This window comes from Kryptolebias marmoratus, linkage group LG4 (assembly GCF_001649575.2).
Source record: "Kryptolebias marmoratus isolate JLee-2015 linkage group LG4, ASM164957v2, whole genome shotgun sequence".
NCBI lineage: Eukaryota > Metazoa > Chordata > Actinopteri > Cyprinodontiformes > Rivulidae > Kryptolebias > Kryptolebias marmoratus.
Genome location: NC_051433.1, coordinates 18946173 through 19011999, shown reverse-complemented (window position 1 = coordinate 19011999; position 65827 = coordinate 18946173). Strand labels below are relative to the sequence as shown.

General features: G+C 39.2%; 5 protein-coding genes across 5 annotated transcripts; 3 read left to right on the top strand and 2 right to left on the bottom strand.

The window, feature by feature from the left end:
* Positions 1 to 877: 877 nt before the first annotated feature.
* LOC108239897 (cytokine-like protein 1) lies at positions 878 to 3364 on the bottom strand. The gene is made up of 4 exons (XM_017422933.3): positions 3123 to 3364; positions 2995 to 3039; positions 2622 to 2768; positions 878 to 2520 (listed from the first exon to the last, which is right to left on the bottom strand). Exons 1-4 carry the CDS (start codon positions 3279 to 3281, stop codon positions 2419 to 2421), a joined length of 453 nt encoding a protein of 150 aa, XP_017278422.1. The 5' UTR covers positions 3282 to 3364; the 3' UTR covers positions 878 to 2418.
* Positions 3365 to 5119: 1755 nt separating this feature from the next.
* Positions 5120 to 17565, bottom strand: LOC108239896 (limbin). The gene is made up of 23 exons (XM_017422932.2): positions 17065 to 17565; positions 16859 to 16916; positions 16351 to 16529; positions 16214 to 16270; positions 15939 to 16125; positions 15737 to 15837; positions 15529 to 15594; positions 15292 to 15426; positions 15025 to 15164; positions 14584 to 14908; positions 14255 to 14494; positions 13303 to 13478; positions 12545 to 12704; positions 12273 to 12449; positions 11848 to 12158; positions 11497 to 11671; positions 10665 to 10808; positions 10229 to 10456; positions 9822 to 10051; positions 9655 to 9742; positions 9358 to 9533; positions 5916 to 6017; positions 5120 to 5663 (listed from the first exon to the last, which is right to left on the bottom strand). The coding sequence occupies exons 1-23, from the start codon at positions 17263 to 17265 to the stop codon at positions 5291 to 5293; spliced, it is 4029 nt and encodes a 1342-aa protein (XP_017278421.1). The 5' UTR covers positions 17266 to 17565; the 3' UTR covers positions 5120 to 5290.
* Positions 17566 to 18091: 526 nt separating this feature from the next.
* Positions 18092 to 27827, top strand: LOC108239827 (ellis-van Creveld syndrome protein). The gene is made up of 20 exons (XM_017422779.2): positions 18092 to 18271; positions 18356 to 18469; positions 19668 to 19754; positions 20194 to 20417; positions 20507 to 20591; positions 20687 to 20785; positions 20954 to 21082; positions 21165 to 21326; positions 21426 to 21642; positions 22318 to 22466; positions 22686 to 22784; positions 23328 to 23540; positions 23655 to 23764; positions 23923 to 24124; positions 24280 to 24504; positions 25470 to 25605; positions 25815 to 25917; positions 26007 to 26133; positions 26234 to 26324; positions 27447 to 27827. Exons 1-20 carry the CDS (start codon positions 18092 to 18094, stop codon positions 27593 to 27595), a joined length of 2901 nt encoding a protein of 966 aa, XP_017278268.1. The 3' UTR covers positions 27596 to 27827.
* A 1423-nt stretch (positions 27828 to 29250) lies between these two features.
* On the top strand, positions 29251 to 33344 carry LOC108239831 (major intrinsically disordered Notch2-binding receptor 1-like). The gene is made up of 3 exons (XM_017422786.3): positions 29251 to 31388; positions 31828 to 32046; positions 32357 to 33344. The coding sequence occupies exons 1-3, from the start codon at positions 29382 to 29384 to the stop codon at positions 32549 to 32551; spliced, it is 2421 nt and encodes an 806-aa protein (XP_017278275.1). The 5' UTR covers positions 29251 to 29381; the 3' UTR covers positions 32552 to 33344.
* Positions 33345 to 36855: 3511 nt separating this feature from the next.
* On the top strand, positions 36856 to 44677 carry LOC108239830 (rac GTPase-activating protein 1-like). The gene is made up of 17 exons (XM_017422785.3): positions 36856 to 37023; positions 37396 to 37498; positions 37935 to 38137; positions 38329 to 38483; positions 38955 to 39024; positions 39129 to 39182; positions 39341 to 39418; positions 39520 to 39637; positions 39765 to 39901; positions 39991 to 40155; positions 40253 to 40348; positions 40512 to 40710; positions 40853 to 40958; positions 41091 to 41223; positions 41419 to 41527; positions 42041 to 42146; positions 42828 to 44677. Exons 2-17 carry the CDS (start codon positions 37414 to 37416, stop codon positions 42901 to 42903), a joined length of 1890 nt encoding a protein of 629 aa, XP_017278274.1. The 5' UTR covers positions 36856 to 37023; positions 37396 to 37413; the 3' UTR covers positions 42904 to 44677.
* The last annotated feature ends 21150 nt before the right edge of the window (positions 44678 to 65827 follow it).

Here is a 65827-nt window from a genome sequence, read left to right as displayed (position 1 = left end):
TCTATCTATCTATCTATCTATCTATCTATCTATCTATCTATCTATCTATCTATCTATCTATCTATCTATCTATCTATCTATCTATCTATCTATCTGTCTATCTATCTATCTATCTATCTATCTATCTATCTATCTATCTATCTATCTATCTATCTATCTATCTGTTTTATAAAGTGTTGTCAGCAGTGCCTTTGTATTCAGTTTGAACTCAGTAAAGCATAAAATATTAAATATAATCCAGTATGGTGCTGCAGTACCGGAATCTAGCACCATCTTCTGATGGACAAACGTTCTGTTATGACCCTTCATGTTTCTTCCAGGGATTCCTGATAGTTCTGATCGTGGAACAGCGTAGTTACTGGGTGACTGGTACCACAGCTGTAGGTTTAATTAGACTAAATGTACATTAATAAAAAATGCTCAGCAGTTTGTTAGTTTGTTTTGTTAGTATTCAACAGATCACTGAACAACTGAAGGGTGCAGGTGTAACCTAACAGCTAGTCATGGCTGTCAGTAATATGCAGAACTCAGCACACATTTATTTAAGGCATCATATTTCTCAGCCTAAGGTATTTTTTTTTCTGTGATGCAAAAAATGTATTTCACCAAAATTAGAAATATTAAAATAAATGTAGAAACACAACAGAAATTAATTAAGTATGACACTCTATGAAAACTAGTTGGTTTTTTTTCTGTACAAATAATTTGTTTAACATGTTTGTGCTCACATTGTTTCATTACCTAACACAACATTACCTCAAGCCTCATTTGACTTAAAGCAAAGCTGAGTAAAACTGAACTGGGACATGGTGCACCACAGGTACATTCAACCTTTTTGCTGCTAGAAGCTCCTGAACACAAAACGACTCCAAACATGCAGCATTTGTTGCCCTTTATTTCTGCTAGATCAAATTTGTTTGTGTTGCGGTAAGACAATCTTCACACTGGCTTAGAAAATATCATATTTTCTGCTTTGGTAATATAAAGCTATTATAGTCCAAATTGCATATTTGATTTGGCCAAGGTAAAACGTTTATTTTTCTTTATTTAGACCAAAGTTTGGCAGAGTGACATCAGGAAAGAGAATCTTAAATTCTCTCAGCTTGGTCTCACAGCTCTGAGATCACTAACAGGAAGTCAGGGGGATTTGTTCAGTTAAATAAGAAAAAAATTGCAACAAAATTAAAAATAACCTAAGTGAGTATATTTGCAACTATAAAGCTCATTTTAAACCAGATAAGAAAAAACACTCTTGTTTATTGTCGTGCAATTTGCCTCTAGAAACCAAAACTCACTAAAATACAAACTTGCAAATAACTCTGCTCTTATGTTGCATAACCTAAATGTCCAAAAACTACAAGGATTTTATTTACCATAGTATTTAGAGATCACCTGGGTGCAGTGAGCAGTTTGGACAGCAGAGGGCAGCAGAGGCTACGATTTCAATCAGAGAGGCAAACTTTCTTCTAAATATATCAGTGAAACCAGAAATGACAAGACAAGCAAAGCACAAGTTAAAATGGGGAAAAAGCAGAAAAAATAGACATGTTCACATTTCTTTCTTTAATTTTTACACTGTAAGTGCTGTAAGCGTAAAACTGCTACATTTCATCATTATCAGCGGCATTTCAAAAGGGAGCCTCTTATCTACTTTGTACAGTAGATTTTTTAATACTCTCTCAGTGTCTAAATATACACATAATAAATTCATTGGCCATCGTCACAGGCTGAGTAAAGACCGGATGACAGCGTCATTCATGTAAAAAAAATAAAAATAAAAATAAAAATGACACACGAACAAATAAAAACCAAAATGTTTATCATAAGACTTTGTAACTGCAATATGCAAAAACAAAAACAAACAAAAAGAAAATCAAGGAGAGGTTTTGGATTGTACAGGCAGTGAAAATAATGATCATAAGTGTTTTGGTCTAAAACTCCACACAGAAGCCTTCAGAGGGTTATATACTGTACAAGTGAGAAAACAATGCTCCAGTCATGTTCAACCCATCGTTTGTTTACAAAATGCCGAACAGCAGCTCTCTGAGACATGTTAGTCTGTCTAAAGGTCATGGCAATGCAACATATTTCTCCTAATGACACATCAGCCTTTGATCGGCCCTGCTAAGTATGCGGCTCCGCTCACAAGCATCTCTTATTGGTTTATTATTTCAAGGTTTTCATCGGCATGGCTGGCATCCAGCAAATTTCCTGTGGAAAGTTCTGCTCTCTCTGCTGGAATGTAACCACACACATGTCCACTAACATTAGTCTGTCCCTAACTTCGCAGCCAAATACATGCAGGACATGAGCAGCACTGCAAAGAAGCCACGTGGTGCACTTATGCTGTTGTCTTAGCTGATGAACGGGTGATTAAGTGTTCTATATGTCGCTGCTATGAGTGTGTGAGTGTGCTGCTCATCTCTCCTCTTGCAGTATCTGTAGTCTGTCTTCTGCAAAGTAAGGGCTGACGAGTCCGGTGTCTATAGCCTCGCAGTCGTCGTACCTGAACACCAAATCCTGCCAGAAAAGACAAAGAAAGCATCGTTACATATGTGCTCAGGCTGGTGTAGGATAAAAACACGAATCTCTGGGGTCCGAACAAACAGAGAGGCTCTGACCCGAAAACAAATCCTGGTGATGATGGTGTGCAGGTTTTGGACCTTCCGTTTCAGCATCACCATCCTGGGTCTCTTCATGCAGGACTGGCTGGGATGGTTCAGCACCACGTACAGAAAGTCCCGGAGCTTGGAGGTGACGCACTGGTTCTGAAAAGAATAAAGCAAACCTTTAAAAAGACAGAGAGGAAAAAAATGCTACCCCACCAAACTATTCCCAGTCTCATAAAACAAACATATTAGGACTTGTGTGTCCATCAGTTTTTTTGTTTCCAGGAAAATAATTTGTTGTAAAATTGCTCTCGGATCTAACTGAAAATTGTTATTTAAGCCTCTTTATTCCCCCCCACATACATCCTCATGGTTTCAAACTTACATGAACATCAAGGAAGATGGTGGGCAGGACTGCAGCACAGGTTTTCTACGAGCCAAGAAACACAGTCAATAGGACACACAATCAGTTCACATGACAAGAGTGATAACAAAAAGGAGAAACGTCCTCACGGTCCGGCTGTCACTGTGGATTTTCTCCAGCAGAGCCATGATTTCGTCGCTCAGGCCGAGAGCCCTGGAGTAGCAGGTGAGAGGTGCGGAGCCGCTCTGCTGCAGCTGCAGGAGGCTGAGGAGGAGGCAGCAGGTCAGAGCTGAGGGGCCCGGCCTCATGTCGACACCGTTTACTGCTGCCGAGGGTCCGGCTGCTTCTGCAATCGTTCGGCGAGTAGATGACGGAGAACCTCTGGTTGCACTTTTAAGGATGGAGTGGAAGGGGGAGGAAAAAAAAAAAAAAAAAAGGAGGATGACGTGGGAGAGCTTCAAAGCTCAGAGGGTTGGGGGTGTTACAGTTGGGGTCTACTGAAGAGCAAATGACTCGAGATCTAAGCAGGAGTCATGATTGATTTAATGAGAACAGCCTTTGCTCCAAGATTGTTGTCCAGTTGGTCGGTCAGAGAAAATCAAAATAGCAAACAAATTTTAGTTTGGTTTGCCATTAAGGAAAAAAAAAGTTAAAATGGACTAAGTTACAACATTTAGACAATATATATCTGTATGCCTTCATTATATCTGTTATGTTGTACATTCCCCTCCAACTTAAAACAGGTCTTTAGATTTTGAGGGCCACTTTAAAACAAGACCTAACATTTCAACAACCTGTGAAACAACTCACTGTTTCATTAACTACAACAAAAAAAGTGTGGAAAAAATGTCTGACTCCTTTATGTGAGTTTAGCTGTTCGCAGAAACACGAAATATGTACAGCTTGAGGGATTACAGTGAATTTAGAGCCCGGTGTTACAAGGAAAGAAAGAATAAATCCCTGTTCAAGAATACAGATATAAACACAAATAAATAACATCATTTCTTTTATGCTTGAGACATTTTTTTTTTCCAAAAATCGCCTGAAAGTTTAGAACATACTTTCAGGCCGTGCCAGACCCGCAGCTGTTTTTGTGTGTGTGTGTGTGTGAGAACCAATAGTGGATTAACTGTACTGCTTTGGACTAAAACAGGTTTCTCTCTCTTCTCTCTGAATGTACCCTCTGAGACATCCATCAGTCGTGACAAAAACAGGTAATCGCCCAGAAGAAATGGACCAATTTAGACACAAGTTGGATCATATGTAGAGCAGTGATGGGGATGTAAATGACCAAATGCGCAAAGATGTGGCACCTCTAGAACAGACACCGGAAGGCATCAAAAGTGGCATTACAAGTGTTATCAGGCAGTTGCCAGGGAGGCCATCAAACAAAGAGGATGCCTCATAGACCTATTAGACAGCAGGACCATAAGGGCACCCACATGTCATGAAGGTTCAAGTCACACACAGCAGACCACACCAAAGGATGGTTGAAAAACATTATACAAGACAATTCATGGAACAAAATCACAACAAATCACAGTAACATTAATAAAAAGGCAGCAGTTATCCATGACTGCAAAACTGGTTCACCTTCAGAAACTGCCTCAGTCTTGGTCGAACATCATTCCAGTCAGAAATCAATGTCCAACCTGCAGGGAAGGAATTCCACTTAATACAGAAAAAGCTGTTTTGTCCCAAGGAAGTTTACAGCCTTACAGTTTCCACCGTCTGCTCTATGAGTTTCTGAGCACGTGGATCTGAGCATTTGAGGAGCTTGTCCATTTAGGCATTTGTTGGCATAAGTGTAAGATTTAAAATAAAAAAAAACATTTAAAAATAGTGCATGTATCATGTACATGTCTTGTCAGTTCACCCCCTCGTGTGTAAGCTGCCAGTAAAACCAAAGCAGATATGGCTGCGTATGGACTGACAAGGAGGGGTGTATTATATTCAGCAATGAATCCAAGTCCTGTCGAAGTCGAAAACACTACAAGCCAATTTTTTCTCTTTGGTTGTAAGTTTGTACCTTTTTATAACCAGCTAAAATACCAAAAATGGTATTTGGTGGTGAAAACCTTCACAGACCTAGCTGTTTATTTACCATGCCTACTAAGAACCTGAAGACACAAGATCAGGCCGTAAGTGATAACAAGTCAGCTGCCTTTACTTAAAAAATACAATAAAAAACAATAAATGCTACAGATATACTGACAAGTACAGAAAATGTGCTGGTTTTGCACCAAGTAAAATTACATAATTTATAGTATTCTTTAAATAGAATCATAAACTTTGAAAAAGACACTGCATGTAAAGTTCATGTTGTTGGAGCAACTGAGCCCTTCTTCAGATTGAGGAAATTCCTCCTCCTCTTCCCTTTTGGGACCCTCGCGCTGTCACGTGACTCAGGTGGGTCCCGAAACACAAAGAGGCGTTCTCCGGTGGCTGGGGTGCTGCTCGGCGGACCGCAGGCAGAGGCTGATGAGCTCATGTTTTCCTCTGCTGGGTGGCGCGCCGCTTCCCTCGCTGTGTCCACCGCGTCGCCCTGCAGCTGCTCAACGAGCTCGGCTGGTTTCAAAACAAGCCGCGCTTTGGTGAAACCGTCCTTCTTCCCCCTTTCTTCGGCTGGCAGCGGAGGACGGGATCTGGGGAGCAGTTTTTCCACCAGACTCCGCCACTTTTCCCGATGTCTGAGAGATGCAGAAGACAAAGAGGCTGTTGTCAGAGGGATCGGAGTGTTTAAATGCTTACCTCATGCATGCGGTCACTGAAGCCAAGCCACTAAAGTCTTCTGGTGAAAAGCAAATTTCACTTCAGTTTAGGATATGCCAATGATGTTTGTGACCACCGATCAGCAAATAGGTCCTGGTGGTGGTGCAACATCAAGTCTTTGTTTGGAAACGGGTTGAAAAAAAAAAATCACAGAAACGTGTTGAACTCACCTCTCTTTTTCCACTGCACAGCTTGGCATATTTAGCATGTTTTTCTGCACCACGCTCTCCCTGAGTTTGATCGGGAGAAGTCTGCTCGGCTCCCTGGCACATCTGGCAAAAAGTCATCAATATAAGATGAAGCATTATGACGAGCTCAGATAAAAAAAAAAAGAACACAAGAGCGGGCCTCTGCTGTCCAAAGACATTCACGTGCATTCAGATACGAAGCCAAGACAGTTCGACGCCTTCAGGCTTAAAAGGAAAAAGGATAGAGTCTGGAAGAAAGATACGAGAAAGATTGGATCTTGAGGTTAAGCTGTAAATTATGAATTTGGAGGAAAGCCTTCACACTGGGTGTGCAGCAACAACAGAGCAAACAATGTCACAGCGGCGGTATGCTGTATCATTACTTCTGATGATAACTACTCATTTCAGCTGCTGCATGTGGCCGCTTTCAAGTCAGAACTCTGCTCTTCGCTTTAACGAATCACATAAACCAGGAATTACACAAAAGCACTGCACTCTTGGGGTTAACGAGAGCATTGTTATGGGAAAACACTGAGCGGGCGGTAGTTGTTGCTGCAGAGATACGACAGAGGGTTTGTGTTGTGAAGACGCAGCAGAGGCGCGCAGCACGGTCCTGGCGTGAAGCCAGTGTAATCCACAGATGTTACAGCTACAGCGTGCAGGATGTTGAGGGTAGTGTTAGATCGAAAAGCGCAAGTTCCAGATTGAAGCAAATATGAATATCTAGTTTAACATTTTCGCTCAAAGAAGAACGTGAAAGCCTGGCTGCGAAGAACTGGGTTGTGAGCTTGGATTAAACCTCCACTCTGTCCATCATTAGAGCTTAAAGGATCCTGAAAAACTGTCAGTTTCTTCTACACCGACTAATCTTGGCATTTGGAATAGAAAACCCAGTGGAGTGAGCACGTAAACTTCAACGCAGAGGAGGCAAAAATCCAAACCCAAATGAAAGATGGTGATGATGTGAGGAGACAGGGCTAACCAGCACGTCACCATGCCAGCCCAATCAGATTAGCTGATTTATTTTATTACTATTCTTCTACTTCAAGCTTTGCCTCCTTTTGTGATCCTTCAGCGCTGATTCTGCTTTGTAACACATCCTCAAGAAACAAAAGACAATCTGTCTTGACCTCCTTGCTGCCCCTTTTGCTTTCTCAGTAATCTGAGTTGCTTTATGCTGATGAGCTTCATCACTATTTTCCTGCCCTTCACCTTTTCCCCTGTCAGGGACACATTTGGATAACTTGGCTTTGCTTTGCTCCTTTTGGACTATAATAACATAGTTAGTTACGCAACATAGCAAGGATCCAGGAGGAATCTTACTGTGTCTTTGGATGTTAACTTTTCTTACTAAGGTAACAAAAACAAACATCGCCTATTTTTTTGTGTAATTCTACCCAAAAGAAAACATTTCACAAATGTCCCGTTGCATTTCTGCCAATAGATCAGCCTGAACATAAAACACTGGGAGTTTAAAATCAGAAGCTCATCAACAAAGGTAACAAAATAAATAAGTAAGCAATAATAAGTACATTCACTGCTTAATGCTCGGCCTTACTAATCACTTCAATTCTCACGAACACGAATTAAAAAAGTATTGTTGAGGATGGAAGAAACCCAAGACCCAAAGAAGAAAAGAAAAGCACATGTTGCACGTTGTTCCAGAGAGAGCACTTTTGTTCTCCTGTCCTCCTGCCAGACTGCTTGATTTCTAAATGACCTCCTGCTCGAGCCACTATTCATTAGTAAAGTAATCCAAACTCAGCGGGAGATAGTCAGGAGGGTTCCAGGGCATCAGGAAGGGAGGGAAATTAAATGATGAGTTAAATAATTTATCTTTCGATCTTTGCTCGGGGGGGAAAAGGGGACCCGTGTGGAGTTGCATCTAAACAGCACTTGTTATTCCTCCGTGCTCGCAGACGGCGGTGTTTCAGTGAGCTGCTGGACAAACGCTGGTTTTACTTCGTCAGTGACCTCACTGAGAAAACTGCTCCCAAAACCACAGAACGATAACTGCTTAAAAACAAGAAATCTAGGAATATAGCACAAAATCAACAAACACTGAACAAAGACTTCATAGCTCACAGCTTTGTTGGTGATCAAACTCAAAAGTAAAGTCAATTTAAGGGCAATCTTTATTATTATTACCACCTCATTAATATTCAGTTAACTGAAAAAATACAGACTGTGCACAGTTTTCAGCAAGTTAGTGATGCCATGATTGCACGACTGCGAGGCAGCCAACAACGTAAACCAATTTAATGAAATAGTTTTCGAACATTAAATTATATTACAGTGGTGTTTCGGCTTTGAAAGCACGAAACAAACTCCTTCCACCATTACCACATGTGGCAAGTAATGATGTGGAAAGCACAGAACCGGGAAGGAAGAGGCTCCGCAAGGAGATCAGAGAGAACAGAGTGAAAAATAAATCCATCAGCTGCACACGCTGTAAGCAGTCTGAGCTAAGAGTTGAAACAATGTAATTGTGTCTAGTTTGATCAAATATTTTCTGTGGTTCTAACAGGTGAGTTGGTCTAAAAATATGTAAAAAGAAAACAACAAAAATAAAGCTTTTTTTTTTTAAGTAGAAGACCGAAAAAGGAAAAAATACCAGGGCATTACATGCACATTTTATTCTAATATATAATAAGGAATAAGGTGTTTCTCTGTAAAGTTTATTCAACGTAAACGACTTGATAACTATGCTACCTTTGGTTGCAGTAATATTAGTTTTGGGGTCTGTGTTGCTGGATCTCTAATGTTTTGTGCCTTAAGGCCTTTGCTGATCAGGTTCAGTATTTTTGGTTTCACATCTTTTTCTGTCTTCTGACAAAAATGACTACAGGCAGAAAGCTTGCATGTGGAGTCAAATGTGTTTCATTAACCTGTCTAAAGTGAGTTTTCCTTCTTCTTACTGCAGATTTAATTAGTGTAATTAGGTGTTTTGTTGGGCTGTACCCTGACCTGGTTGGCTGCTGCTAATCCTGGAAACTCACATAAAAAAGACCCCGAATTTCTATTCATAAACCCTGTTTTCTTGATACTGTAAAAAATGCCATCAGTCCATCCATTACAGTACACACAGAAAATAACCTTGTTACAGAAACTGGACAACAAATATGGACTTGGTGTGCAACAGTTTTTTGACTTTCTGGCTGAATAAACACCAAAGAAAGAGAAAAAGATAATGAGAAGGACAAAATGAAGAAATCCTTTCAAGTTGGTTAAATATATTAGCTTGCCAGACAAAAAAAAACAGTTTGAGAACAGCTGCATCAGAGTAAGGTTTACTATAAATCAAACAAGTTCTCATAAAGTTGTCCAACACAAAATTAATATATCATATAAAAAACAAGCTTCTACAGAACTTGAATAATGCTAGCTCGTAAATTAAACAAAAGAAAAGAGAAAAGGTTTTTACCCAGAGTGCTCTTGGTCTGCAGAAGCTGAAACAGGATGATTTTTGGGGCAGAGGGCATCGGTGATTGACAGAAGTTCACTTTCAGCCAGAGTTGGAAGCAGGAGACGCAGCGTCTCCAGGAGGACATCGTCAGAGACGTGACTTTGCTTCACCAGCTGGGATGCAAACTCCAGATCCTGATGAAGATGAAGAGCAGCCTTCAGTAAAGACTCACAGAAGCAACGTTTCTGTTTTTCTTGGTTTGTATTAGACCTACGGCTTAAAATTGAAAAACAAACACTTGAAATGAAACCCAACCTGGTCACAGTTGGAATAAAGTCTCTTGAGCTCCATTTGGTCCTTTAAATTTTCCTTGGCTTGACTGTTGGCAGTCATTGCTTGAAACCTGAGGAACATAATAGCTGTAGTCAAACCACAAGAAAGTCCACATTACTCCCTTAAATAAGTCAGACAAGCTGACTCACCCTTCTGCCATCAGCGCGACGACCTGCTCACGCTTGTGAAGCGCCTCGTGCAGGATGGCCGCCATCCTGCGATCCACCTGCAGCTGAAACACGTCGTCTTCCCCGCTCGTGTCCTCTCCCTCAGAGCCGTCTTGGTGGATTTTACTTGACGCCACTCCGGGCCGAGACATCTGCAGACTGTCCAACTCTTTCCTCTCCGTCTGAAGCTGTTGCTCTGCTTCCTGTAGGCCCTTTGGCAGAAATAAAAATAAACTTTTAATGAAAGCTAACAGATTTCCTCATAGAATTTAGCGAGAATGATCATGTCACAACACAAAAGTGAAACATGTGGTTTAAGTTTTACTGAGTGCTCAGTTTAGATGTCGTAATATGGTACAAGACAGGAGCTGTTGTCAAATGAAGCCTACCGAGAAATGCTTGAGTATGCTCTGAGACATTTCGTGTTTTTCCGTTTTCTTTCTGTCCCTGAGCTGTTGAATTAGGAGGCTTTGCAGGGTGACCATGGCTCTGGAAGTCTCTATAACTTTGCTCCATCTCTCAGCTTTTTGGTAGCTGATTTTAGCCACCTGCATCGCCAGGCCGTCTGCCTGAGAGCGCAGATAGTCTTCTCTCTCCCTCTGCATCTCCTCCATCACCTGCCAGCATTACAAAAGATGACTTTTAATCGTTTAATACACACTACTAATCACACTATTAACATTTTTAACAATAAACATGAACATAAAAGTGAAAATTGATTTTTAAGTTACACGCTTTTGAAGGGGTGTGGTTGATTTGCCTCACACACTGGAAAAATAGCACACTAAGATATGTGGAAATAAACCACAAAGTAAACAGCTCCACCTTATCCATAACACCGCTCTCCATCTCCTTCTCCTTCTCAAACAGTTGAATCCTTTCCTGAAGCCTCTTCTGGAAAAACACCACATCAGATGTGTCTGTTTTCTTTCTGGCCTCAGCGGTTTTCCCCTTGGATTGCATATTTGCCTGAAATAAACCACAAAAACGTCAAGAATGGTTGGAAAAGGAGTCTGTGTGCAGGGTTAGGATGTGATTAGAAAAAAAAACAAACAAAACACCCCGTGGAGCCCTTTATTATTTCTGAATAATAAAGCGGTCGTCAAGCAGCTGCACATTTGAGGCTACTTAACAGTGTGGAGGTAACATTTACTACTTCTCGTCAATTTAAGACTGCATCGAAAAGCAGCTTTTATTTATTCTGCAGAATTTTAAAGCACTTAACAGTTATTTGCATTCCTGAAAAAAACACTAACAAATATTCTTGTAAAGTGAAATGGTTTTCAAAGTAAATCACGACAAAAAAAGTACCAACTGCAAATGCTCAAAATTAAAATGATATAGTTAAAATATGTTACAAAATGCTTTTGTTACAACTCTTCCTGCTCAAACATTGCTTTCTTCTGCAATCCTCAAAGATCAGAGGAGGGACAAGAAAGGAGCCTTCAGGAGTAGCCAAGGGTGAAAATAAAAGTGCATTCCACTGAAGGTCTTTTAGCTTAAAAGATAGTTATTAACAGTGCAAAACTGTCACATTATTATAACAAAAAAGAACCAAAGCTCCTGCTGAATTCTAATAACCACAGTCTCTAGAGCAGGTAGGTAGGCCTTTAGGAGTACATAAACTGATTTCTGTAGTGTGCAGTCATTTAATCACCATCTGATCTTCACGTTCCTTTCTCCATGCTGCCAAGGCAATGCAGAGCTTAGTTCTGGAGATGGCGTGAGGCAGAACGAGACAGTGGTCGATCACAGACAGACACTTCTGAAACTCCAGTTTCATCCTCAGCCGGTCGTCTTCAGACAGAGTCAGCTGGGACAAACACAAACACCTGAAACAGACAGAAACACCCACATTCCAGTGTCAAAGCTTTATATGGCGTCAGTGTTTGTTTTGAAAGGTCCTAAAATATCATTTTTGCTTTTCTATTTTTAACTTCTGTAATGAGGAAAACTCCGACTCACACATTCCTGTATTTGAACCGAATTCTGACACGAGAGGACTGACCTGAAGAAATCTCTCCAGTGCGTCCTGAGCTCCTTCTGCTCCTGCAGCTCTTTCTCCATGGCGTCCTGCAGAGCCTCCCTGGTGGAGCTGAGGGTGTGTAAGGCTGCCTTGCCTTCCTGGTGAAGCCTTTCCTGCCCCTGCAGGAGAGCGCTCGCCCCTTGTCCTGTGGTGTTTCCTGAGCCCGACTCTGATTCCACCTGCAGCATCAGGTGTTTTTCCCCCGGTGGCAAAAGTGCCAGCACAGCCTGAGCAGCAGATGGTTGGATGGCTTTGACGTCAGCTATGGCACCCTGGATCACTCGCATTGTCACCTAAAGGAAAAAAAAAAACAGAATCAATTATGAATCAAAAGGTCAAGGTTAGTTTTATACTTGTGCTTTAATTTCTATCCGGTTAAATCGTGGTGTACACTGTCAAAGCAGCACCTTGCGGATGTCTGCAGCAGCTTCCTCGTCCAGGTTGTTGATCAGCTCTGCAAGCTCCAAACTGTGAGCTGTCAATAAGTTCTGCCAACAAAGCAGGTGTTGAGTCATCTCAATTTTTTCCTCCAGACTTTTGGACATGCTTGATAAATCCTTTCGTCTTTGTTTGTGGACCCTCACCTGAAGAAGTGACACAAGAAATTACCAACAATGTTGTTTAGGTCTATATTACACAACACAGTACTGTTTCAGTCTTAATAAATACACATCATCACCAAGTCAGAGATGAGCTCCCTCCTTTTCTTAATCAGTCCGCAGCGCATCGCTCTCCTCTCTTGGTTCAGCGTCTCATCCAGTCTTTGCTTCACCACCACGAGCTCTTTCTGGGCCTTTTCCTGCAGCTGGTCAATCTGCTCTGCAGGTATGAGGCTCCCTCTGGTGGAGAAAAGGTTTATGAAAATCATTTCCTTCTCCCTAAAAAAAAAAAAAGTCCTCGCAACACAAAAGTGTGGATATCTTTACTTGGATGCTGTAAGCTAGGCACCACGACATGGAGCGATAAAGTAATTCCTTTGAAAGCAGATCACCAACATTTTACAGTCTTTTAGATGTTGAAGAGACATTTTATCTGCTTGAGAAGAACACCTAAACATAACACAATAATAACCTTTTAAACTCAATTTAAATAATGTGAAGTATTTTTAGAAAACGTAAACTTCCAGTTTATAAAGCAAAAAGTGGATCAGTTTCTTAAAAGTAGAACTTCACAACATAAACAAAGTTCTTTTTATAACAAAAATTGGGTAAATTTTGACTGAACATGAACTCCAAGCTACGGTTTAGACAAGTAAAATTGAGCCATAGTTTCTCATTTCTTTGCACACTGATGCTCTGAGTTTCAGAGACCCACAAATGAGACTCAGACTGAGTTTCAGTCACTAAACATTGCTGGTTTGAGAGCTGGAGAAATATCTGCAAAGACTGCACTAATGAGTTGGTTTTTTTTCTGTTGTTGAGCGTTAAATGGACGAACCTCCTTATATGGTCGAACCAGCGGTCCAAGTTGCTGGAGGTGTTGGAGAAGGCGTCAGAAATCAGGCCGTTGAGGCTGTGGAGGCTGTGCACCAGGAACTTCCTCTGCGCGCTGCGTTCAGCTAACACGTAACGCTGATTAGCAGCGACGACGTCCAGCACTTCCTCCAGCTGATCCTGAGGAAATAAGAAAAGAACAGAAAAAACAATTACTGATTACTTGAATTTGAATTTTTTAACTAATTGAACAGACACAGATGAACTTCATTGTACTTATTATTGAGGCTGAATTTTGCTGCGTAAAACACACAAAAACACCAGAGAGAGGAATGTTACCATGGTGTTACATAAACTCCACATCAAATTCCACTTTATATTTCTTTGGTAAGTGACAGTACCAGAGGTCTCAGGATTGGAAACAGGATTTCTGCTACTCAGCAGCCTGTTGTCATCGTTTCTGGTTCTTCTCTTTATAATAAACAACAATTAATCGGCTGATTTTAGGATCTTGAAAAAAAATGTTACTTGTATATTTTGTATTCTTTCAAGTTCTTTCTTTGGCTCTTTTGTTTCTTCCTTTTTAAGGTGAGCTGCTGGAATCAAATTTATGACGCAGTATCAAAACAAAAAAATGTACATTTGTTTTTAAATAAACTAAATATTATAGGTCTCTTAAGATTATTAAAAAAAATCCTTTCCTTAATGTTTGTCTTTGTAAAATGAAGGTTCCTATAATAAAGTAAAACAATTTTGAGTTTTTGTTGCATTTTTTTCTTCTTAGAAACTTCCTAACTTAACTAGAAACTGTTTGTAAGTCTGTATTTGAACCTTGTTTCACCACAAACACACATTCCCAAAGATAATATGTGCCAAAAGCAAATGTGGTGAATTCTAAACTTGAACGACTGTGTAACACTTTTAACCACAGACTGAAATATTTTAAAGATGTTCACCTGACAAGAAAAGTAGTCGTGTTGAAGACTCCTCGCTGTGTTCTTCTCCAACTCGCCCATCCTCGTGGCCTCCTCCAGTTCTTCAGTGAAGATCTTGTGCAGCTCCACCCGCCTCCACCTGATGATTTGCCTCTGGACGTTTGCTGAGGCTTCTTCATGTCGAACCAGGAGGAGGCGCTGCAGCTGACTCTGGCTCAGTTTGTGCAGCTTCTCCAGGAGGACGCCACACTGAAGGAGCTCCTGATCATGTTGTAATTTTAGTTTTGCAATTTACCACGTCATTAAAAACAAATTAAAAAAAAACATTATAAAAACTTTATTCTTACTACCTGCTGGTCTGCATGCTGACAGAGCAGATCGGCCTGGGCTTTTTCAGCAGCTTCTCGACGATGTTCTGCCTCCATTTCCTCCCGAGTCTCCAGGTTACACTGACCTGCCAGGGCAGCCATGCGCGCCCCTCGCTCCTCCTTTAGACGGCCCTCCATGCCCAGCAGCTGTCCATGGAGCACACTGAGCAGCCTCTGCTGGGCCTGGGAACTGGCTTGCCCCCGTGATCGCAGGCCCCCAAGCAAGCAGGACATCATGTCTTTGTAAATCTGAATCCTGCTATCCTCAAGGCTACTGGTGGCATTCAGAAGTGAAGACATTTCAAGGCTGAAGGGACAAAAATAAAACAGTGCACAGATTTTAAAAAAGACATTCTGACTAAATATTTTGTCCAGAAAAAAAATACATTAAAAAGTTAAACCTGGTTGGGTTATTTTACTCACTTATCTAAAGCCTGATACATGTTCTGAGGATCCTCCAGCACCATGACGTCCACTATTTTGTCTTCGAAAGCGGCTTTTTCTTTGACCGTCTCACTCATGTTGCACTCTGCGTCCTCAGGGTCTGAATCACATCGGTTTCTCTGAGGCAAAAAAAGTAACAAGAACAAAAATATTTCAGTGGATTTTTATGTATCTCTGTTAATAACTGCTTATCCTTGAAGTTAAGTAGATTAATACTGTGGTTTTTTTTTATTTTATTCATGATACCTTTTGCTGAAAAAGGCTGAGTCTTGCTCTGGGATTTGTCAAGTTCATGGCCAGAAACCCCAGCAACAGCAGCACCAAAGTGATGAAGAAGCCAGCAACAAACCCAGCAAAATGGACTCCGTGGTTCAGGTAAATCTAGGATGCCAGACACATTTTTAAATATAAACCACAAGAAAAAAAAATGTGACGCTTAATTCTGCAGATCTGTTTCCAGTTGAAGGGCTGTCTGCAACTTACCTGGTCAGTAGAGTTCACCCTCAGAATTAGATTTGCTGTTAAAGGTCCAAACATGCTGACATCATTCTGTGGCGTTAAATACAAACAACAACAACAAAAAAACTAAATAAGATGACAAGAAATAGACTTAATGTTTACAAATATTAACATAATACAGTTTACATGATTACTGAATTATAACTTGAGAAAAGTTTAAAAAAATATATACCTGTGAGGCATTAGAGAAGGTCAGAAAAGCCGGAAGATCAAGGACTTCATTCTTGAGATTCCGTACGTGAGCAGTATAATTAACAACAACCTGGGATCCAGCTAAAGAAGAAAAAAACAACAATAAGTTTGGATCACAGCAAGCAAAAATCACAGTTCCTATGTGTGTTAGTAATATTTTAAAACAGTTCTTAGCGACACACCGAAAAGTGAATCAACTGTAAATGTCTGGTAGCCTTTTTCCACGACTCTGCCTTCTGTTTTTAAGGGACGTATCCCAGAAATGGAGTCTCGGATCACCACCTGAGATAGGTTGGTGCCCCCCAAAGGGCCCATATTGTGGATCAGCAGGAAGAAGGTCAGTAGAGGGGGATCGGTGTTGAGCCTCACCTGGAGCCAGCATGATTGACAGTTAAAGCTATGAATGGCCTTCAACATTTCAGGATGGATCAAAATTATGCAAGTGACACCGATGTACCTGAGCACACTTGTGAAATGTTACCCTAAATGAAGACGGAGGCGCCACACTTTGAACCTGCAGAAACATTTACAAACTAGATAAGTCAAAAAGTTACGTTTATTTAATGAACTAAATTAAAAAATTCACAGTGCGACCTGAGGGGGAGGGTGCGGAGGGCTCTGTCGGATGAGCGTGCTCCTGATCTTCCTGGGGAGCAGAGTGTTTGTCACGGAGCTGAACGAGGAGTAAAACGAGTGTCCCCACGGACCTGCGGGAGCTGAAGAGGAAGCTGGGCTCCAACCAGAAAACAAGGGCCTACTGGCTTCCATCGTACCTGTCAGGGCAAATAAAAAAGTATTTAAATAATTTGGAAAAAAGCCCCATTAAACAGACTATACCTGACAATAACATTACATCTAAAGTTTGTTACTTTTATGGATACTCATTTGCATTCATACTTAGGTTTTGCCAGCGTTCAAAAAGCTCTTAGCACAATATTCTGTTTTTTTTAAGTAAAACCATTCTATGACTCAGATAAATATGTATATAAAAAACATTATTTACAATGTCATAAAGCTGTATGTAGATCTTCAGCTGTTGCTAGTACAGATATGAGTTGTTTTAGATTTTTATTTGTGTACTGAATTAAAAGAAATTGCAAACCATCGATCCAGAGTAACATCAGGCCTGCTGACTTTCCTCCTTGGTTAGTGCAAAGGCTCTATCAGTGTAGGGGGAAAAAAACAGTATTATTATTCATATTATCATGTTAATTTGCATCTGAATGATAAACAAGAGTACACGCTAAAGCTAAAGCAATAATCATTTTACTGTGTGTTTATATGTTAGTGTTTAAATGGCGTACTTACCCCATATTTTCCTGAGTAAAGAGTATTTGTTGGTGTGCACCATGAGGTACTGTTGTACTGAAGATGTGCAGCCCTGATCTGTGCTGTTCCATCTTGACAGCAACAAATACACAAGGGAGGCGAAAACAAGCAAGAAACTGGGATATTCAAGACAAATAACCATAATGTGAGCCTCCCCACGATTAGGTGTACCCGAAACATTCGTAACTAGTATTACTACCACCGAGCAAAGCCGCTAGCTAACCCGCTGCATTGTTTCTGCACCGAGCCTCTGTCTGTCAAAAAGGTGAAAATATCTCCTTTGCTTTTCCTCAGAGGCATCATGTAAAAGAGGCAATGTGACGCACAAGAACATTTCCCCTTACTATCTATATTTATGGACAAAGCATATTCGCCCTAACACAAATTTCTACAAGTTTACAAAAGCGGTAATGATAGTACGAAACTGTTCGGAAAAAAAAAGTTTCCGAAAGTTGGTGAAAAAAATGGGAAAGCGAGCTACTCCATGAAGAAGTGTCGATAACAAAATGCATTATACAGCTTCCGGTTTGGCCTTTCAAAATAAAAATGCATGAACGGCTTCGTTGAATGTTTAGACTCACAAATGCCTGAAAAAAATTTTGAGCAACTAAAAATCTTTGTTTTGTTTATAATATATGATGAATTTGCGTGAAGGTGACCACATGTAATCTTTCAACAAGAAGCTTTAATTGTGATTTTATGTTGAAAGGGTACTCATCACATTTCCGTCCTAGCCGGCTAGTTTTGTTATTTTCTTGACGCAGTCCTCTTGAATCACAGCTCGCTCATTGGCTAGAGATTAAACGTCCGAGGAAACAAAAGTTTCTGCGTCGGTAACTTTTTTTGCCCATAATTTCCTGTTATATAAAGATAAGAAAAAACACTTATAGAACTATGAGAGGAGCAAAAGTACGAGCACGAACATTTAAGAGCTTCATCCAACGCTGAGGTGGCTCCCTGGTGCTAATCGACCCGCTAACTGTTCCTCCACGGCTCGAGTCCAGACATGACAGCAGCCGAGGTGGCGGCGGACTGCGGCGCGGATGTTTCGGTCAGTTTCGCCGAGTCCCTGCGTGTCTCCACCGGGCTGCTGACCGCAGCAACGGTGTGTGGAGGACTGTCGGGGATACTGGCTGCCTCTCTCCTCTATCTGTTCTGCATGAAGCCATTGTTGTTGACGAGACAAGTAAGCGCATCATCATGAAATACAAACATTCCAGCCCAAGCTGTCTCATTAATTTCTTATCAGAAAACCCGTGTTTCTTGTTAGGGTTACAACGCAAGAAGACTACTTGAACCTGATGCTGGGAATATGGACGACAACCAAAGTGATGGAGTCAGCAACAGCAGGAAAGAGGCTCTAAGTGGTCCCACTAATGGCAAAGTATTACTCTTTCTCACAGGCAGCCTTAAAGTTACTGCTTTTTAACACTTGTGAATAAGGTTACATGTGTAGGATGCAAAAAAACAAACAAAAACATAGGGTTACATTTGTTTTGTCAAATGGTGAAGGTAGAGAGTGAGAGGAGGATGCCTGTGGAATGATGGAGAAGTGTACTGGTGTCGATTTTCAGAAACGAAGAGGAGGAAACCACAGAAGGATAAGGCTGATGAATCATATCTTGAAGATATGGGACAGCGCTGAAGCCAGGTTAAGAAGTGAGGTGATGCTGAGAGAGCAGCAGTATGGTTTCATGCAGAGAAGGAGCTCTACAGATGTGATGTTTGCTTTGAGTGTTGATGGAGAAGGTCAGGAGGAGTTGCAATGTGTCTCTGTGACTCTAGAGAAAACGGAGAGAGGAACTGTGGTACGAGGAGGTCAGGTGTGGTGGAAAAGTATGTGAGTGGGGTGCAAGACATGTGCTTCTACAGCAAGAGAGAGATGAGATGTGCAGTAGGAGAGACAAATGGGTTCAAGATTGGTATGAAATTACATCACGGATCAGCCCCGAGCCCCTTCACGTTGTCACTGATGGTGGACAGGTTGACAGATGCGGTCAGGCAGCAGTCCCCGTAGACTATGATGTTTGCAGATGACATTGTGATGTGTAGTGAGAGTAGGGAGCAGGCAGGGTGGAGCGAATGGAGATGAGTGTTAGGGGTGATTTGTGACAGAAGGATATCTGCAAGAGTGATGTGGCAGAACTGAAGATATTTAGTATTTTCTTTGGGAGGGTTAGGGTTAGGATAGGATCAGAAATTAGTACATGAGAAGGACAGCTCAGGTTGAGCAGTTTTGGGCAAATTAAAAGAGGCAAGGCTGAGATAGAACATGTGCAGAGAGGAAATAGTGGATATATTGGACACAAGATGTTGAATATGGAGCTGCCATGGAGTAGGAAATGAGGAAGACCACAGAGGAGTTTCATAGATGTGGTGAAGGAGGATATGCAGGGTGAGATGGAGGAGCCATTGTGGTGACCCCCTAAAGCAAGCAGCCGTAAGAGGGAGACATTCTGGGGAAGCACCATGTACAAAAAAAGTTATAGTTTAAGGCTGACAGAAAATATCTACATTGTTTGGATTCTCAAAAAAAATGACTGATTAATTTCTTACTTTGCTTTTTTTTCTTGATTGACCAGGAGAAGAAACAGCCGCACGTGAACAGTGACGTGGCTGCGTTTGCATCCCGAGCAAAGGTGGTTTACCCCATCAACCAGAAATACAGAGTAGGTCCACCACATTTCACCTCTTACTGCGCTATTTAACAAACTAATTCTGTGGCTGCTAATTTAAGCAATGTCACAGTTTCTGTCAGCATATTTTAGTCTCTGTTTTGCATAAACAATTGTAGTATGATGTGCAATTTTGATAGTTTGAAGTGCAGACACCACAGTTAGCAAACAACACAACTTAAGATGCTGTTCGCTGGAAGCTACTGAGAGGGGAAAAGTGATAAATTGGTGCACATTGTTCTATGAATATATTAAAATGTATTCATGACAAATACAAGTAGCAATCTATAATGATTACATTTTATTTACAGAAAAATAGAGAAACATTGTGTATGAGACCAGTGAAAAACACATTTGTTTTTTTTATTGTATACTGTATGTTTTATTTTCAGGTTTTGATGGTAAGACAAACATTTTTTTTTGTTTCATTTAGCCTTTAGCAGATGGTGCATCCAACCCATCACTACATGAGCACTCAAAGTTGCCAGCAATGCCCAACGAGGAGTCATCCTCCTTTGCTGACGAAGAGTCTCTGAGTCAAGAGCAGGACAACAACGACAGCAGCCAGTTTATCTCGTCAGTGATGGTCCCCAAGAGCCTGCAGAACCAGAGTTTCACCAGGGTCTCCCACTACCCCCACACACTGACACAAACAGGGTAAACATGTGGATTCTGAGTGCAGAGCTTTACTCCAACTCCTTAACCTCCTGATAGTTGTGGATCGAACCTTCGTGTTGTCTCCACAGCTTCGAAGGAAGGATCAGCATTTACTGTCTGGCCCTGCAGGATCTGCAACATCACAGCTCCCAGCTTGAGGAAGAAAAATATCTGGTGAGCTGGTGTCTATTCTCGTACTGTATGTCAGAGATATACACCGTTTTAATCCAAAATGTCCCTACTGTCTTTTGTTCGCCTGCTCACTTTAGATCTTCCTACAAATGGTGAAAATGATATTCGGCTGTCGCTTTCCGAAAGATAAAAATGATGCAGATTTCACCAAGAACATTGTTCAGAAGCAAGAACAGGTAGAAACAAATGGCTGGTATTTATCCTGTAATAACAATGGTACAAAAATACATTTTCCAAACATTTGTTTTAATGCTTTCATTATTATTATTATTTTTTTTACAAAAAAACACTGATTTTGGCATTTTAAACTGTAGAAAATGAATTATTATTGTTTAATATTAAAGGAACTGAACAAATTGAGGAAACAGTTGCCAACAAGTCAAAGCATTAATGAGAAGACTCCTGATACTTCCTGTTCACTGGAAGAGATCGAGAGAGCTCAGAAAGATCACTTTGAACGCAGCCTTCAAACGGTAAAAGAAAAACACGTAATTAATCATGTTGTTGTTGTTGTTGTTTTTACTAAAAATGACTAATTTTCATGTCTCTTTACAGTCCAAGAGTTTCAGCAGACAAGTAGAGGATTTATGTCAGCTTCTGCTGAAGAGGAGCAGTGTTTCCTCTCCAGATGATGCCGAGGATGTGATTTCTTCTCTCATCCAGACACTTGTGAGTGTAGAGAACCACCTGATGAAGGTGCAGGAAGCTGATCTGAAGGTACAGCAGCTCTTGTTGTTATGATATCCTTTGTGGGTCAGGTTGACTGATTACTGAACAGGTGGCTCTGAATAGTCGTGCTTTTATGCCATTTTGTAGAGGACACTGGAGAAGTTGCTGTGGTGGGAGGAGTTGACAGGGCTTGTTCAGACCCAGTCGGCCTTGCTGAGGTGGGAAGTGAATCTGAGGCAGGGTCTGATCGCCACAACGCTGGAACAGCTGACAAGTGACGGTGTCTTGAAATTCAGCCACATGGAAAAGATACTTTCAGAGATCCAGGTCGGTCTAAGTGAAGGCCTCCAACAGAGCACAGAGGGTAAGATGCATAAACTAAAAACAGTCTAATTTGAATGTTAATAAGAAAATATAACAACATGCATAGTACAGTAGATATGCGGCTTAAGGAAAAATAATTGGCTAAATGAAAAGGTAAAACAAACAAAATGCAATGACCTTTTTCCAAAAAACTGAGGCATGTATGACTTTACATTTGATTTATTTCTTACATCAACTAGCAGTGGCTAACACTCAGCCTACTTTTCAAGCTTTAAGGACATTTCTTAAAATGGATCATTTTCTAGGAATCATCTGTCGCTTCTTAATTAAGACCAGGTTAATTGTGGTATAATGTGGTATAATTTGTGCAACCTTTCTGTATTAAAACTGTCTTGCTGGCCTTATGTGTTTAAAAAGAAATATATGCCGAAATATAAGCTGTGTGTCTGCAGTATGTAGATGAGAAACTGTTCATTTTAATTTTGAAGTCACACATTCATTAACTTTACAAGACTAATCTTTGACAAACACGGGTGGGCTCATTCAGCTGAAGAGTTATGTCATTTAAACAATTAGGAGTTCAGTTAATAAATCTGCTATTAGACTACTTAAACATATTTGTTGCAGAAAATAATGCATATTTGTTACCCGTTAAATTGTTTTTGTAATCTTCAGTTAGGCAAGCCCTTCTTCATGTTCAGCCTTTGTGTTCCAGAGTGCGTGAGGAAGACGAAGGAGCTGGTGAACGAGAAGTGCAGCAAAAAGGAGTCGAAGAAGAAGAAGCTTCAGAGGAGCCAGACAAATGAGAAGAATCGAGCTCTGGAACTGAGAGAGACTCACGGTGACCTGCAGGAGCTCACCACTGTGAGAACACTTTGCTTCCCCGCTACTTCAGATTGTTGATCAGAGATGACTTTTGAAATTTGTCAGTCTGGTTGTGAGACCTTTCCTGATCATAACTATCTGTTGGATGTTAAGTTTCCTCTTTTCTCACTTTTTCTCAGTGCTAGTTACAGTTATGCTGGGAAAACAAATCCTGTAAATCTTCTTGATTATATCAATTAAAGGTAACTCTTTTCCTAGTTTTACCAGGAACTGTTGGTGAAACACAAGAAGCAGATTTCTGATTTGGAGCTGCAGCAGGACAACAAGGTGGCTGAGGCCCTCTGTGACCTTTGGAAGGTAAAAAGCAAAACACAGAGTTGCTTATTTTTGCACAATGACATGTAATTTTAGGTTAATTTAGTCGTTTGTTCAGTCATTTTCAGAATAATCAAATGTATTGTATGTTATCCATACAAACCACATTTTCAAATTTACATGTAAAACTAAAACAAAAACTACAATAATTCTAAAAGCAATCATAAACAAATGATCATATATCTGACTAAACTGAGCAATAAGATGTAGATTGAAGCATTTGCCCAAGAATCTAACACAGGTTAGCAATAAATATGACAAATGTCAGTCAGGTTGGCTCATAAAGAAGCAAAGCAGGACGACAAATACCCTAACTTATAGAAACAAAAGGGGCCACAGCATACCTCCAACTTTTACTTCCACTCTCTGCACGTTTTGCACAGATTTATAGTTTGCAAGATAACCCAGATGTAATTTAGCCCTCAGAAAACAGGTTGTTGGTGCAGATATTTAAACATGACTGACCCACATATTACTGAAGTGCACATACTTATTCTATTCTGAGGTGATGTTCTGTATCCTCAGAAACTTCGTGGCAGTTGGTCGAAGAGGCTCAGTGAGATAGCCAGGGAGATCTTTCTCAGCGCTGTTCCCGCTCAGACAACACTCACCGCTGAGCACTGTACAAACCTGTGGCTGGACGTGGAGCAGGATCTGGCTGCTCAGCTGCAGCAAGCGGAGTGCACCACCAAACAGCAGCTGGACGACATCAGGACTAAGCTGGACAAAGATGGGCAGGTTGGTCTTTAGCTGTGCGAGGCAGCTAGATTCCTTTTAAATACGTCTAATTCCACGATTGCAATCATAATCAAATGGTTTTCATTGTTTCAAGATGAGCCTCTCTTTCTGTAGGCGTGGGTGGAAGAGATGGCGCTGGTGCAGGCCTGTTTGAAACATCTACGTGAACAACAGATGAAGATCCTTCGAGCCATGGTGGCCAGGCAGAGTTATACACTCAACAGGTGAAGTTAGAAAGCCCTGTCGGTAGTTCAGCCACTTTAGGACAACAGCAGATTTCTTACAGCTGTTGTCTCTAAAGTTGGGCTCCCTTCTACAGTTTCCACGTCAGTCTTTCTAAGTCATTTTATTAGAAAATAATGGAGTACAATCTTTCTCTCAGTCAAACAGGGAAGCTGTTAGAAAGGAAACATGAGCATCTTTTGCTCCTGGTGCAGAGGTCATTTGTGGTCAGGCACTTCTGTCTGCATATGCTGAAAGAGATGAGGCTGTCCAAACTGAAGACACTCTCTCAGACTGACTTCAGAGCTCTCTTAGTGGAAGATGCCCCTAAAAGCCAGGCCTGTGCCAACTCAGCTCTCAAGGTGAGGAAAAGAGTTTGTTCTGAAATATGATATTTTGAGTGTCCAATCGGAGAACCTATCGTTCATAATTGCTTCCGACATCTTTTAAGCATCACTTCTTGTAGGGTTTGCCTCTTAGGGTATCATATCTCAACAACTTCTCTGTTTTCAAACAGAACAGCAGTGCCAGTCTGGCAGAGAGGCAGCTGGGCCTAGAAAGCCAGCTGCTGGGGAACAACCTGCAGCAGGAGTTCCTGTCTGAGCTGGAAACGGCTGCAGAGCTTCTTCAGAGCCATGCACAGCTGGTGCAGGGCAACGCCCTCAGCCACGCCATCCAACAGAGGATGAAGGCCACGCCTACCCAGTCACAGTCCTCCAAGAAACAAAATGATGGCATGATAGTAGGCGCTTGTTTAAAGGGATAGTTTGGGCATTTTAAAGTGGAGTTCTGTGGAAATGTTGCAGTTAATATCTTACCTGAAAATGAAATTGAGAAATTGAGAAAACTATTATTATCTTTACCACAATCTTTCTGTTGCATTTGAGCCTTCTTCAGAGGGTTTGTAATTCCAGTACAATGGTGAATGTAAAGCATTGTGGGCAGCAGAGTGCTTTGGGTGTGTCGGATCCTCCCCATAAGGCTGATTTTAAAAATAAATAAAAAATAAAAATAAAACTGATGATTAAATTACTTCAAAGATAGCTCTTTGAATGGAAAAATAGACTTTAGCTCTGACCAGATTGATGAGCTAATGGCTAGTCTGAATGGGATCAAGACTAAAGTGGAGATCTGCCGTCGTAAAACAATTCCAGTCTCCAAAACTTTATAGTGGTTCTTGAAAAAAAAAAATCTAATTTTTTTTTTTTACATCACAGTAAGTTCGGCATTACATGGTTATTACGGTATTTACATGGATTTTTATTATCATTTACAAGTACAAATAGCAGCAGCAGATAGCTGTAGCACTTCTGTTGAAGCCTGGGGCATTTTCTGCAGGAATTTCATATTTTTTGTGGAAATAACCATGTAATTGGTGGTGATGTAAAGGTTTATAAAATATTGAAAGCATGAACCACTATTAAATTCTGAAGATTAGTTTTTTCAGGAAACGCCGTTTCAAAGTGACCTCGCTCGGATGAGCCAAAAGCTTGTCTGTCCTGTCAGATTTAAACTTTATTTCTGCAGACTAAGACTGATGTTGTTTTCTTGTACAAAAGATATTACCGTAATTGTTCACAATCTTTCTACCGAACCCCACTTCAAAATGTTCAAACTGTCTTTTTAGATTTTTTTGAAGGAGTGATTACATATTTTGTTTGTTTAATATGTTGCAAACTTTTTTCTCTCTCCCCTCTTCTATATTAGCACTATTTGACAGAGGCTGCAGCGGAGAGTGTTTACGTGACCAAAGGCTCTCTGACAGCACTGGTACAAAGCTACTATTCCCACCTTCAGGACATAGTCAGTAAAATGGAGCAAGATCTGTCAAATTTAAACCAGGGTAAGATGACTGTATAAAACCTGATTGAAGTTTTTGTTTTTTTTGCCTCAACAAATGCTGCGCATACTTGGAGTTAAACACTTTACAACACACCTTGATTTAATTAGTCTAGTTTGTGTTGCTTTAATATGTAAATCGAGATAATAAAAAGAATATTTCATGTCACAGAGAATATTTGAGTTAACTTTACTGCTGTAAACTTTTATCAGAGACCAATGAGAGGCAGGACTGCAGCAGTCAGCTGAGCAGAACCTTGATGAGAGAGCTTGAGAACTGGGGCAGGAAACCTTCCTCTGCTGAGTTTCAACAGAGGTTTGATGCCAGTAAAAAGTATTTTTAGGTTGAGTATCCTTATTAAACAAGAATACCTTATAGTTTGTTCTTGTTTTTGTTCGTGTTAGGGTTGAACTAAATAAAAAGAAGGTGCTGGAGCAGACCGATTTGGATCAGGAGCTCATGAACGAGGAGCTGAGGCGGAGAAAAGTAGCTCTTGATCAAGCAGTGGAGAGGATAAAAACAGAATTAATGGTTGGTATGCTGCACTTCTCCAGTTGTTGACAGGTGAATGAATCTATCTACAATGCAACGCAAATGTTTTCTGTGAGCACTTTGTTGCTGTGTCCATTAGGAGGCAGAAGAAAGCTTCATAACTGAGCTGGCAGCTTTGGCCCGGGTCTCTGTCCACAGTCCAGACCCAAGTGGTGAAGAGGACAATATTGGTAAGCAGTTTCACCCTGAAAAAAGGAAAATCTATCAAACAAATATATCATGTCTTGTGGGAATGTATGTTAGGTATATTCAGAAACAAATCAAACAAAGCTTGTAGTCTTTTAAAAATATGGACTTAAAGTGATGAAACTTGGCTCTGATTTGAGGGCAGAAGGAGGATTCAGAAAATACTGCTTTTATTCAGTTAATTCATTTATCCAAGTCTATAAATAAGTAAAATAACAAAACTAGAAATAAAAATGGTTCTTATTAATCTTTTTTGGAAAGATTCTTTGTAAACAATAACTGCCTGCAATTTTTTTTACTGCTGTCTTCAGTTGTTGTTTTTAGTGGGTTTTTACTAAAATGCAGCTCAGTGAGACTAAAGCCACGTGATATACTTGTACAATGCAGAATATGTAGCTTCTTTACTTTTAAAAACTCTTAAATGGTTTTCATAGTATGTCTGTATCCATGTAGATTTTTTAAATTTAGACGTTTTGCTACTTATGTCTGAATCTTAGCAGACAGGTATATCTGTGTGAAGTTCCTGTCGGATTTTACCCAGTTCAGAATCACCCACGTGTGAAACAAAAGCATGTCTGTGCCATTTGACAGCATCCACGTTTTACAGGTGGTGGTTTCTAGTTCAGATCAGGATCTGCTGCAGATCTTCTCCATACTTCTTCCCGTCATTCTGGTGTAAATTGGCTATAGTTTGAACTGCTTAAAAAACATTTTCAAAACTGCTCTGGCTTTTAAAAATGTTTTAGTAGAGCTCTGATCTGATTTATTTTTATAGCCACATATATTGTTGCCACTTCTGTTTGTCTCTTTAAATTATTTCTGGATAACAGAATTGAGGAGGCAGATCATTTTGTACAGTGTAAAGAAATCTGCAGTCACCCATCACTGCTGTCTTCTATGAACATTCATTACCTAACTCTCAACTTTCAGGATCAGCTGAAATGTTTAGGTGTCCACTCCTCTTCCATTTATCTCCGTGATCAGTTTGATGTGTTTTTTTGACAGCCTAGAGATGGCCCGTTTCTAAATGCATTTGAGTCTAAAACCTGAGCTGTTTATATCAGGCTACATTTTCTTGTTGTTCATCATGTGTTGTGCTTTGACAGGTGAACAGAGCGCTCCAACTCTGGACCTGCTAGCCCTGAACCCCGCATTAGATCCAGCCTTGAATCCTTCACTGACTCCATCTTTTGTACTGCCCAAAGTGAAACCAAAACCAAAGAAGAAGAGAGATAGAGAGTCTCATCTCAGCTGAAATCTTTATATATTTTTTTAAACAATATTATGCTGTAAAAATATATATTTTTTGACTGTTGCAGAGTCTTTTTAAGCAAATTAATCAAGCTTTATCCTCTAATAGTCTCCATTTTCAAAATGTGCTGTAAAAATGTTATACTCTGAGAAGTTATAAAGCTGAGTGATCTTTTGTACATGTCAAATGTTGTTCTTTCTTTTCAACTAGCCAATAAAATTGCTACCCTGCAGTCCTGACAGTAATGCATTACTGCCTATACTCACCCATACCGTGGCTCATTCACTGCATTGATTCCTGAGTGCAGAGGATGATGGATGCCCTCCTCTCAGCGAGTTGTTAGATGAATTAGAGATGTCCTTCCTGATTGTAGCCGAGTGCTGCTACTCTGCGATGAAAGCCTCGCCCTTTTTCTTGCTCTAATGGGGTTTTAAGTACACCCCATTTATGGATGATAATGCAGAGTAATGGTGAAAAGTCTGAGAGTCTGGCAGACAGCTCCGTGTGCAGCAATCTAGCGGGAAATTTAGCCCAGACCGTTGGGTTTCCTGTCAGGAGTGGACATTTTATGCGTGTCAATTAAAAAAACATCAATTTTTAATCTGCCCTTTAATTGTGTGCTCACCTTGGAGCCATAACTCTGTTTCAGACACACATACACACACATGTCAGGGTGACCTGCCAACAGTGTCTGTGTGTGTGTTTACTATCAGAAATGTGGTCTTACTATCGACTTTGCGAGTGTCGTTGCAGCTGATCTGTGATGAAGGGAAACCGTTTGGATGTATTTTGAGGTCCCTCAGGGGCCTGCGGTGACTTGTGGGAAGATGACCTGATTTCTAATTTTTTCCTCTCCTGCCTGGGTTCTGGGCTAGTCGCTTCTGTAAAACACAGAAGCCTGAAAGGAGTATGAGAAGATGAGCCAACCTGAAGTCTTTTTCTGGAATATGGACTTGTTTATGTCATAAATGTGGATTTTCTGAATGGATACAGGTGTGGCTTTAATTCCTTGTCATTAGATTCAGGTAAGTAAGAGAAGACATGGGAAACATGTATTATTTCAAAGTGTTAATGTAAAGTGCAGTTGCAAAAGAGTCTTATCAATGTTATTGTCATAAAAACAGGTCTTAAAATGCCTTTTTATGTAGAGTAATGGACAGCTATATAATCACCCTCATCATGCAATATTTAAAGTTGCCAAACAAACTTATTATTTCCGACACACTTGTGAAGTAAAATAGCAGGTAGATAAATTGCTTAAAGGTGTCCTGAGCAAGAAAAGACGTGTGCAGTGTGACAGCGTCATTGGATCAGATGACCGGTTATTTTAGGACCACAAAATAAGGTCAGAGTCCTGAACAGAGGACTATTTCACTCTATCTCAGAAAGAGAACTTCTTGTACATTTTCCAGCAGTTCTTAGGAAACGGTAACAAGTCCGAGTCAATGCCAACCTGCACCAGAAGAAAATCAGACTTAAAAACATATTGATTATATCCTTAGCAATATTATCCATTTGATGTTTATGATGCAGTAAAGATGTTTATATGTAAAATACTCATGAAATATATATTTTAATGAAGACTGACATTGTTTATATACAAAATAAATCTTTTGTTTAATAGGCTGTTATTAGATGAAGTCTTTCAAATTTATCTACAGTACTGTAATAAGGCAATTTATATTTCAAGCACTTAGAGTTGTCTTGTTGTTTGTTGGTCTAATATAAATGTTTCATCTTTGCCCTGCTAATTATTATTATTATTTATCTTTTTCACAGGTGAGCAGCAATGGCTAACCTGCAGCAGGAATACCCTGAAGTCCTTCTGGGCATCCTGGAGGAACTGGCCAATATGCGTCAGTGGTTAACGTTCCAGGACCTCTGTCGTATGGTCAGCACCCGCTTCGACCTAGACCATCTCATTGAGCTCAGGAGTTTGCTGTTTGCAGCTGCCAGCAGGGACCCCTGTTTCCCCGCCACTTTATTCAGGGACCGAGTCTCCACCAGAGGCCAGGGGCTTTCACCTATAGGGGTCGCTGCAGACATAGTAACTATCTTCAATCTCATTCAGATGACAGGCGGGGTCTCTGATGACAGTCGGCCAATGAGAACCCAGACGGTCCTGCCCGTCGACCAGTCCCCAGGCCCCTTTCTGCCTGGTATCCACCCCCTGAACATTTCTGGTCGAGAGCGAGCACGTGCCCACTCTGACTCCAGTGGAAGGTCTATTGACCAGCACTTGCTGTTTCCAAAATCAAATTACTCAACCCGCAAGCGAGCGAGTCTTCCCCCAGATCCCATCTCATTTGTGCCCTCCCCTCCCATCAGGACGAGGGCTGTGTCTTTTGACTTGCCTCACACCACACACTCATACTCCAGCAGTCCAAACCTCGATGAGGTTATGAAAAACATCTATCTGCCTTTGGAGACAGACAGTGAGTCTAGTGGGGATTCTGCTACAATGGAAGTGTTTGAACCTGAACCAGGATCATCAGTTGACCAGAAGAGAAACGTCTTTAAGAAGGACTTCCATAACCAGCCACCTCTAATACCACAAGTGACTGTCAGTAGTGAGTCCCCCAGTCCCAAAACAGGGCAAACAGGCTTTGACAATCACAGCTTTGAAGTAATCCCAAATCCTTATCCATCGCCTACAGCAGTTCACTTCTCACCAGAGCAGCGGGCTAAAGCTAAACACGAGAGCATTGATGATCTGCAAGACTCAACTTATTTTGGACCAGGCTCAGTCACGGATCAATCCCACTGGCACCTTCGACCACCCAGGACAAAAAGACCCCTCTGGAGTAATAAGAGTCACAGTCTAGAGGACCGGATAGGTGCGGGCAGCATTGATATGGGAATGGAATCACAAACAGGACAACTTCCCAGGCGATCTACTCCTGCTATCAGCAATTTGGGCACGTCCTCAGTTAGCGAGAGTGCAGATAGTGGACTTACAAACGAAGGTGAAAGAATGAAGGCTCAAGGAACACAAACTGACCCTCCAGACCCCCGGAGACTTCGTAGTCTGGTTCACGCTGATCGCCTCTCTTTCATGACCTCATTAGATGACCCTGAATTTTGTGAGGATGACATCAGTGCAATTTTTCGTTTCTTAGATGACATAAGCATGTGTGGATCCACAGGAGTCCTGCACCCCAGCGATGGCAACACTAGCCAGGACACCCCTGAGGCTCGACGTGGTCGCCTAGGTCAACTCCAAAGACTCTTCCATTCCTTGGAAAGCAGTGATGATGGGCTAAAAGCCAGTGTATGTAAGCTGTTGCTTCGTATGAGTCAGATAGAAAGACAACTGGAGTCACTGAATGACGTGAAGGCTGAGATTTCTCAGGTACTCTCTGCTTTGCAGCGACTGGATGAAAAGATCCAGCAGCCTATTGTTGGCGGTGAACAGGGCACTGGTGGCAGATGGCTTGAGCCTCTCAGTGGCGTCTCCTCTTTTATGAGCCACCCTGTAACTCCCTCTGAGTCCTCAGAACCTCAGCCTCTGTCTGCAACTGGACATCTGTTTCCAGGGACTAGCACAAGCAGTCTGGACTGGAGCCGGTGGAACACCCCTGGGGATCAAACAGAAAGCAGCAAAGCTCAGGCAGACTCTAAAGGACCAAAAGAAGGGAAGAAGGATGCATTGTCTCGCCGGGCCTCGAAAACACAGCTTGAAGAAAAAATTCTGTCTGATACCAAACAGATAAATACCTCCAACTCTGCAAGAGACTGGACTGTGGCATTTTCAAAAAATAAGGATGGGAGAGCGTCGCAAAGGAAAATCGGACAGGTAGAAAACTTTTACATACTACATCCTCATACATGTTATAATTTTACTCCATATAATAATAATAACATGTAACTGGTCAATGAGAGGTGAGTTACTTATCAACTGAATCACAGAACAATGAATAATTTTGAAGACAATGGTATAAATGGCATAATCTGTATAATATTAAGGTCTAGCCACAGTCACACCTATTTCTTCACCTGTATTCTGCAGAGTAAACAGATTTGATTATTTGAATGTGTGACAGGCTCATTGGGCCACTTAGTTTGGGTATTGCTTCAAATCTACAGAGAAAGACGATTATATATATATTTTCTTAAATTAATCTGCATGGTAGTATTTCATTTAACAGTTTTATCATATTGTTTTATTAAAAGCAATGTGAGCAATGTTATTCATGCAGTTTATATCAAATCTGTTTGGTCCATTTATATTCTAGGCAGATCAGTCAGACAGCACCACTAACCTGCTCTCGCAGAAGTCAACCAGCGTGATGGAGCAAGTGTTAAACTCTTCACTGTTTCGTCACAAAGACAGCAGTCTGACGGGGGGTCTTGGCCCCGGGAAAGTCCTTGACCCCAGACTGGCTGAGAGAAGGGGGAGACCCATATGGACCGTAGACGACAGGGAGGCACGAATCTCCCCTTTAGACTTACAGGTAAGAAATGTTGACTCTTGAGGGGCTAAAGTGGTGAAAACTGCTTAAAGGTTTGTTGCTGTATAGTCTCAATATGAAGAGAATAAATTTCATCTATAAATTATGAAGTAACTTTGTTAGGTTGTTAATTTAAAAACAATATATGCTTTTTTTACTTAACTTTAAAACTGATTCGACAGGAAAGCAATTTGTAATGTAAAAAAGGAAATAAATTTAGGAGTGTTCACATTATTGCAGAAATGAAATCTTTTTTATTATTTAAAATGCATTTGTAGCACATCTCCTTAATGAATCAAATTCTGTTCCTCAGGGTCAGGAGTCTCTGAACCCCAACAACACAGAGTTCTGGATGGATGACATTTACACCCCGGGTTACGACGCCCTCCTAAGGAGAAAAGAGGCGAACCGTCGTCGACTCAAGATCTGCAAACTGCTTGCACTCATCGCCACTGCAGTGACAATCATCCTCATTGTTGTTGTTCCTATTTGCACCATAAGGTCATGAACACCCACAGAAAAAAAAATTAGTTTTTTTCTTTTCTCTTTGGTCACTTTTCCCCCCCAAAATTGAATTGTTTATGGGTTTTATCCTGGAACTTGCACGAGGACTAATGCACCAGAGACTGTAACTCTTTAAAGCTGGACTGGTGATCAGTTTACACTTGGTACTTCCTTCCATTTCTCAGCATGATTTGTCAACAATTATTACACTAGAAAAGCAGAGAAATTTAAACCACAACTGTGTAAATTATTTTTCATGCTCTTTCTTCCTCACTTTCTGTCATTTATTTAAAGATTTATGTTCCTAATATTTCAGGTTTGAGCAAAAGAAAGAAAGTGTCTAAACATTTTCTGACAGCATATGTTGAAAGTAGTGATACTGAGCCAGTTCAAAAGTGTCAATGTCTTCTCCTATTCTTATTTTTTCCTCATCTCTCTGATAAACACACTGTTATATACTGTATGCATTGTGATTCAGCTTCAGCACTGAGCACTGCCTGACTTGTTCCTGCTGTTCCCTCCTGAAGCCCTCAAACGAGCAAGAGCTAGAGAAGCCTTTGTAACTGTGTTAGTCTGACCCAAAGGCCACAGGAGGGTTAAGAACAATACAGGGCTAATTTCACTTTTATGTCAGATAAAAGTTTGATTAGTAGGTAAAAATTTAAGTAATATACAGTAATGGATTGTGTGTACTGGGGGGAACATTATTTTCTTTAAGCTGGAATGTTCTTGTACTTCCTTTAAGTAAAACACACTGTTCAAGAAGCTGGAATCAATAAAATATTATTTTTTATAGAGTTCTCTTGTTGTTTCTTTTAAGTGGGGAAGTAGAATCTGCCTAATCCACTTGCAAATGTGTTTTACTTGTGATGCAGAGTGTTTACCAAGTGTCGAGTTGAAAGATTGTTGTTGATGGAGACGCTTTGGATGTGAAGAAAAGAGGAAGCCTCTTCCAGTAAACACTCTCTGAGTGGGAGATTCCACTTTTAATTCAATTGATGGGAAGATTGAAATGCACCTATGCTATATGCACATTATCTTTTGATAGTACTCAACTGCCTGAAGCTTCTCAACATTCCAGCAGATTCACTCAGCTCCACTGGAGTCATCTGGTATCCATTTACTTAACGGGCAACACTCCATGTTGCACAAGCATCCTGTTAAGTTGCAAAGTTCACTTTTGAAGCCAAAATGCATATTGGTGAAACAAGGTTTATATGCTTGTACAATAGAAGGAATCAGAAAAAGATGATCAACGTCAAATATTTCCCTTATAAACTTTACATAATTCAGTTTTCTTACGGTGGTTGACTCAACAATAGATAAGAAGGGGCAGAAGTATGAACATAAAACAACAACGGCAATTTGCCCCACATTCCTTTAAATACAACTTTCAGTGAAGAAATAATACAAAAAGTTCAACACACTGCAGTGTGCAGACATGGTGCATGAGTATGGAAAAAACTGCATCAGTAAGATGAATTGTTTTCTCAAATCTTCATGACTTCACTTTGCCTTGTGTGCACAGATAAGCACAGGATGTGAGGAGGGTGTGTTCTGCTTCAGTGTGTACTCCTCAGTAGCTGCACTGTGTATCTGCCAAGTGTTACCCCAGAGGGCGTTTATGGATCCATTACCCCCCAATGGTTCCACTGAGAAGGCCAGACCCTGGAGTCAGCACAATCTGCAGGTGCTTCCTCCCAAACTTCATTGCATTAGAGCAGTGGTTCTCAAACTTTTCACAACAACTACTACCGCCGAAAACACGAAGCTCTTCAAGTGCTACCATTTCGACATGAACTGAAAGCTTTAAAGCTCGTACTGTCTGACATTAGGAAACAAACTGACTGATCTACTTAAACACTAAACCATAACTTTAAAACCAAAGCTGCTTTTCTATTCTAACCTTAACCCTTCAACAAACCCAAATGACTAAAGGATACATCTGGACCTTCTTTAGACGAGGGTGTCTAGTGGTAATGATCAAAACACTTTATGAACTTGAGGTCTACTACTGAGGATGTGTCTCAAAATTCTTACAACAAGATGCTTTGATCACTGAATAAACATAATCATTTTCACATTTTAACTCCTGGGCAAAACAAAAGAGATTCTTCATCTTTGACTTCCTACTCCCAACTGATTTTGTTATTAAACTGATTCAGTGGGAACCGCCCTTCGAGATATTAAAAACACACCTAACTCTGACTGAAGACTGTGATCTAAGATCTGATGGTTCTAGGCAGTCAATGCTGAGAACAGCACAACTTACATTTCTTTTCTTATTTTCTTCGTGAGATGACTTGAATCAAAGTCCCATGGTTGATTTGCACCTTTTTTTGCAATCAGGTCCTGTGGAGACTGGGACTGCTGAAGTAGCCCCTAGCCCATCAGTTAACCATCCTCCACTTCACTTCCTACAGGAGTCCTAGAAATATTTTTCATAATAGTTTTGTTTTAAGTAGCTTCGCTTTGAAACCAATTTGCTAAACTAATTTGCTTGAACCTCTCTTCTTTTTGGTTATCTCTGCTTTTTACAGTTCAGCTTATGAGAGTTTCATAAGTTTCTTAAGAGTACTACTAAGGATCCTGAGTATCACTAATGATACTTGTACCGCAGTCTGAGAACCAAGGCACTGGAGGATCCTGATACACTTTACACTACTGAGACACTAAAATGATTTTATTTAAAATGTAGAAATTGTTTTGTCTCTATGCTCATTTTACATAATAAATGAAACTCTGGCCTCCAAAATTCACCTTACAAACCCTTTAAAAGAGACTGAATGTCTGAATCATATGTTGATTTATGTTGCCTGTCTGAATAATCTGCTACCAGTTCATGAACTTTTTATTATCATACATCATATATGAAGGTCTAAAAGTTAAAAACATGTGCCTATGCTAAATGACAACAGTATCTCTACAATTTAAATTACTTTCCTTTCTTCTTGGTCAAGTCTGGGATTACATTTACAGACAGCACAAACAGTCCACTTAGCTGAAAAAAAAAACAGACAGTGTCTGTGGTAAAAGAGAGTGTTAAGAGTTAAATGATCCATGACTGGAGGAAATGTACCTGTAGACATGAATTATTGATGAAAACAGAAAGGTTTTATTGACTGACAGATCCTATTATTTCAGTTCAGCTAAAATGGACTCACGGTTCTCTGTGGACATGCATGCAGTACTTGGGGTGGAGCGTAATGCTAAATCAAATAACATACACATTACAAGAAAAAGGATCAAACAGGCACACACACAAAACAACTAAAAGTCTGTTGTGTTGGTGAGTTGTTTAAATTACAAACTGGATGCATACATGTATGTAAATTTTGCAGCTGATTCGGTGGATGCGTGTGTTATCCTCATTAAACGCTGTATAGGAAAAGTAGTGCTGCACCCAGATATGCCAGCAGTGGCTGATGAATGATGCATCTGTGTTCATCCCATGGGCAAGACGGAGGCAACAACACACAATTACAAACTGTTTCTATAGTTTTTATGCATAATTTCCAGTCTACAGGTCTGCAGACATTCCTACACACTTGACTAACCTGGAATAAAATGACCTTAAAAAACACATTAGAGATATCGATGTTACTAATGTGGTGTAATTTGCATCGTAACTCTAGCCAAACTAGAATGCTATTAAACATTTGTACAGCTTGAAGAGAGGTGCAATGATGTTTATTATTGTGTTTTATTGTTATTATTGAGGTTGTGCATAATTATTATGAACTAGTGTTGCAATGTATAGAGAAATTATACACTCTGAAATGGCTGCTGCAGATCAGTTGACTAATAATGAAAAGTTAAGATTGAAATCATGAAACTAAGTCATCAGAAAAAAATTAAAATGTATGCATGGAATCAAGATATTACCTTTTAAAGGTCCAACAACTTGTTGATAGAGTATCAGTTTATAAAAATGTACCTTTGTTTTATATATATATATATATATATATATATATATATATATATATATATATATATATATATATATATTTAGTTTAACCCTCCTGAAGCCCTCAAAAAAGAGAGAGATAGAGAAAGGTGGAGAAGCTCTTGTAACTTCGGGTCAATTTTAATTTTTTTATTTCTGAGGCCATTTGTAAGAATATAAAGCAATGTTTAATGTGTATTTAATTGAAAACGATTGGACTTACCGCACATTATCCCGGGCTGAAGGCTATAAAACAGTAAACCTCTAATAAAAATCCTTTACAGACCAACAACAAACCACCTGCAGTTACAGGTTTTGTCGTCTGGGGGCGACAGAGCGCCTTCACTTCCGCTTTTAGCTGACGAGGAAGAAAACCGGCGCTGATTTTGAACTGTGTGAAGGAATCTGAAAACATCGTCAGGTGTGGCTCTGTAGCTGCTGGGCGAATAAACTACTTAATCTCTGCTCAGTACACCGGACGCTGTTACATTACATGTACAGTTGGCTATCACGGAATCTGTATCGCACAGGTAACTTTTCTTTAAACTGAATTATTTTTTTTAAATTTTTGACCGACTGTCCGACATGTCACCTGCTGCGTTCGATCAGCACAAACTGTTAGCACGTCGCTAGCTTAGCATACCGTTAAATCTAGTTTTCTTTCTCTCTTTGCTGTCAAATAGCTTGCATTTAGGTTGGAATAGACAGGCAGAACAGTTTTAGCTCGTTCTAACGCTGTATTGTAGCTATTAATCCGTATTTATTAATGCATGCACTGCTTCTCTTTCAAAGATCGATTCAGGTCTGCTTTAATCGCCAGCAACAATTTTGGATGTCACATAAAGGCTACCTCACAAACTCATTTATCCCTGCTAATCTAATTGTGTGTGTTGATATAACAGAGCTGCAGTGAAACAGTAATGGAGTTGTCTGTGGTGAACCTGTACAACCAGTTTCAGAGTCTCAGAGCTCAGGTGGACGGTCTGAATGACAGCATTGAACCACGTAAGTTATTTCCACACTGTGGTATCTGCCACCTCTACCACCTTTCACTGACCCAAGTAGTGTTTACTTATTTGTGATAGGATTGTTTGCAGTAGCAGAACACTTTAAATTATTCAATAGAAAAGTAATATGTTGTGTGTATTTTGTAATGTAAATGTAGTGCAAGCATGGGCATATATTTACAGACTATGGGTACAAGTATGAAATCACACTGAACATAATAGAAACAGTGAGTCATTTGCTAAATTAACAGTGATAGATCCTAGATTACACTCAGGTTGCAGAAACAGACAGTGTAATAATACAGTAGAAGCTGAAAAAGTATTGACTTCATGTATTAGCACATTTTAGTTACTCAGTTTATTTAACAAAAAATATTTGTTTAGCTTTGCCCCACCCATACAAAAATCTCTTCTTCTTTTATCTTGTTTTATAGATTTCCTCCAGATGGCAGTGAACTTTGAGGAATGCCGTAAGAAGTGGCTGATGTCAGGGGAAGAGCTGGTTTCTTGTAAAGAAATGCTAACTAAAGCAGAAACAGAAAGGGGAGCCCTGGAGGTTAGACTAAAACACGCTCGAAACCAGGTGGACGTAGAGATCCGTCGGCGGCAGAAGGCAGAGGCGGTCTACGAGAAGCTGGTTGGTGCCACGATAATTTTAAATATAGTTTCCAAGTCAAAAACCAAACAAAGTTACACTTTAGTTTTTAGATGATGAATACTAACATTAGTAACGTGTGTCTCAATTTTGTTTAAATGTTTGTCACCACTAAATAATCCATCTACATTTGTCTGCGTGGACCTGTTTCTGTCACCTTTTGGGTATAAAAGGAGCGGCAGCTACAGCTGATCAGGGAGCTGCTGATTTCTGAGAATAATGGTAACAGTGTCCACTTAAGTGAGGAACAGCGGTCAGCCTTGGCTTTTCTCAGCGCCCACTCCCAGGCAGCACAAGCTGCTAGATCCAATCGCAGCTCCAGCCGAAGGTCAGCCTCACGTAACCTACTTCTAAAATAACTTTGTGACTTTACTCTAACTAAACTGTGATTATTTTCTCAATGTACTGAAAGGACAAACTGGGATTTCATGGCCAACTGTACAAGTTTAGTTGGTATTTTATACATGACAAGAGAGAGTTTGTGTAAGGTTCAGTAAATCTTAGTGGAAGAGTTAAATTTACTACTAGCAGTAGTACATAAGCATAAAACAATGAATACAACTAACACATACAAAACAGTTACATTTATTTGTGGTGATTTACCAGGATGATAGTACTGGTTTCTTCTCCTTTGTGGCAACATTTTTTCTTGTCCTGATGGTGGCAAAACAAACTTTCACCTGAATAGAACAACATGGATCAATTGTAATATGTGAAAACTTGAATAATCTTCCAAAACATGTCACTGTCCAACACGCAGTGGACACTGTTTTATAAATGACTTGAATTTGTTTTACAGATTAACTAGAATCGAAGAGTCTGGGTCTTTGCTGTCAGATATCAGCTATGATCAAACAGACGACTCCTTGGTAAACATACTCCTTTTGTTAATGTTTCAGTCACATCAAATTAATTTAGGAGACAGAAATAATACACTGTCCTGTAATGTTGTGTGTCGCTGCCTCCCCTTTAGCAGTGCGATTCCTCTGTGATGAAGAATGTGAGACTCTGCAAACGACAGAAACGAGTTAGTCATTTCTTTACTCGCCTCTTTTTTTAACACTGCTGATCTCATAATTTAGATATTTTGTCTCTGAAGAGGCCTAATGGCAGTTGTTGCTTTGATCAACTGGTTTTAATTTGTCTTTTTTCTTTCTTTTTGAAAAATAATAATTTCAACCACAGCGTTCTTCAAGAAAAGTCTCAGACATTCCTCCACAGGCAGTGAAGAAGTCCTGCTCCACTGGGCGTACAGCAGATAGGGTAATACTGCCCCCTGGAGTTGACTGTGCTCCATAACATTTGACTCTTTGTAAAGCAGCTACTGTGGCTTCACATGCATGTTTTTCTTTCATGTGATTCAGATTAATGAGTCTATCGTGACGAAAACAACCATCACTTTGCCTGCGACTGGTGGTGTTGTTGAGGCTGTCTCCACCATTGAAACTGTGCCGTATTGGACACGTAGCAGAAAGAGGAGTGGTGAGAATTGTTTATATTCTTTATGGGACCTTAGATGTTGTTTGATGTAACAAATCTAAATGTATGGGTAAAATAATTTTGCCTATTGCGTTTCCTTCATCTTTTAACCAACAAACGATGTCTCCAGTGTTGGGGGACACAACTACTACTGACCAGTCTGAGACGGTTAGTGATGCTCCCAGCACACAAGTCCCAGATGTTCCAGCCCAACTTCAAACTCCCCGAGCTAAAGGAGGAAAGAAGCACCACTTCATCCCCAAAACGGTATAAATCAGTTCTGAAACCATAATTCTACTTCTTGAGAGCACAATCAGCTTATTACCTTAAATACACCTTGTCTTTGGTTCACCAAGGTTATTAAGTCTGAGTTCTGTGGAACATGTGGAAGAAGAACGAAGTTTGGCAAGCTGTATCTCCGCTGCCAGGACTGCAGGATCGTGACGCACCCTGAATGTCATGAGCAGTGTCCCCTGCCTTGTAATCCCTCAGCTCTCGGTACTCTCTCCAGGGGCACAGAGGTACAATCACTTCATTACTTCACTTATGTTTCATTTAGATAGCTGTTAAAGCTATTTTCAGCTTAATATTGTGTCAAATGATAATATTTTGGTGTAGGTCACCCTGGCTGACTTTGCTCCAACCACCTCCCCAATGATCCCAGCTTTGGTTATTTACTGCATTAAAGAGATCGAACGCAGAGGCCTTCATGAGGTGAGACGTGCTTTAATAATGTCTTTATTTACTTCTAACTTCATGGTGAAACTATTTCTTTCCCTGGTTGTAGTCGTTCCATTTTGTGCTGAAAGTGTATCCCAGTTTCAGATCATAACAAATGCTTTTTAAATGTATTTCCCACATTTGTATTTTGCTGCAGGTTGGTTTATACAGAGTCTCTGGCCAGGAGCGTATGGTTAAAGAGCTGAAGGAGAAGCTCATTCGAGGAAAGACTCTGCCTCCCCTTAACAAAGTGGAAGACATCAATGTGATCACAGGTGTCCTTAAAGACTTCCTCAGAAACCTCCCAGAGCCGTTGCTCACCTTCCACCTGAATAAAACCTTCATGGAAGCCGCTGGTGAGACTTTGAAGACCTGAAGAATTATTTGCTGTAGCTGTGGAGGTCATATGACACTGTTCATGAGATGGATTTACACTGAATCACCTTCATGGAATAGAGAGAACAGTTTATTAATATCATATGTATGTATTTTTTGTAGAAATCCAAGACGACGACAACTGTCTTGCCATGTTATATCAGGCTGTCAGTGAACTTCCTCCACCCAACCGAGACACGCTGGCCTGCCTGATGATCCACCTGCAGAAGTATTTTTTACTTTTTAACTTTAATTTTATTTAAAACTGCATTTAAACATGTTGTAACTTCCTGCAGACAGTTTTCAAAGTTATGTGACTGTGGGTTATTTTCAGCTCTTTTTTTTTTCCTTCCTCCTCCAGAGTGTCTCAAAGTGCAAATAACAAGATGGATATACACAACTTGGCCAGGGTGTTTGGTCCTACCCTGGTGGGCCATGCAGTTCCTGACCCAGACCCCATGACCATCCTGAATGACACCAGTAGACAACCGAGGGTAAAGGGAATGAGAATGGGAAATGGTTACTTTGACTTTGTATTCGAAACACTAGTACCTAGTTCATAAACCTCACAGCCCATAAAGTAGCACACGGCTGAGAGGATGCATGTGGCTATTTGTGGTTTGAATATTTTGTGTTCTTCAAAAGATTTCTGGCAACAACCAAAGGTTTTTTTTTTACTGTTTTCATAGATTGTACAGCGCTTGCTCGGTATCCCAGAAAGCTACTGGAGTCTGTTTGCTTATCCAGATAATGCAGGGATGGAAACTGATTTTCACACCGGCATCCCAAACACCAAAGGTAAATCACTGCTATGTGTATAGTAACATTACATAAAGGGGTCTGTAAAGTACATAGTGTGATATTCTGACAAAGAGCTTCAATAAACTGTCAAGTGCAGGTTGCAAACTATGCATTTTCTTTTAAAATATATAATAGCAAAACTGATAAAATATAAACATGATTTTTCCAGCATCAGATATATTGTATACAAACCAAGCATAGATGCTGTGAGAAAGAAATCAGACGGGAAGTTTATTTGTACGTATCAGCTTCTTTTCTTGTGGTAATTCTTTGCGCTAATTAACTAACTATCACATAGCAGTTTATATAGTGACACAAGTGTTGTTCACCTTCTTATTCTGTATCACATTAGAAAACAAGCTACAAATTCACGCACTCCCAAAGGGAGTAACACCAATTTTATCTATGCAATTAGTTTGGCCTTAGGTCGAAGATGGGCGTTGGGTTTATCTCACCATTTTTGAGCATTTACACCCAACACTTTGAACTCTGTTGGTCTTTAATTTGTAGTGAGCATACTGGGGCCTGTGATGACTCCAGAACAACAGATGGCCAAAACCCCTTCGTCCAGCTCGTTGTCTCAGCGGATGATGCACACCTTGTCCAGTACCACCATGTAAGCTCAAACCTTCAAACACACCAGTCACACAAAGTCTCTTAATCCTCATCCCTGCCTCTTATCGGTTTAAAACTCTGTCAAGCCTTTTTTGAAAATAATTTGAGAATAAAGTCTTTTATTATTAGATCACATGGATTTTTTTATCCCGTTTCTTTTTGTTTTTGTCTTGACAGGACTTAATTTTTTTTTCACTTTGCACTTAGAGTTGCTCAAACAGGAACTATTGTGAAGATAAAATTGATGCTATGTTGAGGATGGCCTTTTGGAAACACTTTTTAAGTTTTGATGTAAATCTTGTATTCTATATTATGTTTTTAACCAAGGGTAATTAAAACAATGCATTTTGATGACATTTTAGTACAATTTAAATACTATTATGCTTTATTGTTGAAACTCAGAGACAATAAACTTTATATACAGCAAATACTAATGTATAATTAAAAAATGTTGGCAGTTTAGATTTTTTATATGAGAAGAAAAAGGATTCAAATTCATAATAGAAACATGACTATTACTGTTGTTCTTTCAGGACTTGTATACATACAAAATATTTGAACTTAAGTAAAATTATTCACCTTTTAGAGCAGATTTCTGGTTGTAATAATTTTTGTTTTCAATCGTTCCCCTGAAACCCTAAACAATGTCTGCCCTCTCCAACCTTTGACCTCTCACCCATAGATTCGGGAGCAAAAGCAAAGCAACATCCGCCTCTCACCAGCAGGGCAAATTCTTTGCTTCTCCACAGCTGAAGTGAAGGCGAAGAAAGGAAAACTGGATATTTCTGAACGTTACAGCAATAACTGGATATATCTTTGTATAATCATGTGGGAAATAATACAGTGCAATTTGTAAAACATAACAAATTTATCGGCATTTCTTTTATTGTTTTAAAACTTTCTTCTCATTTAAAAAAAAAACAACCCAGAATTTGATTTATTTTTTTTGCCTGATCACTAATATTTTATTACTGATCAAATCTGTTACTTCTGTGTGATAAGATGAGGCTGAAACTCTGAATGACCAAGCAACTATTTTGAACAAATGAAACTGATGATCTTTTTTGAGATTTTCAGGAATCCTGTATTTGTTTATCTGTGAATGTGAGGTGTTAATCACATAAAACTTCAGCTCACCAAAAAAAAAAAATAAAATAATCACAAGAACAAAAAAGAAAATTGATTTGTTATTGGCCAGTGCATCCTGGAGGATTGTTTTTGTTGCTTTGTCATTTAGCATTTGTTTAATTATATGTTTATGTGCTTTATAACAATCATAACAACTATTTAACATCTGATCATTATCACTTTATAAATTCTGATAACACTGATAATGTTTAGAAATAATGCATTTTGCACTCCATTTAAAACCACATTGTAGTTATCTGGTAACCACTAGAGGCTGCTGTTGCACCAGTTGTCTCGTGCAGGCCTCCACCTATGAAGAAGGTTTACTGTATATTACTCTCAATAACCTGTCAGAGTCACTGACGCTAACATAAAGAGTTATTCTGCAAACTAAAGACTTTATATTATTAGCGCTGATGGGATCCGAGCTCAAAGTAACACTTGGATCAATTTTCGTTTAATATGAAAACTGATTTGATTTGCATATTTAAACTGAACAGACATCTCTCCTTAGAACTTTACATCATCACTATGTAAAACAAGTTACGCTGCACAAATGAAGTGCTTCAGTGCTGCTCTCTGTTGCAGATCTTGGCGAAATTGCACCGGTTCATTTGCTTTAAGATGTTTCAAGTTAAATGATGTAATGACCCAAAAAAACTAATACTAGCTGTGCTTGCAATTGTAAAACCTCTTTATTATGACATTGTTTTATAACTTTTGTCAGCTTTTTTTTTGCAATTCTTATTTTCTAAGTAAACACTATGTAACTTTCATGAAAGATCTTGAGATCTGAATATTCTTCTTTTATTTTTACTTGGCTTAAAGTGACACTTCAGGTCTTTTTAAAGTAGGGTTTTGTGTAAAGGTTATTAAGTATTATCTTACCTGTTGTAGATGGCTTTTTAAATGACCTCATTTTGGAGAAATAGTTTCAATCTGACCTTTTATGATAAGCTAACAGACATCCAAGCAGGACCATGTATTACAATAATATTCTGGCAGAAATATATTTCTGCTGGATTGCTACAGGTAGATGTTCCTGCGGCTATTTGCCCTGATGAGTAACCATAGGAACGTTTGTAAACAACTGTAATGTTGGAGCGGTTTAAAGGTTTTTAAAATAGCAGCAAGAACCTCTTTGAAACTTTTGAGATTCGAGTTGTTTCAAGCAACTCACTTTGGTCTTGGCATTGCTCTAACGAGCTGTTAGTTTAGAGAAACAGAGTTTAGTTTTAGACCAACTTGATGAGCTGAGACCGTTCAAAGAACTACCTACATGTGGTAAACTATTCATCGTTCATAACCTTCACACGAAACCCCACTGAATAAGATTGGAACTATTGCTTTAATAAGCTGCCACAAGGGTTCACTGCTGAGCTAAAAATAAAACATTTAAACATCGTTTTTGTCTTTGCTCTCATTTGTGAAGTAGACATATAGCGAAGAACCATTCTAAAACGGGAAACGTAATTAAAAGCAGCGTAAAAAAATTTCATACTTTTATCCTTGTCCACCTTTGACTTGGATATTGTTTCCCTAATAACGGAGTGTGTTAATAAAGTGCGGACTATAGGTTTCATTGTTCATTTTTTTCTGCTGGTTATAATGAAACGCAGGCCGTTGGTGTTTCAGGTCTTCAGTGAATAGGATGAAAAGCACACTGTCAGATGTTCCAAAGCTGACATGGCCCTGAAATGATCATTTAATTCGGCTCATTGTTCCAACAGTCATTACAGCCATTTCCATAATCTATTGGGCTGAATGGGCAGGCGATGGGGTCCAGCATTATTATGCATTAAAGCAGGGATCATTTATACATCTTACAGTTATTCCATTAGCAGTTATTGTAGGGAGCGCTAAGCCAGGCTGAACCTACTGACATACATTTTGTATGGCCTCATTTAATACGGATCTTAGCAACACGTTTGGTCTTCTGAGATCTAAGTCCAGCTGTTTGGGGAGAAGTGTGTGTGTGTGTGTAGTGGAGCTGTTGAGAATACGGTGCACGGTTTCTTCCAAATTAGTCTGTTCTTGCCTTTATTCCTGCCTCAAACTCATGCGCGCACACACACACACATAGAGCCAGGAATAACTGCAGAGAAGAGCCTACAAAAGTGTTTGAATTTTAAATCAGCATTAATAGTTCATTAGCCTGAAATAAGGTCTCCTGTGTGTCGATCTGTCTTCTCACCAGGGGATTGTGTGTTTATTTATGCTGCATGGCGCAGCATACGCTCGCATGCTGCAGACATCAAACAGCTGGCTGTGTACAGTGTGTCTCTGTAGCTCCATATTCCAGCATGCCCCAGCGTGCACTGATAGAGCTCCTTTCTGCTGTGGTACCGACGAGGGCCAAATGAGTAACTAGTCCAATTAAGAGCTCTTAAATAAATTACAATGTAAGCTGGTAAACGTGTAACAACAGCAGCACTGCTTAATTTGTCTATTTATACAGCGGGCCGCAGGCAGAGGTGCTAAAGGGAAGATCAGAACCTTCACGTTCTTTGGACGCTGAATAAAATCAATAATTACTCAAGTCATAAAGTTTAGTTATTGCTGTTATTGACTGATTGACGTTGCACTCCGAACACGTCGGGCTGTTCCAGTGAAGCACGCTGAAGGTGTAAGGTCAGTGGCAGCACCTCAGAGATGTCAGCTCAATAGCTGCCAGTCAAATCCAATCATCTGATCATATACCTCATTTAAAAAAAAATCTATGTCAACAGCACACACAAAGACTTTGCATGTCTTGTGTTTAGCTGTGTGTCCTTGAAGCGTTATTACAAGGCAACACATATGTGTCAGAGCTGTGTTGCTGAAAAATCTCCCACTCAGAGAGATTTACTGACTGACATAGGCTGACATCATAGATCTGCTTTTTAAATTACTTGAAAATGTGCAAAAGAGAAAGAGCTGTTCAGGCACGTCGTAAGGAGCAAAAGTGTAATGTTTAAAATTTGTCCATTGAACCACTGTTTGTTGGAATAAATCTTAAATAGGTTTAGAAACCTTGAAGAAGTTTAGATCTTTTAAAGTGGGGTTTATGTGGGAAGGCTAATAGCAAGTAATATCTTACCTGCTGTAGATAGCTCTTTGAACAAACTAAAAGTAAGTCTTACCATCAATAGCCTGAAGTGGATTCCTGTCACGTTAAATCATGTTTAATCAATGATAAATATCCAATCTCCAAAATTTTAGAGTGGTTTTTGTGAACATTATTTTATAAATCTGAACATCGGTATCTGTTTTGCATTATATGGTTATTTACATAAAGGTCTGTGATTATTTGAAAGCTCAAATAGCTGTAGCAGCAGTTAGCTGTAGCACTTCCTGCAGTAATAAAGTAATATTTCAGCTGGAATAATTGATTTAGCATTCAGACTGTTGTTTTCTTGTTTTTATTTATTTATTTATTTATTTTACTTTTTGTACTTTTTTTGGCTATGTTACTACTTCTGCACACTTCTGCTTCTTTTAAAAACACTCGTGTTTGAAATCTTTTTTTTAGCATACTTTCTCTATTTTTGTCTTCCTGTGAAACGTTTAGCTTTTAGTTACTCTTCTGCTACTTTTAGCCGATGTTTTCTACTTTTGAACTAGCATTTTTCTAACACTTTTAGCTTCTGGTTAGAGTTCTGCTTCTTCAGCAAATTTCAGTCATTCAGAAATTTGAATTCATGCCGCGTTTTCACAGAAAATGCTATTTTTTATTTCAAATTAGGAATGATGTCTCTTATTCTAACAAAACATTATAAAAACTAAGGTTGACATGTAATTAGAATTAATAACTTGTACATTTTTTTCAAGCCTCTATTTTTCATCCTAGAATAATAAAATCCTTTTGAGATTTTGTCAAAACCATTTTGTAAAACCCCAACTTGTCCCCCAGAATTTTCTATTTTTTTCATGTTTTACGCTCTACAACCACTACTAACCATTTTTGTTCCACTTTTTTTTTTCTAGATGAGTCTATTTGAGCAACAAGAAACAATCATTTTCTGTCAAAATATGTTCACTCCGAACATCTACCAAGAAGCTACACACATCTGTGCATTTAAAATCTGCTTACATTTTGTTTTTTTAAGATTCTTTTAAAAAATGTGTTCTCCTTCTGGCTTTAATTTAAATGAATAAATGACTTTGTAATCTGTTTAGTAAATGAACCAAACTTCCTAACCTCACTGGTGAACAGCTGAAATCTAACAGATATTGTCTCCCTTTAAACCCTGAAAAAAAAGAGAAGAAAATCAACAGTCACTGTCTGATCTATAGCCACCTAAAGCCTGCAAGTTTTCCTAACTGCAGATAATTGTATGGCTTGTTAGCTTTCAGTGCTCTTGCTCTCTTTTCTTCAGCTTCATCCCTCGTTTCCCCTGTCTCTCTACTTCTCCACCCCTCCTTTGAATCGAACCACCGTCTTAGCTGGCTACCGTGCGTGGTCGATACCTTGTTACCACAGAGAAATCAATTATCTCGACCGAGCAGCAGGGGGAAAGAGGCAATAATGAAAGAATGCTCCTCCTTCCCAGACGATGGCCATGGTCATTAAATATGAATTTATCATTGGCTGAAGAGATTTATGGAGCGAGATGGAGCCCCAGAGTTCACGCTCTCTTTAACACCAAAACTTCTGCTTGCACTTGTATAAAAAGTAATAAACCAGTAACAGGTTCCCAGACTGTTTAAATATTTTAATCTGTAAACCAAAATGAGTGGAAGAAGATGATGTTTTTCAGCATATTCAAAGTGGGGCTGAAGCTGCATGAAGTGCCACCACGTTAAGAGACAACACAGGCTACTTTTCTTTCTTTTTTTTTTTTTTTTAAATTGATGTCTGAGTCTGAGCAGCACTCATTCAGATGACAGTGGAGATGGCACTGATGGGCGGCTTGTAGGTGGGCATGCCTACCAAGGCTGCCTGTATGGGTCTGTAATGAGCCGCTCTGACAAGTTGTCTGACAGCTGCTGCGAGAAGTATGGAGGATAAAACTTCACTGACATCACCACAGACGAAGAAAAAGGGGGGGAAGTGCAAATGAGGAAGGGAGTGAGGGAGCAGAATGGAGCAGAGAGGGGAAAATGTGTAATTTGGACTTACTCTTAAGGCACCAATAAATTCCATTTTAATGGGGCACCACAAGCAGAAGCAAGCACTCAGCAGTCTGTTGTGTTTGATGCCAAATTGTGCAGAATAAACAGATTTGCTGTGCAGCTGGTCTAAAGACACACTTTTCCCCCCTCTATCTCTCTGACTAACTCTGTTCCCATCTTTCCTACCAAACACACACACTCACACACACACACACGGTGAGAGAACATCTCCTCACCCTCATTTCCCTTCTACTCCACCATCTCCTCCCTTCCTCCTCCTTCTCCTCCTCCTCCCTCCATGGACATACCAGACAAGAATTAGACAAATCATCACAAAAAGATGGCAAGTGCTTTGATTTATTTTCCTCCACTTAGCTGAGTACTCATCTCCAGCTGTCACGCACACATTCAAAGCAGGGTATTTGTTTTAAAATAGGGGGAAAAAAAGAAAGAAAAAGAAGAGCTGCATGCCACTAATGAGAAACAACATGTCACATCTGGCTCATTTCCTTCTCGGAAGAATAATCTTCGGTCATCCTGGAGAAGTTCATTGTTGACAAAGCCTCCCTGTTCAAAATCACTTTACACACTGATCACACAATCACAACTCAACATCAAGTGAAATCTTTTAATTTTACTTTAAAATACATGATATAATGTTTGGGCAGTTTCCATCAGAACAAAACAGAGCTTAAAAGATGAGCCATGGCTATGGTAAACCATCCATTCATTCATTTTCTTTATCAGCTTTTTCCTTTTCAGGCCACAGGGAGCTGGTGTCTGTCTCCAGGGGTCATTGTGGGAAAGAGTGGAGAACAGCCTGGACAGATCACAGTCCATCACAGAAAACTCACCCCTCACCTATTGAAACATACAGTAAAATACCTACACAGGATGTTTGTCTGTGTCCCCCTGCATGAGTGGATCTGAATTCATAGAGCTGAATGTGAACGTGTGTGTGCACAGGTGCATGATATGAAACTGTATGAGCAGAGCATGAATGGTGACAGTGTTTTTTCTCGTGAATGTGTGCACTGACCGCGTGCTGAGGTATGCATGCGTGCGTCTCTGATTTTGGGATTGTTTTTGCAGAATGTTAATTAGGAGTTGTGATTGGCGAACATGCGCTCAGGAGGGAGAGGGGTGGTTTGTCTGCTCTTATCAGACTTTCTGATGATGTGTGGGTGTTCACGTAAATGAAAACCTTTCTTTTCCCAGCACACAAAAATGCCCAAGCTATTGTATTTTGGGCTTTTAAAAAAATATTTATTGCATATTGTATAGGACCTAAAACTAACTATTTAATAATTGTATATCTGGCAACACTGCACTCCTTCTAAGCTTGCTTGTGTGCTTGTGTAACTATATAAAGCATCTGGTTTAAACCAGTCACTACTGCTTTTTGTGAGATATGTGTGAGATGCTTTATACACAAACACAGAAGCAAGCTTTGAAACAGTGCAGTGTTGCCAGAAATATAATTATTAAATTTACAGTTAGTTTTAGGTTCTATACAATATGCAATAAATATTTTTTAAAAGCCATTGGTTTAAACCAGTCACTACTGCTTTTTCAAGTGAGATGCTTTATAGTTACACGAGCACACCCACCATCCCAGCACATCTGCTGTAACCCCAAGCATGGCTTTTCCCAACGACTTGACTACAGAATCCACTGACCAATCAGTCAATCTTTACCAAAAATCACATAACTCACACAGACCCCAGTTACACTCATCACATTAATATTAACATGTTGTTTTTGCTGTCTCCTTTTTCACCACTAGATGTTACTGAAATGAAGCTTTGAATGAATGAACCCATTTTCAATGCAAGTGATGAAGCAGTTCAATATTTGTTCATTGGTTTATTTGCACATCACTAGTATCAGCTCTCACCACTTCCCTGCCCCTCCTAAATCCTAAAAGATAAAAATGTAAATGTTGACAAGTAAACCGTGTGACAAGTTTTACATCCAGGTTCAAATAATCAAGTCAAGAGTTTAACTTTAATAAATCGCAATAATAAAAAGATATGATCAGTCACCAGAAGTGGTTCAACTTCTTTTTCTTTTTTTTTAGTCTTCCTGTTAAATATCTCATCAAGTTTGAGGAAACTGCTTTTCTCAAAAAAAAAACAACCAAAAAAAAAACAACCACTTCCTTCCTTTAATAGGTGATTTAAAAACAGAAGCCTTGAAACAGCGCTGAGTTTCACTCTGAGCCTTCTCCCATCATGACCACCATTTTTGCTGCGGCAACGTGCTGAGACAACTTCTGAGGAAATATCGGGCTCTGGAAACAGAAAGAGACCGTCTACAGGCCAAGATCGGTCAACTTCATAAAGTTAATATCAGGCAGGATGAGGAGTTCTCTGGATCTGGGTCCTTTGAGGGAAGTTATTCTCCATACCTAAGCTAGAGTTAGGTGAAAACAAACGCTCTGAACAACATAACTTGACCTCAAGAATGCAAGAAAAATGTGCTCACTTAAGTGTTTACTTGTTTATCATTTGGTTAATTAAATCAGTGCTTTGTTTATGATTACATTGTCGCTAACTGTTGTTATCAGGAAGTATGGAGTTTTTTTTAAATCATATTTTGGAATTTCAAGCAAAGGCAAAAAGTTACATTTTAATACTACAGTTGAGTTAGTTGTTCATGAAATCACAGGAAATGGCTTCAGTCTGTCTTTTTGGGTGACTAATAAACAGATTATTATTAAGACATTTTTAACTACAGAGAGAGAGAGAGAGAGAAACCCTATGTGAGACAAGTCCATCATCACATAAACAAAATGTATATTTAGTCAGAAACCAACACAAAGCAGATTGCCATGTAAAAATCACACACAACTGTAGAGTTGCTGTATTTATTTCCATTTCATGCTTTTTAAATTATTGTTTACTTTGCCTTGTTTTATTGTTCACTTTTATGCAACCTAAATAAAAAAAACAACAGCTTACTTTTAGAGCGTATTCTTTAATTCAACCATAAGCAAAGCATTTTAGATTTTTAAAAAATTTTGTCATATAAAAAAAAGTTGTGGTTTTTCCTTACAGACTTTTTGACACATCAGTTTTTGCCACAGCCAAGAGAAGTGAAAAAAAAAACTCCTAGCAAAAGCATATTTTTGTCGTTATAGCTGAAACCACATCCTCTTAGGAAATATTTCTCACAAGCTGATAGGTTTTGTTTTATTCTCTAGTTTTGGTTTTTGCTCTCCCTGCTCACTTAGTTTTATTTTTGTAATCATCAGACCTGCTTTTAATGTTTTTATATGTTCCTGGTCAAGCCTTTAGGTTTTTTTGTTACTTTTCGTCTGTAGCATCACCTTTTGTTTTATTGTTTTAGTAAAGGTTATGGTTGCTTCAATCACCTCCTGTGTCCTGTTTTAGGGTCAGTTTCAACCTTGACAATGTTGGTCACTAGTTCTCTCACGGATATGGCAAAATGTTGTTTGGGGAGAAGTTGTTCTTTTTTTTCATAAATCTTTAAGTTCCCAGCACGTTGCCTATAAATAAAACTGGTCAAAATCCTACCAAACCAACTTTAACTGCTTAAAGTAAGATATAAAAGAAGTTTGTTTGTGTTTTTCACTCCATACACACATCAAGGTCTTGCTTGGTGAGTTTAGTGCAGCTTTCCTGCCAAGGACGCATTCAGCAGGGAGTTATTCAGTTTATATTTTATGGCTATTCAATAAGCTTTATACACACACAGAAATGAGTTGAAAATTAAAAGGAAGGAGCTGAAAATTTGTCTGTCTGCAACTACATAACCAGTTGTATTTGTCACATTTTCAGTGTACCTTTGTTTAAAAATGAGGATCTTTGTTAGTCAGTCAATTGTCTTGTCCACTCAGTTTCTGTGAGAATCACCAAGACTTTCTTTTTGCTGATAAATCTGTCAAAGGTAAAGTGACAGAAATGAGAGCTGCAGCACATTCACTAATCTTTTCTCATTAACACTGCTGGCTTCCTTTTAATTAGCCTCGGTGACTGACACCAGTGTTGCTGTGATGATATATTCCAGGTTTGTGTTATCCTCCTTCCCAGCCGGTGCTTGTCAATCAATCCAAAGTTGTCTCTTGTTTCTGTTTCTCAAATAAAAGCCATGTTTAATAAGGTCCACATTGTTTTGTGGCCTTCAGTGGCAGCAAGGGATATCGGACGTCTACAGTTAAAAGAGAATGCTCTCACAAACAAAGGCAAATTAAAAATTATTTTGATGTTTTTAGATAATTTTGTGAGGCCTAACTGACCCAGTTAAAGGACAATACCAATACAATACTATTTAGATTTAAAGAAACAGACCCAAATTCCTCCGCAGGAAGAGACTCCTACTGTTTCTGAGTGTCAACAGAAACACCAGCAGATTTCAGACTGAGTTCCTGTGCAAACACAGCAGGCTGACTGTGGCCAAAGTCATGCTGTCTGAGTCCCTCTGAGATGATCTCCTTGTTTACGTTCTGATGGTGCGACTGTTGGAATCCCTGAGTGCTCAGAACAAGCAGAGGTGCACACATGCTGCACAAACAAGTGAAGCTCTGACGCATTTCTGAAATGTGAAATCAAACAGCACAAAGATCACGTATAGAGGAGGGACCACGCTAGAGATAAGCTCCTGAAATCAGAGAAAACATTTAATGATGGCATCATGTTTCTATTGTCAGGCTCATAAAGTTGAACTAACTGATGTCCATCATATATATAGTAGTAAAATTACGAGCACTACCTCAACTTCTGGTAAATCTTTGTAAATCTGAAGCTTTAAATAAAATGCTGTAATATGCATTGCATCTACATTTAATGTGTGGTTTTTTATTTCTATTGTTTGAAAATTATGTCCCTTAAACATATTTACAATGTATATACATTTTAAAAGAATAATTTTAACATAAAAAAAACTGAACTGTTCTCAGTTGTGTAATTTACAGTTTCAAAAATGCATACCAGACTGACACTGTCATCATAGTTTTTTGTGAAATTCTGGCAACCACAGGTGCTTTTAGTGCTACATGTTTTTTTTTCTTCTTCAGAGCAGATGTAAAAGTCTGCAGTTTCATTTAGGCCAAAATAATAGATTTGGGGTCAAATAAAATAAATTTTCTGATTAAACAAAGACAATCGATAAGATAATTTTGTAAAAAAGCTGAGAAACTAAGAAACAAACTTTAAAGTGCCCACCCATAAAAAAGGAATACTAAATTAATGCATATTGCCTGCAGCCTTGCATGACTAAGTTTTAGATAAAGATCTCACACTTAGTGCCCGGTGAGTGTATTGGAGTGACTCTCAGCTACTACCACACCAAAGCATGGCTCAAAATCTGTAAATCTGACTATTTCATAGCCATTTTTGTGTTGATTAAAGGTTGATTAGCTGGAGCAGCCATCTTGAATCCAATCAGGTAGACACAAATATTTAATAAGTTGTAGAGGTACATCCAATAATTACTTGTTGGGTTTCAATAAAATTTGTTTAATGGTTAGCAAATGAGATAATTTGCTGACAGACAGACAAACTGACCACACACACCCCCACACACAGGTAAATATATTATCATGGCAGCAGGCAATAAAGACATTCATGATTCTTGATGATGCTCTTCAAGACCAGCCAGATAGTTTCAATAATCACCTTAACAAATTATTAACTTTTGTCTGACTGACTTTTAGTCAAAATAATCACAGCATAAATGTCCTGAATGTTTATTTCTGCTGTAACATACAAAATATTGTTGTGTTCAGCGCTAAATGATAAACATTCATCAGACACAACCTGTAGTTATATTTTCTATGCAGTTGGATTATATTTCATCAAATAATACAGTACATGACAAAAGTAGAGAAATCAAGTCTCACACTAAATATTTTCATAATTTTGTGTGTTTTTTTATGTTAAAGTTTTCTATTGACTGTTGGATTGCCAATCAATATACAGATTCACAAGATCTATTTTGAGGCTTTATGTGACAAGAAAAGTCAAATGTAGTCTGGACCTCACCTGAGAATGTTTGCTTCATGGTCGTTTATGATGGATGGAGCGTTTTTATTTTTTTATTTTTTCGATGGGCAATAAGGAGGCAGGCTGCTTTGGGTTTTCAGGTTTGCTTTATTTGACTTATATAACTATATATTATAAACCTCTCCAAAAAATAAAAATGCTGTCATTAAAAAATAGCACAAAGATTATGATCAATCTTTTAAAAGTTTTAACTACATCAGAAATGAAGAAATCCCATGTTGTTTAAAAACTTAAACAAAAAACTCCATAATGATTCAGAGTAATAATTACAGGTGTCTGGGCCATGAAGCATTAAGGTGAAAGTTTTAGGTAAGAGAAGCTTTCCTCCTTATCTTTCACAACATTAAGTTTCGTGTGTTTTGGGTCAGGTAAAAAAACAACACATTTTTATATATCAAACTGCTGAAGTCAAACTGTAATTGGAGCGTTTGTGGCCATGCCCTGACTCTAATGCTTGAGTAATTGCAAGCTGTAGATGGCATAAAATTTACCACACCGAGCTTAATGAAAAAAAATGAGATGTCTCTGTAGAATAAAACTACAGCAGTCAGGGTCAGAGTTCACCTCCAGCCTTTCAGCTGCTAATTGGCTGAGCTTGTGATCTCTCCCAGAAGGTCTCGTCATTGGAGCTTTCACCTTCTTCTTGCTTCGAGCCTTCTTCCCGTGACAGCCCAGAGCCAAGAACTGACCCAGATCTACAATAATATAGCACTGCGGACATACCAGAGCCTTAAACAAAACACATTTTCCTCCTTTAATTAAAGCCCCACATCATAAATTATGCTCTATAAAGGCAAACCATTTATAAGTGGACACAAATGCAACTTAAGGAGAAGTCATATCTTCAGAATTTAACATTTTATCTACTTTCTCTGGGTCCTTTCTGTGTAAAACTAACAACCTAAATTTTTTACAAGTTTGACTTTTACAGAAACCACTATGCTGCTCTAGAAGACCCCATAGCTTGCCTACAGTAACTTAATCTCAACTTATGTGGAGCTCTTCTGTCTTCATAGTAGGAAAACTCAGGAGCTGGCCAGAGGTGAGGCGCTAATCTTCGTACAGTCAGGGTGCAGGGACAAGTTGGAGATAAGAAAGAACCAGTGATAAGGTTTAAAAAAAACCCAGCAGCCCAGCAACAACCTGCAAGGGGCAAGATTCCTTAACCTGATATGAAATAAAAGGAAGGCTCCCAGAAAATTAATTACATCGATGCCCCCACCAAACCATCTTTAGCTTCTTTAGACAACATCTTTGGATGGAGACAAACTCGTGGTGGGGGGTGGGGGGTTAAGAGTAAAAAAAGCAGGGTGAAGTAGAAATGCCAAGTTGTCAGGAACTTTACACAACATTTCTACATGAAGAGATTGCAGCAGCATCTTTGCCAACACCCTTCCACGACCTGGGAATTGCCGTTCTCATGTAATTTGTACGTCATGACAAGCGTCACTCTGTATTGTATTTTTGATCTAATTTCTACCAATAAACCTGTCTTTCAGTGCACTAAAATAAAAACTGAAATGTGATGAAGTTTATATAAAAGATGATCAAATAAAACCAGTTTAAAATAGTGCTCAATCCAACACACACACACACAAAAGTTGTTGGCATTTTCACTTTTCAGATGGTTTGCATGTAGTTGTATCTGTGCTCGTAAAAAATCCCACAGGAGCTTATTATAGAGAATGGTAGAGCTCCACCAAACCTCAGCATACACTCATTGACTCTCCCCCCAACAGTCAGAGGAAAAAAAGAGGGGAGAGGTTCACAATTACCAGGCTCACATCACCCAAGACTTCAGACACATTCTCACTGCAGTGGCTCTGCAGAACCGAGCAGAAGGGTCACTGGTGCGTTAAAAACTCTGCTTTTAAAGATTGAACTCAAACAGTGAGCGGCAAAATCCACGTTTATGGCTATATTCTCATTTTATAAGCCCACATGCAGGAAGAGAGAAACAGCCTGTTAGTGTCCTTACTTAATCAGGAGTCAAAATGATTGCAAAGTTTGCTTACAAAGGGAATGAGTTATGGTAAAGATTTTGAGGAATCATCTGACAGTGTAAGATATTTATGAAGAAGAGGATTACATCAGTAAATCTCCAGGTTTAAAAATGACCTCCCTAAATCCTGAGCTACAACCACCCATCAGTATCCCCTGAAACGTTGGCTTTAATCTGGGCTGTTCAGAAAGCGTGATAAAGTACTGGAAAGCCTAAACTCTGTCTTTATCAATTAGTTTTTTTTAAATGTAAATCTGTACCTGCCTGTTATTATTTTGTCCTCCTCATTTTTTTAAAGCTTTGAAATATCCTTGCGTCGTTGAATATGCAGATCATGGGCATTCTGACAGAAAACTGAGGCAGCTGAGAGTGTTTCTCTTGTCTCGATAATGGGGTTTAAATGGGATATTCAGTTGTGTGCATTCTGGTTAATTGGACATCAAACACCGCGTGTATGTGAGAGATTAGACTTCTGAGGATATGTCAGAATAGAGGAGACTAGGTATTTGCTTTCTATCAGATACTTTGTTCTAAATCTGTATTATTGGACAAGAAAAGCTCCTAATTCAATTTCTCTCTTTAATTTACTAAGGGGGGGATTAAAAAGAGCTCCTGAGAGATGTTGCAGGATTATGTTATGGCACTTTCCTGCTGGTAGGCTTTTTTTAAATCGAGAATAAGCTTGGCTGATGGAATTTATAGGTGGAAGAAGGTGTAATAGACATGGTAGGGATGTCTACCACAAGTCAACTGCCTGAGTTGACCCCTCCAAGTTTCAGAGCCTTCAGTAACACTTAGCCTTCAAAAAAACTTTTCAAAGAAGCTAAGTAAGTTTGCATTGACTGTTACCTCTGTATGGATAATAGGAATGATGCTTCCTCCTTACCTGTCAGTCACACAATAAAACACAATGTTTTCTTGTTTGGTTGAACAAAATCCAGATCAACAGAGCCTCCAGTTGCTGTAAAACCCATTATGTGCTAAACCCACATGCAAACTACAGTATTACAAAAATGCACACTGCTGAGCATGTAAGGTTATATAACCGTTTAGCTCTTGGGCTGGTTTTAGTGGTTTCAGAACAAATTAATCAACATTTGCTAGATATTAACATGATAATTTGGGGTATATTTATTCTAATTTATCAATAGTAGCAAACTAATGTAGTCAGTTTAATGTAGGCTTGGCTTTAAAAGGTACTATTTAAATAAAAATGTACATAATGTATTTATTAATCAGTCCTTCCCTTGTAGCCACTACTGACTATTAACTACTTTCTATAAAAAAGCACTCAAGAACATGAGAATTCTTTATAAAAACAAAATGTGCATTTCAAAGTTGCTGGTATTTAAATAAACAAACTAAATAAACACAACAGCAAAAAGAATAAGCAAAAGATTGATCTAGTCATGTTTCTGATTCATTTCAACAAGTTAAACTCCTGATGAATGTAAACATAGGAATGATTATCAGATGCTGTGCTTGTATGTATAAGGCAGTACTATTTTACAATGTATGTTTTAAGAAGGGATTTTTTACCTTGCATTCATAAGGGACGCACTGAATTTTGTGTGTCATTTATGCTGCAGAGTGACAGCTGGGACGAGCAATACGTCAGACTTTCACAAGTCACAAGGCAGTGGCTCAGGAGGTAGGGGTTTGTCTTGTGATCGGAGGGTTGCTGGTTTGAACCCCCCGCTCCGACTGTCTCAGCCGTTGTGTCCTTGGGCAAGACACTTCACCTGCCTTGCCTACTGGTGGTGGTCAGAGGGCTCGGTGGCGCCGGTGTGATGGCAGCCTCACTTCTGTCAGCCCGCCCAGGGCAGCTGTGGCTACAATGTAGCTTACCACCATCAGTGTGTGAATGTGTGGATGAATGGGTGAATGATTGTAGTGTAAAGTGCTTTGGGGTCCTTGGACTAGATAAAGCGCTATATAAGTGCAAGCCATTTACCAATATTTTCTTAGATTGATGCACAATTTGTACAAAATACCCTGAGATATTATGATACTATGGAAACCAAAAATGTCATCCATTTGACATGTTCCCTTCATCATGTTTCAGGATAACAGAGTTTTGTGCTTATCCCAGCTAACTGTGGGCCAAAAACTGGTTCCCAGTTTTTATCAGTTATCAGTGCAAACAATGGGAGAGAACTGAAGCACACAAAGAAAACCCAAACTTAGAGAGAACATGTAAACTCTGTAAAACAAAAAGGATCCAGTCTACTTGCAGAATTATACCAGTATTTTAAAATCATTTGAATCTTCTCAAAATTTGTACCAATTCATGACAATTTTCTAAGACCAGCACAAAATGTAACGTCAAATAATGTCTTGTATCTTGTGCAGTTTTGCTAATGGCTGCATTTTTAGCCAAAACATAATCTTTTCTTAACCCTTCCGAAGCCCTCAAAAGAGAGAGAAATAGAGAGAGGTACAGAAGCCCTCGTAACTTTGGGTCAATTTGACCCAAAGGCCACGTGAGGGTTAAACCTAAAGCTGTTTCCATACTCCATGAGAAATCATGAAGTTGGCTCTCATTCATGTGGTTGTGTGACGAAAATTGTATCATTTTGTTAGCGTAGTAGCTTTGTCCGACTCCTGGTGTCAAAACATTGTGGCCGAACTTTTTCTCACAGGGGTTTGTGTCAAGAGATTGGTCAGAAGTTGCTGTGGGTGTGTTTTTGAGGAAAAGCCGACAAGCTTTACTACTACTACTACTACAACTACTGTGCCGCTTCTAGTGTCTCAGGGTGTTTAATATAAATGTCTGGTAGAGGTAAGGGAAGCCAAAGTCTGTACAAAGGCAGGTGAGTTGAAAAGCCGGCAGGAAGAAACCAGTTTTAACACTTTAGGAGGAAGGAGGAGCTTCCCTGGAGTTCTGAGCTGAGTGTCTCGTGGACTATGAAAGGTCCACTATGAAATGTCTTGCAACCACGTGACCGTGAACTGACTGCTTGACTTTTTATGGAATTTGCAAGAGCCTTAAGTTATTCTTATCCTAAACCTAATTGCTTTTTCTTAAAGGCTCAACCTGGGTCGACCCCGCACAAAATTTGAATCTTTCCATTGGGTGCTCCTGCCACTTTTAGCTTGCTTCTTAGAACATACTTGGCCAAAGTTCCATGTGAGCTGCGTCGAGGTGAGGATTTAACGTCAGAAGACTGCAGCCCATTGGTTGGCCAGAGAGCGACATCAATCATGAGAGCGTTGCCTTCAAGCGAAGCAAATCATGCTTAGACAGGACAATTGAAAAATGGCTCAGGTGCCTAACGTATTTTTTTGTTTTTCAGTTCATTTTGTTTTTATTTGTTGCTTTGGATTTGTGTTCAGCATTTTTGTGTTTTTTTCTGTGGTTTACTTTTTGTCTTGTTCCTGTTTGGCAGTTAGATTATTTATTAATTTATTTTTAGTTGTCCTGGAATCCGGCTTCATCAACATTTGCTTCTGCCTAAGCCTGTTCAGTCTTTGTATTATATATGTAGTTTAATGTTTTGTGTACAATGATGATAAAATGCTATTTATATTTATGGAATAATGACTGAATGAAAATACAATACAATGCAATCTTACAATACAATAAATCTTTAGGCAGTAGGGGTCCAACTCAGGCTTTTAGTAATCTTTTTAAACGAACAGTTTATTTGTTGTTAAGATTGGGAAAATGATGGCTTTAGCTTAAAGTGATCAAGTACAAATATTTGCTCTGTCCGAACATAGTACTAAACAGAAATTGAAAATCAGCAAATTTGTGCAATGCCTTTTTTTTGTAAATAAGTTTAACATTATTAAAAAAGTGTTTAATTAAATTACATGCAGCTCCAGATTTGGTTCATCCTGAAAGCATAAAATACAGTATGTTGGAGCTGATTCAACATCTGTGAAAGAAGAACTCTATGCAAAATATCAGACAAAAATACTCAACAGACTTTTTGAAAGCAGTACGAAGCTAATTATGATTTGAATTATAACACTTTAAGTCAGCAACATAAATGATTTTGTTCCAAAAACACCATGTAACAGTGATCCACACTCCCCTATACGTTTGCTAATAATGCACAATATGCTGACTTTACTTTGTTCATTTTTCCCTAAAGTGTCTAAAGTTTTACTTTTCTCTTTTCGACAAGGCCCCATACCTCACTGTGGAGACAGAGAAGAGTAAGCAGCAGTGTGCTGCTTCTGTCAGCCTGTCGGATTTGAAGTTTATTAAGTATATCAAACCAGGGCCACCCCCCTCAGGGAACATTTGTTATCCAAAGCTCCACTTGCTTTTTTTCCCCCACCAGCATCAGTCTGTCACAAATTTCCTATTTAATTTGCAAAGTTGTGCACAGAGGGGAGGAGAGGGATGAGAAAACAGAAAACAAGTGTCATTTACTACCATGGGTGAGTACACCATTTGCATCTAAATCAAAGAGTTATAAAAGAAAGTCACTGTTTTTCATGCTATTGAGAGCAGGTTTAGATTATACATTTTACTGTACTGGATAAAATAGCCTCTGTGTGACCTTTTCATGTTTTTACATTTACATACTTTTTGATTGCATAAAGCACAATTTAAAACATATCTGATCCTTCAGGCCATGAACACAGAACTTGTGTGTTGTTAAGTCAGGCACTTGCAGTTTATGTTTTGCATCTTGTGACTCACAACTGCAGTGCACCAAGATAAATATGTGTGGAGCTCCAGTGAGCCCCACGATTGTGACTCTGACTCTTCTCGTCATCTGATTTATCATACTGAATTGACATTAATTGGCACATAAAAACTCAAATATAAATGTATAGAACAATTTGTGGTAAAATAAAACTATCCCAGTCTAAATACATACATCTGATACATCTGGTGGATAATGGAAACTAAACTAAATGAAACTAGCCTTTCTTGAAGGACTGAATATCCTCCACTGCATTGTATGTCAACACTTTTGAACAAAGATCTCACAAGATCTGTTAGTGCTCAAAGTATGTGTTTGGGATGACTCTCACCTACTACACAGCCCAGTGAGATATTGACTTAAGGAAGGTTTCTCATGAGAACGTCATAACAGCTTTTTAAATATTATTCGTTTGACCTTTCAAAGGTTTTGATGCTGTGGCTAATGTGTGTGTGTGTGTGTCCAAAGCAGATCTAAGAGTGTGCTTCATTCCTCATCCTGTACCAACCTGCAGAGGTTGATCAGCTTTAAGCTCTTCATGGTCAACCAAGCAAACAAAAGCTGTGAAAGATTTTGTGAATTTTGGACCGATGCCTCCAGATCCACCAGCAATAGCATCATCGTATGTACACTCACCAGGTAAGTTCACTTCCACTCATAAAACTGACAGACCATCACTGCTCCACCAACCCAGCCCAGATATGCTATTTATCAGTAGGAAAACATGCAGTAGGGCTAAAGATTGAAGAAGCTTGTATCTGCTGCTCAGTATGCTCTGCCCTGGCTCATTTCACCCTCCAGCAGACAGCACAGTCTATATGGGGCCCTTGGTAAAAGACCCGAGGCACTCCTGCTTGGTGTTCTTCACCTCTGCCCCTCCTCTCTCTCTTTGCCTGGGGGGAGATCAGACTGACAGGGCCAACAGGACAGAGAGTTATGATGGTTTGTGTGTACGTGTGCATGATTCTGTGACTGTTATTACAACGCTCCGCTAGGAATTATCCATCACCTTGGGCTCCACAAATACAGCATTCAACAAATAATCCTAATATCAGCTATCACGGAGGATACGTTACAGTGAGATATTGCAACTTAGCAGGAAAATGGATTACTCCAGCTCCAGAATTAAACAATTCATTATCACCATTCCTTTTATAACTATAGACTAATTACATTAGCCATGATGACTGTGTCATAAGTCTGTCGGGCTGCTTGCATAGTCCAAATAAATGAACTCACTGGAGAAGATCTGAGCCATTTTTAAATTGGCTCTGAGAACATATGAGGCAAACGTACAAGCCTTTGGAGCATAAGTTACTCTTATGGCTTCAGGTTAATACAGACTGGTTCTACCATGAAACATTAGTTACGTCTGCAAATAAATGTCCGACAAGCTCATTTCTGGTGTGTTTCATCAAATGCTAATTCAGCCACTTTCTCTTCCACTTTTTGTGCTGTGTCTAGGTTAAGATACTCATCTCTAAAAGTGACAGAGATACATTATAGTTTTGATTTACACAATCAGTCTTGGTTTATCAGAGCTGCCTTTTGGTGGGGGACCAGCAACCCTCCCAACTGTTTGATCCAGTTGGAAATGTTGGTCTGCCAGATATGTATCTGTTGTGTAGCAACTGCTGACAAATAGATAAGGAAAAAATATGTTGATATATATAGATGAATGTAGTGTAGTCTTTAACACCACAGACGGAAATAGTCGAGAGGCTGCCTCTGCCCTCAGGCTGCATTTTGCCCATGAGTAATAAACATTTCAACCTTATTTTAGAATTAGAAGATGAGACAGCAGAACACACAGCTAGTAGAAATCAATAATACATAAATGCATAAAACTTCAGCCCAATCTGTAATTCTTAAAATGTAGTAAATGCACAAAAAAACTACAGTTTCAGTAAAGTGATGTTTTGCAGCCACATGAAAGCTATAAAACACACATGCGATGCTAATAATAAATAAATCTGCTGTGTCCAACTTGAGTTTGCACACTTTTTAAATATGTGCAAATGACATCAAGTTGTTAGTAAAATCTCCATTGGCACTATCTTTATTAGAAATGCTTTTTAAATATCAGGTCTGTGTCAGGTTTTAATGTATATGTGACCTTTTATAGTTCCAAGAAAACACTACTAAATTAGTTAAATGCAATGAATCTCCTTCTAGCTGCAGACTTTTGGTTGTTTGCTGTGTTGTTATACAGTAACCAGATATATGCATTATTGTAACTCACCACATATGTGTGTGTCTGTGTGAGGTTCTTGTGTCTTTCCATCATCAAAATATCTTATTAACCGGTGGATACATTTTAATGAAGCTTGCAGAAAGTCAACCCAATTTATGATGTTTGCTACAACCAACTGACCTTAGAAAATACAAAAATAGACATAACTCTGTCTATCTAACAGATATTGACCTAAAATTTGGTGTGGTAGTAACTGAGACTGATTCCCAACATATATTCTGAGCACTAACAAAGATTTTGCACAAGAGTTTTGCTAAAGTAATTTGCAAAACTGTTGAATTCAACCCTGTTTGTCCCTAGAACGACTGGGTAGTAATGAAATCATTGGAAATTAATCACTGAATGTAATTCTACAACTGACTAACCTTTGGAATCATTCAATTCAAGATGGCCACCAAAGATGGCTAATCAACATTTGCCAACACAAAAACTCAGTTTTACAGACACTGAGCTAATTTTTTGTGGCACTAGCTGAGAGTTAATGTAACACATACTCTGAGTATGACATGTTATGATACTGCATGAGATTTCAATTAATGCTATTTTAAAGACTTGAGCAAAAAGGCTACAACTTTCTCTAATTTCTCAACATAAGATGATCTCAGTTTAAATCTCTGGAATGATATGCAATCCTTCAGGAAATGCTAAGCCTTTAATTTTTTAAGAACGTTATCCCCCATTATAGATCATGTATCTTTGTGATTAAGAACAACTGTTTCACCCTTTAATGACCAGTGTAGTGATTGAGTAATAGAAAATTACTCTGTGCAGCACTCACAAATATGCATACCAGTTCAGCCACCAGAAAGAAACAGAGACAACACTTAAAGTAAACAGGGCTGAACAGTCTGTGCACAGAAAAATTACTGCTTTGTGTGGTTGAAATATTTGGGTCTGCCAATAAATGTTACACCATGACAATAATTTCTCTGACTTTATTTGGAGGTGCTACCAAATCTTTTTGTTCAAAGGTCAAACATATCCCCATATCGATATTGATCACCAAGGAAGTTTTTTTTAGAGTTATTTTGTGAGCCAGGTGGTACACATAGAAATCTTTGGTTTATGAAGGATCAAGAGGATGGTTTCTTCTTCTTCTGATTGTGTTTTCTTCTCACCTGCGAAATTTCCAATTTTATGCAAAGCTCTAAGCAGCACTCAAGAGACCAAGAGCAAAGAGATGTAAGAATTCACAATGACATGTCTCCCTTTGATCTTTCAATCCCACAAATGCAGTCCCACAAGTCTATGACCCTTAACCAAGTTCTGAAAACTTCACACATGTACGTACACGAAAGATTAGCTTTCAGAAGATATGCAATGTCTCAGTGGAGCAACATGCATAATGAGAAATGGAGTCTGCCTGAAGCCACAGCCAACAATGAACTGGATGAAAGAAACAGTCAACTTTACTGAACTTCCCTTTGAGTTCGTATTAATTCAGAAATGTTGAATGAAGCAGGACAATGGGGAAAATCTGGCACAGTATCAAAGGACCTTTGTGCAAATAGAATGGGCAAATGCATTAAAATTTAAATGTTTTGGATATGTGGTGACGTTAGCAACTGTACGCCTCAGTGCTAAAAATACAGGGTCATCAAAGAAGATAAAAGCAGGTGTATGTAACTAGATGAAAGCTTGAATTTTCCTTTTTTACAGAACAACAAATTTAGGATGCACTACATAAACAACAGTGTCATAAATAATACATCCCTCAATATGTGATCTACTTTTAAATTCACATATTAACTTAGTTGTGTTTGCTGCTTTTGTTTCAGTTAGCAACCTAAGACGAACTAACTCCAGCAAATATAGGCATACATACAAATACTAAAGCCTTTGGCTCAAAATTATGCATTTCTTAAAAATTGCAGCACCTACAAAGCAAACAACATAGCGAATGCAGCAACATGTGCCAGAGTGTTGATTGTGGAGCTCCATGGTTAGAGGATAGATTTAACACAGCTGGAGGTGGCTGAGGTTAATTAAGCTTCACTGAGCAGAATTCACTTTGAGACACATTTATTTTCATATTTCTCACTGCCGTTAAAATAGCTGCGTTTCTCATTTGCTTTGTTCCAGTATGATTTATATTTCATCAACAATTGCTATAATGACTTTATAAGCAATAAAGATATGTGACTAATCATCAGAATGTGTGCTGGGTTACATAAAACTGTGATAACCACAATCTGCAAGAGCACAGTTTTCATGCCCCTGTAATTTATTGTATTTCAAAAAAATTTATTTGACCTTAGTGAGTCATTTTAGTTGAGCTTGAATAAGGGTGTACTAATTGAGCAGATTAATGTTTTCAAAAGAACAGGGTGGGCACCTGTGATGGACAGTGGATCTGTCCAGAGAACAAACTGCTAGATGACAGCTGGGAAAGACTTCAGCAACCTGAGACCCTGAGCACGATAGAGCAGGTCAGGAACATGAATTGATAAATAGAGTGAGCAGTGGGGGAAATAAGTATCAGATCCTTTACTGATTTTGAACAGCTTGCAAAGA

Coding starts and splice junctions, on each gene's coding strand:
- LOC108239827 (XM_017422779.2), top strand. CDS start 18,092: ATGACAGCAGCCGAGGTGGCGGCGGACTGCGGCGCGGATGTTTCGGTC. Junction 18,470..19,667: donor GTGGTCCCACTAATGGCAAA/GTATTACTCTTT, acceptor TTGATTGACCAG/GAGAAGAAACAGCCGCACGT. Junction 26,134..26,233: donor GGATAAAAACAGAATTAATG/GTTGGTATGCTG, acceptor TGTGTCCATTAG/GAGGCAGAAGAAAGCTTCAT.
- LOC108239830 (XM_017422785.3), top strand. CDS start 37,414: ATGGAGTTGTCTGTGGTGAACCTGTACAACCAGTTTCAGAGTCTCAGA. Junction 39,902..39,990: donor ACCACTTCATCCCCAAAACG/GTATAAATCAGT, acceptor TGGTTCACCAAG/GTTATTAAGTCTGAGTTCTG. Junction 40,711..40,852: donor AACCTTCATGGAAGCCGCTG/GTGAGACTTTGA, acceptor TATTTTTTGTAG/AAATCCAAGACGACGACAAC.
- LOC108239896 (XM_017422932.2), bottom strand. CDS start 17,265: ATGTTTCGGGTACACCTAATCGTGGGGAGGCTCACATTATGGTTATTT. Junction 15,838..15,938: donor TACAGTTGATTCACTTTTCG/GTGTGTCGCTAA, acceptor TTTCTTCTTTAG/CTGGATCCCAGGTTGTTGTT. Junction 5,664..5,915: donor TGTGCAGTGGAAAAAGAGAG/GTGAGTTCAACA, acceptor TGCATCTCTCAG/ACATCGGGAAAAGTGGCGGA.
- LOC108239831 (XM_017422786.3), top strand. CDS start 29,382: ATGGCTAACCTGCAGCAGGAATACCCTGAAGTCCTTCTGGGCATCCTG. Junction 31,389..31,827: donor CGCAAAGGAAAATCGGACAG/GTAGAAAACTTT, acceptor TTTATATTCTAG/GCAGATCAGTCAGACAGCAC. Junction 32,047..32,356: donor TCTCCCCTTTAGACTTACAG/GTAAGAAATGTT, acceptor TCTGTTCCTCAG/GGTCAGGAGTCTCTGAACCC.
- LOC108239897 (XM_017422933.3), bottom strand. CDS start 3,281: ATGAGGCCGGGCCCCTCAGCTCTGACCTGCTGCCTCCTCCTCAGCCTC. Junction 3,040..3,122: donor TCCACAGTGACAGCCGGACC/GTGAGGACGTTT, acceptor CTTGGCTCGTAG/AAAACCTGTGCTGCAGTCCT. Junction 2,521..2,621: donor TCACCAGGATTTGTTTTCGG/GTCAGAGCCTCT, acceptor CTTTTCTGGCAG/GATTTGGTGTTCAGGTACGA.